Genomic DNA, 72,089 nt, shown 5'->3' on the forward strand with positions numbered 1-72,089 from the left:
TAATAAGAAAAGACAAGTCATGAGTTTCAATATTGGTGATTATGTATGGTTACGCATTGAAAAGAGAATATTGCAAAGTGTTGAGAAACACACTGTTGTTAAATTAGCACCTAGGTTTTATGGACCCTTCAAAATAATTCACAAGATCAATGACAATGCATTTAAATTAGAACTGCCCAAACATCGGAAGATCCATAATACTTTTCATATCAGTTTGTTACGACCTTTTAGAGGCCAATTACCTGTCCACCCTGTCTATGAAAACCCTCCTTTGTTAGAAGAAAAAACTGAAATTCTTGAGCCTAAAACTATTCTAGACAATGACTTTATGACCACTAGAACTGGCCGTAGATATTTTAGATATTTGGTTAAGTTTAAAAATCATCCTCTTGAAGAGGCCCAATGGATGCACACGTGTGACCTAAGTGCTTATCTCTCACTGCTCACTCCACATTGAGCTAAAAGAAATTGAAAAAATTTGATATCCCACTCTAGGAGTATGATACTAGGAGGCATATTCCACAGTGGATTCTGTGATTATATTTGTTTTTCGGGCTTGTACACAAGGTGGATTCCTTATGCAAAAAGTTGACAGAGACGCCTGTCATTTTCACGCGTCAGATTAATTGAATGTGCATGTGGGTGATTCCATAGCGGGTGATTCCATAAAATACATATTAAATTAATAGACGTTTACCAATTTAGAGTGTGCACTCGAATTAAATTAAGGTTAGGACAGAGTTTCAACCTATTTAATTATTTTGTAGCTGAAAACTGCTAGGTATTCACTTTTATTAGGTTTTATTTTATTATTTTTTAACAATTGTGAATGCTTCAATTGATATGTAGAGCAGGTGGCAGTGGTGTTGGGTAGCACCAAGCGCGATGACGTGAATCCAAATGCTTAGAAGAATTACTATTTTTTATGGTCGTGCGCCTTATCACTAAAGGCGTAGTGCCAATATTTATTTAGGCACGCTTGTTTATTAAAGCGCTTAACAAAACATTTATTATCTTGTATACACATAGACACTCAGTTAAATATTTTATTATTTGATATTTGTATTTGGGCACATCCCGACTTTGGACGTCCAAACACCTTACTCTATAATTGGGCAAAAGCTAAAGCATGATATTTGTAAAGTGGGCTATTTTTTAGCTTAAAGATAAATAAATCTATAAATACATGCCTTGTGAAGCACTCACACAAGGCATGGGGGGAGATTGCACCCAATTTATCCTTTTGTCTCATAGCATGCAAATTCTCTCTTACTTTTATGAAGGTTTTGTAGAGTTCTTTGTTCTTGGGGACCTTCTAGCATTCACTACGCACACATATAGCATTTGATCTGCACACCAATCTCACATTTTAGAACTTTTGGATGTGAATGTTATGCACATGTTCCAAATGATAAGAGAAACAAGTTAAATCAAAAAAGCATAAAATGTATATCCTTGGGTTATAGTGATGAGCAAACGACTTACAAATTGTATAACTATTGACAAAGAAGATCATAGTGAGCCATGCTATGGTGTTCAAGGAGTAGCCACATACACTAAAGGAGGAGACTATAAGTTCTTCTACTTTATCATCCAACAAAACATAAATAGGAGGAGAATGGGGGGTTTGAGCCCCCCCATTCTAAGAACAAAGTTTGTAACTAAAAAGGGCATTGTATGGTCTGAAACAAGCCCTTAGAGCATGGTACCAATGGATAGATAAATTATTTCTAAGCTTGAATTTCAAAAGATGTACCTCACATATGCTAACTTGTATGTTTATAGGGATGTTGAAAAGTTTGTAGTGATTGTCCTATATGTGTATGACCTTCTTATTACAAGTGACTATGAAGATATGATCCATCAGACTCAAAAGGCTTTGAGCCTTGATTTTGAAATAACAGACTTGGGCTTGTTGCACTATTATTTGGGGATTGAAGTTTGGCCAAGAGCATGGCAAAATCTTCATCTCTCAAAAGAAGTATGCATGGGAGATCTTAAAAGCATTTGGCATGATCAAGTGTAAGGAGATAGCTACACCTATGGAGGTCAATGTGAAGTTATCCAGTGAGGATACATAATCACTGGCAAACATTGAGAGGTATAGGAGATTTAGTTGGCAGCCTCATCTACTTGTGTAACACCAAGCCTAATATCAATTTTTCTATTGGTTTTTTGAGCAGGTTCTCAAACAAACCACAACAAAGTCATTGGAAAGTTGGGATGCAGGTGTTCAGATACTTGAAGGGAACTCTAGACTATGATATCAAATATTGATCTAGAAAAGCTCTTATGGGGAATGATGGCTCAGATTGGTTGGGTGACAGTGATTTCACAAAATCAATTGGTGGATATTATTTCTCTTTAGGTTTAGGAATCTCTTCCTAGATTAGTAACGAAGCAACCAACTGTGGCATTATCTTCTACCGAAGCAAAGTACAAGGCAACTTGTTTTGCTACATGTGAAGCAATGTGGTTAAAAAGGATCCTATGGCATATGGGAATACGAGATGAAGACCTAACAGTACTAAGATGTGACAGTCAAAGTTGCATTGCCATTCCAAAAATCCAATTTTTCATGCACGCACCAATCACATTGAGCTCTAGCATCATTATGTGCATGCTTGATTGAGGATGGGATAATAGAGCTAGTCTACTCTCCAATGGAGGAGAATGGAGTAGATATCTTCACCAAAGCTCTTATGAAGGATTTGCTTCAAGTTCATCTTTAGAGACTCAACATTGGGCCGAGGATGTAGTTCACACCTACGAGTGGACATTGAGGGAGGTGCTAGATATGCTCAATGCCCAACCCTCGTAAGGTGTGACCGATAGTCCATGGTGCTCTAAGTTGTAAGGTCCCCATTATAAGGAGAAGCCACAGGTGAGAACGGACGGGTCTTAACTTATATGTCAAATGAGGTCTATGTGACTAGATGAAAAAGGGTGCCCTTTGTGGATCTAGCCTTTGGGATAGATAGAGTAATTATGCTAGTAGCAACTCGAGGCACAACCTAATGGTAAAGGGAGTATACCTTATAATATTCAATGGTCGACTAGGGAAGGTTCATAATATGGTTGGACATGCCAACTAGACTACCTTCTCAGGCTATAAAAGGAATGTCAAGATTGTGGGAGAGAAGGAAGGAGTCTCACTTGTAGCTTTCTTGCTTGCACAATGGGGGAATACACACAAGGGTGGAGGCTAAAAAGAGTTTTCCTCTTCTTAGTTGTGTAAGCCAAAAGAACTCTCTTACAAAGAAATAGAAGAACCCTATATATGGGTCTCAAACCAAACTCAACTAACTAAGGTGGCAGACTAACTGAGCCACAAACTAGAGTAGATAAGGATAGCTATCATGTAGCTATTATTCATGGGCGGTGTACCAACTGCGTCTGCAACTAACAAGTCGATGATATAAATACACAACGGTCACCCTGGCGTATCACGAGTGGAGCTCGATATCTCAACACTCCCCCTCGAGCTCAATCCCAATTCCTGCATACCAAGCAGGTCTCTGAACTTGCGCAGCTTCTCTGCGTCCAATGCCTTCGTGAATATGTCAGCTACCTGATCCTCTGTGCTGACATAAACTAGATCAATAAGACCTAGTAAAACCCTCTCTCGCACATAGTGATAATGCACCTCAATGTGCTTTATTCTAGCATGATAGACTGGGTTATTTGCCAAGTATATACTACTCATGTTGTCACAATAAATGACAACTGGCCCATCTGTAGACTGATGCATATCATAAAGTAGCTTATGCAACCAAGCTACCTCACATGCAGCCATTGCTGCACCCCTGTACTCAGCCTCTGTGCTCGACAAGGCAACTGTAGGCTGTTTCTTGCTACTCCAAGTGACTGCAGCACTCCCAAAAGAGAACACATATCCACTGGTAGATCATCTATCAGAAATACTACCAGCCCAATCAGCATCAGTGTATCCATGCAACTGTATCTGAACCCCAGTCTCATAAAATAGTCCATACTGCAATGTGGACTTCACATACCTGAGTATGCGTCTAGCCGCATCCAAATGTGGTTTCCTTGGAGCTTGCATAAACTGACTTACCAATCCAACAGCATAGCTCAAATCTGGCCTGGTAATGCTCATATAAATCAAACTTCCTACTATGCGTCTGTACATAGTAGGGTCTTCTAGAAGCCCACCTGCATCTGTGCTCAGCTTCACATTCTGCTCCAAAGGAACTGAAATAGGCTTACAGCCTGTCATCCCATATTTGGACAGCATGTCCAATCCATACTGCCTCTGCAAGAGCTGTATCCACTTGGTGATTTAATCACCTCAATGCCCAAGAAATAACGCAGCTCTCCCAAATCCTTCATCTCAAACTTCTGCTTCAATAGCATTTTCACATGAAGGATATCTTCATCACTGTCACCTGTCATAATCAAATCATCAACATAAATGACAAGTAGCATAATACCTTTCTCTGTTTTTCTCACATAAAGTGAGAAATCTGCCTTGGAAATCTGAAAGCTAATAGTGACAAGATATTGTCCTATCTTGTCACACCATGCTCTAGGTGCTTGCTTCAAGCCATACAAGGCTTTCTTCAACCTGCAAACGAACTCAGGATGAACAGCATGCACATAACCTGGTGGCTGCTCCATATAGACCTCTTCTTGCAAATCACCATGCAAGAAGGCATTCTTTACATCCATCTGATGTAAAGACCATCTCTTTGATGCAGCCATAGCAATGACTGCTCTTACGGTTGCCATCCTTGCAACCGGACTGAATGTTTCTTCATAGTCAATGCCATATGTTTGTGCATACCCCTTGACTACTAATCTTGCCTTGTATCTCTTCACAGAACCATCTGCATTGTGCTTCACCTTATAAACCCACTTACAGCCAATTGCATTTTTACCTTTAAGCAAAGGTACCAATCCCCATGTAGCATTTGCTTCCAAGGCATCCATTTCTTCATCCATGGCTTTCTCCCATTTTTCTTTTCCCATGGCTTTCTCAAAAGAAGTGGGTTCTGGTTCCTGTATCACTTTGACCATATATGCATAGTGAATGGCTGTAAATCCATCATATTTCAACCTATCCACAGGATACCTAGCTCTCGTAGACCTGCGCAAAGTAGGTTTACTCCCAGGTGCTCTCAAAACATCCCTGGTCTTCCTTACTCCAGGTGTAACAATAGAAGGAATACCCAACTCATCATCAATGCTCCGTTCTGAGCCACTGGATTCACCATCCACATAAGAGTGACCTGCATTCACATCAAACATGGGCTGATCAACCTTCTCTTTTCCTTTTCGTGATACCTGCATACCACTATCTGCATTGCTTTGAGAAGATTCTCCTGATCTCAATCTGCTTGTCCATGGCGAAGAATGTGAATCACTGCTAGAGGACGCTCCAGGTCCACTAATATTTTGTGACTGCTCCTGTGAATTCTGTGCAACATTACCATTTTGTGCATCTACATCATCAATCACATTTACTGGTTTATACCAGCTACTCATCTCATCAAAAACAACATCTCTGCTCACTGTAAACTTACGAGTAGAAGGCTTATAGCATATATACCCTTTTTGCTGCAGAGAGTAACCAATAAAGATGCACTTCTCAGCTTTTGGATCCAACTTGGATCTCAACTCATCTGGCATATGTACATAGGCAATGCAACCAAAAATTTTCAAATGAGAAATATCTGGTTTCCTACCAGTATACCTCTCCTCTAGAGTCATTCCATGTATTGCTACAGTGGGAGTCCTGTTCATTATGTAGACTGCTGTAGCAACTGCTTCAGTCCAATAAAAATCTGGCAAGTCTTTTTCATTGAGCATGGCACGAGATACCTCTCCAATATGCCTATTTTTCCTTTCTGCAATTCCATTTTGTTGTGGGGTATAACTGCATGAATATTGCTGCTTTATGTCATTCTCCTGCAGGAACCTTGCAAACTCATTTGAGATGTACTCTCCCCCTCCATCTGACCTTAGCCATTTTATCTGCATGCCTGTTTCTTTTTCAACCATAGCTTTAAGAGTTTTGAAGTGCCCAAAAACTTTACTTTTCTTTTTCATAAAATACACCCAAAATTTTCTGTTATAGTCATCAATAAAAGTGACAAAATAATGACAGCCTCCAAGAGATGCAGCTTTAGTAGTCCATACATCAGAGTGGATTAATTCCAATGGTTTCTCACTCTCTTGAACATGTCTAGGAAATGGTTTCCTTGCCTGTTTTCCAAACTGACAGGCTTCACATACCTTATGCATTTCTGCAACCTTGAATTTGGGCAATCCTGCAACAATATTTTGGGCCTGCATTGATTTAAGTCGCTGTACATTAACATGACCAATGCGTTTATGCCAGATATCAATATCTGCAACTACACCGGTCCCATGTGCAAACATTGCTGCACTCAATTCAGGCATGTCTGCATCCAACGTAAACATTATGCCCTTCTTCTTTCCTTTTGCTATCAAGCGACCTTTATTTTTCATATCCTCAACAAAGCATCCATGAGGATTAAATCTGACCTGCAAGCCCTGCTCAACCATTTGACCAACAGAAACCAGATTCTTGGTGATATTCGGGACATGAAATACATCGGACAGGTATTTCTTTTTCCCATCCTGCATAGACAAATGAATTTTTTCAATCTGCACAATAGGATGTGCAGTATCATCACCAGTCTCCACAAATCCTGGTTTTTCCATTTTCCTTGCATCCTCCATCCATTCTGCATGACCTATCATGTGGTTTGATGCACCTGAGTCAACATATCATACATCATTGCTTTCTTCTGCACTTGTCACAGAATTGTTCATGTGTTGCACCATAAACAAATGCTCATTTCTGTCATCACCCTGTCTACTAGAAGATGCATAATTCCCTTGTTGCAGTTTTCCATTCATAATGTCATTCTGCTTTTTATAGCTGTCTTTAGCCCTATTACCCATTTTACCACAGTAGTAGCATTTAACATTACTGTTTGCATTTTGGCCTCTTTGCCATCCACCACGACCTCTTTGGCTCCCCCTGCCTCTAGAGTTACCACGTCCTCCTCCATAAGACTGGTTTTCTTGAGTTTGCTGCATATTCTGATTTCTACCACGGCCTCCATATCGGACTCCTCTACCTCTGCCTCTACCTCTTCCAACATTTGAGTAGAAGACAGCTTCTTTTGAAGTTCCTCCTGAAGAAGATGCACCACCATTTCTCTGCTCCTCAGAAATTAGAAGAGCAATCAACTCCTCAAAATCAGGAAATCTTTCACGGACGGAAATGGACGTTCGGAACTGTGCATAGTCCTTTCCTAGACCATTCAAGGTCACTGAGACTAAATCATCATCTTCCACTGGCGACCCAATGGAAGCAAGTGCATCTACAATCTTCTTCACCTTCATGTGGTAGTCATTGATGCTCATACTTTCTCTTTGCACATTGTGCAACTCTTGCTTAAGCTGCATTTTCCTGGCTTGCGTATTTGTGCTATACATTTTTGACAAAGTATCCCATGCCTCCTTTGGCGTACTTGCTCTTGAATATGCACAATCATAGAGTCTGAAATGCTGATAGACAGCCAGTACATAACTTTCCTGGCTCTCTCATGTCATGCTTTAAATGCCTGCATTTGCTGTTGATTGGGAACATCAGGAAGAACTAGTTCTTCTTCATTTCCTGCAACAAATTTCCAATATCCTTTTCCCATAAGGAAATTCGTCATTCTAAACTTCCATGCTTGGAAGTTGTTCTTGTCAAGCTTTTCAGTGACAATCTGTGAGAGAGAATCAGACGCCATTACAGAACACTGTAAAAAATTCTGTCACTGCAAAGAGCACAGCTTCAGCCTCACAAAGGCAAATCTGCAAAACTGACGAGAGTGGTATTTGACCACACAGTCACTAGTGACGATTTTGCATCAACAGGCAACAGGGATGATTCTGTAACTCCCAATGTCTCTGCGCACAAGCATACGATGCAATTTCTACAGTAAATTTTCACCGACCTGTAGAACAGTGGCTGCACAACATAAAACTGGGCCTTTTCCTGAGTGCGGAGTAGAAAACTTCCGCCTCCAAAACAGGCCCTGAAATGGCCTCAAATCAAAAAAACAAGGTCGCCAAGGGCTAAACCCCTCTCCCGTAGCATATACTACCCTCTTGCTTCACCGTGAAGGGCGTCTCAACCTGAGACAATGCACTCCTGCACTTTCCGGCTGTGCTACCTGCAGAGATCTGCTCCCAAAATAGAAAATGAAAGCAACACTGCTCCTCTTACCAGAACACCGTGAGCTTGGCTTGCTTTCTTGAGCTCCTTACCACGAACAAGGCTCTGATACCATGTCAAGATTGTGGGAGAGAAGGAAGGAGTCTCACTTGTAGCTTTCTTGCTTGCACAATGGGGGAATACACACAAGGGTGGAGGCTGAAAATGGTTTTCCTCTTCTTAGTTGTGTAAGCCAAAAGAACTCTCTTACAAAGAAATAGAAGAACCCTATATATGGGTCTCAAACCAAACTCAACTAACTAAGGTGGCATACTAACTGAGCCACAAACTAGAGTAGATAAGGATAGTATCATGTAGCTATTATTCATGGGCGGTGTACCAACCGCGTCTGCAACTGACAAGTCGGTGACATAAATACACAACGGTCACCCTGGCGTATCACGAGTGGAACTCGATATCTCAACAAGGAAGACCCCTCCAAAGCCATCATCAATTTATCTCTTTCACCCAGTGAGAGTTCTTCCAACTGCCCTTAAGCTCTTCACCTATCATATGTCTAGATCACCATCCAAGCTTCACAATGGAAGTGCATGGGTGGACAAATCCATCTTTGTATCAATTCATTTGAGATTAAAGAAGTTTTTGTTCTTCTCATATTTGTTGTGTGTTCTATACTCCTTGCTCAAATTTTGTCCACTGTGCCATGTAATTTCTACAGTTGGAAGCAACTCAAGATCTGTCCATTCAGGCCACAATAGAATATCATAGCATTTTGAAACACAAAGTAGAAAAACTACTAGAATTTCTCATGGAAGAATGGGATAGAGCAATCAAATTGCATGAATGTGTCCAGGAAACCAAACAATTACAAGAAAAAACTACTATTAGCTTTCAAAGAACTTCAACATTCTATGAATGATTTACTAAGTGTGGCATTGATGCATGAATAGGTGGATCAATTACAATGGTTAAAACATCAATACTTAGCTCACTACAAACGTGAGGCTTTTAATGGAAGAAAGGAACTTGTTGAAGGAATAGGAGGTGTTAGGAAATCTCATGGTTATCCAATAGCAAACGTTTCTCGATGGACTACCATAGACCATGGGAGGAGGATATGAGAGCCTAAAGACCCAACTAGAGACCACACAAGCCATTCTCCACCACAAATTTGGAATTGTGCTCCTCAAGACTAACTATTAACATGCAAAAGAAGAGTTTGTACGATACAACCACTGGGAAATTGGAGAGAAGGAATTATTTTTTTTAGTTCCACCTTTGAAGTACCTAGAGTTCTCTTCTAAAACACCAAGGGTACCCTCACCACCATCTATCTTTAATGATCCTTGGGATATTGAAACGCCCATAACCAAAACTATTGTAGCCCTAAGTTACTAAGTACCCAAAAGAGCCTATTGGAGATGAAGCATGATCATTATGAGTGCTATCCTCTATGTAGGTCAATCGCCCAAGATGCCATGGATATCCCACTTTAACTCTTCAAACCCATAGAAGATCTAGAGTCTTAGGTAGAAGACTTCACAAATTCACAAGTCAAGCTTGATATCCAAAACATACACATATTATTTTATCTATCCACATCTCAAAAGAGCTGTTCCTCTTCCAATTTTTAAGTATGTGATTCAATTGGGTACCCTCATAGTAGCAAGGAAGTGGTTACAACAAATGAGGAATATTTTCACCCAACGTTGTAGAAATACCAAAGCTCAAAGAACTAAGTTTGCCTTGAGGCCAAAGGACTCCTATGAATGAAATGTGTGTGATAGAGCAACATCTTTTCCATATACAACGTTGCCAAATGAATGAAATGAAAAGAAAGACATGCAATGGAAAGAAAGGACATGGATTAGCAAGGAAGTATGAAAATTTCATGAAGACCCCTAGTTATTTTTTGTGCACTAATGGCCACATAATGGCCTCCAATCATTTGCATATGTAAACTACATGCATAACTAAGAAGTATAACAATTCATGAACCCATTACTTAAGACTATTAAGACAAAAGACAAGGCAAGCATTGCAAACAAAAGTACTTGAATAGGGAACAGGTGGATTGGCTATGATTACCTAGAACCTTACACTATTAAAGCATCTTAATCATTTTAATCATTTGTGAATGAAAAGCTTACTTGCTCCTATCTTCTTATGCAAGGTGTGGAGTATGATTGAGTGAGGGAGTGTGTGTGTGTGGAGGAGATGGTGTCAAGAAGGTGAAAGTAGTGGGTGATTATGACAAAAGAAAAGAGGGAGAGAGCCAAAAAGTGAAACTATAAAATGTATTTTCAATCCATGGTTTTAAAGCTTAGTTAAGTCTTTTGAAAGTCAAGGTTGTCCACTAGGTCATGGTCCCTAGGTTCTTTTGCTCCTCCCTACTTTTTCGAAGTTTTCAAAATCAATGTTGATCAAGTTTTGAAGGTTCCTTGTCTTGGTATGTGACTTTTCTTTAAAATTTGTATCTATGCACAAGCATGATCAAATAGCATTAGTAAAAAATCACGATTATAGTATAGTTATATAAGAATGTTAAAATTACATAGTAAATTGAAGTATATGAGGATGCACTTTATGATCAATGTTTCATGAGATAGGCCATGCCTTAGCTACATTTATCAAACTTCCCATTGCTATACATATTGTTTAGCTCATATGACATAGCTAGCACATCATGCAACTCATCTAGCTCTTTCAACTATGCAACAAAGGTTAGTCCATTCTCCTCAGCAAGGTCATCAGAAAATTGAACCATTGAATGTTTATTATAACGATGTTAGGAGGCTCATCATTAGAGAAGCATACCTTGATTATCTATCATTCATCCTTGGTATCCTTGGGCTTCTTGGAATGCACCCCTCTTGGTTTTGTATAATCCTTGGAAACTAAGATCTTTGTTGCTTGAAAGTCCATTCAGATTGGGAATTTTGTCACTTTCTTGGTTGTTGTTGTTGTTACATGTGTCACTTGAGGATCTCGCACAATGTGATCAACTTCTATGGTAATCATTTTCCTTCTACAAAAGTGTTGGCCTTTTGCACTTGAGTTCTTAAGGTGGGGGTTGGTCGAGTATTATTTAGGTTTCACTTGAGGTAGTAATTCTCAGCCTTAGGTTTCATGGTTGGTGCTATTAAAGTAGCACTCCTTGCTCAAATGGGGCTATTGCTTGAGGATTTTGTTGTACCATTCTAAATAGCTCGAGGTTGTAGATACCCTCAAAGTAGCCTTGTGCACATGACAACTTGGATAGCCACCTTTTTTTGGTGTGTTGCTTCTTATTGTATTCTTTTTGTCTAATCTACCCTCTCTGTGGTCATTTTATTATCCTTTGTACCTATTAGTTGAGGTTGTGAGGTCTCATGGTGTCAATATTCTCAACTTCCTTCCCTTTCCTTAGAATTTCTTCACATTCTTTGTAAGGGAGAGTTGTCTTATATGTATCTCATTCTTCTACATAAACTCGTTTAATGTTGTAATCAAGTCCTTACCCCCCCTTGTTAGCCAAAACATTAGGTAAGGAGCGTGAGGAATGTTCTCAATTTTCAATCGCTATGATTTGGCCATGATTTCCTTGGTTGAAGGCTACAATAATATTAGCTTCTGATAAGTTCAAGTGAAACCTTTTTGCCACATAATCCACATTGCAACTTGTTACAGTTAATCTTATCAGTTGTGAGCACAAGTTTTGGTTGTCCTACTTTAGTCCAAGAATCATATGTTTGTGAGTTAGGTGGTCAACTTCTTCATTATTGAGGGCATCCAATGGGAGCTCTCTCTCTCTCTCTCTCTCTCTCTCTCTCTCTCTCTCTCTCTCTCTCTCTCTCTCTCTCTCTCTCTCTCTCTCCATATATATATATATATATATATATATATATATATATATATATATATGACTATCTAAGCCATAAGATACATGCTACAATTAGTTCATCTGCAAGTTCAAGCTCATTCAACTGGACTACTCTTATTCTTATCTCCTCATATTTTGTGGCCATTAGAGGATTGTGTTGTGAGTTTCCTAAAATTTGATGCATCTTCATTTTGTTCTCATCCTAATGTTTAATTCCTTTCTCCCTTAGGGTTTCTAGTTCAACATTCCCTATTCGCTGATGGAGCACATCTTGAAAGGTCCTGACACAATGTTATCTTCTAGTTGAACATTCCCTATTCAATGATGAAGCATACCTTGAAAGGTCCTAACACATAATGTTATCTTCTACTTGTGGCCATTCACTAAGTACAAAAGGATTAGGTCACCCTTGTCAAAGTCCTTCTATCACATGTGCTCATTGTACCACTTCTTCCTTCATGCTTTAGCTACAATTATGGCATGTATTGCTAATAACCAAGTTTCTATAAGTATTTCTAGTTCAGTGAGTCACACTCTGTACAAGCATTATTATCCCATCTTGTTTACATTGCTATTCTTAGACTTAGACAAAAAACTCTACATGCATATGATGGTGTTGATCCCATAGGTCATTAAGAATGGTGTCCAACTTGTAGCAACTTTGGAGATGTTTATAAGCCCATAATGTTGCCATAAGCTTATGGTCCATTCTTCCTAGGTAATAGATATTGTCTTTGTCAATACAATGATAAGAGTCTTGTTCATAGAATTCTACCTAGCCACTAGCTTGAAGATAATGACCTTGGAAATGACCAAGAAAATTGGAAGTGTTTGATCACATCTTTTAAGATGTGTTCTCCTAGATCGCTTAATAATCCAATATGGTAACTAAATCATGTGATTAGCTACTCCTATAGGAACTTGGCCATGGTTCCAACATCATTCTTTCATGTACCTATAGCCTTGGCCTATTTTGTAAGACAATCCATTACAAGGAAGTTGTATCATAGTTGTGATTTGGGCGACTAGGCTAATTGGTCCTCCAAAGTCAATGTCCCACTTCTTGAATGGCTTGTAAGCTATCATAGACTTTAATTATGTTCCATTCTTTCTATCGGTATATTATTCCTTTAATACTAGTTGTAATGCTTGAAGAGTCTTGCCGCATCCTTGAACAAGGCCAATCACCATAGTTGAGATTGTAACATCTTTCTAGCTCTAGCAGTATTTTGAACATTGAAGTGAACTCTAGTCATCCTCTACATGGTTCTAAAAAAACACCTTTGATCTCATGTTGCAATGATTCTCTCATCCACAGTGATGACAGCCTACCTAAACACCTCTAAATTATAGAGTTTAGATCTTTCTTCTAGAAAGTGGAGTTATTGAGCTTGTGCTACCTACTTGCTCTAGATTGTCTATGGTCATTTCTCACACACTACAAAAACTTGCATGCTCCCCTCCCCACAAAAAATAGAGTCGCCTCTTTATTTGTCCAAACGAAACTCTGATTTTTCACACCCACAATGACAAGCTAATAAATTGCTTAAAAATATTTACCATAGTAGCCAAGTTATTATACCGATCAAGTCAAGTGGAAACAAATGACAGAATAGATGGAACTCTAAGAACTCAAGGCAATTACCATAATCTTAAAGTTGCCTCCACATGAAAGTGGGTAGGTAACGATTTAGAGGCTTCATATTTAAGTAATCCCCACTCCTAAAAGAAGGTACAACCTATACAATACCATTTGGTATGGTTTTGTTCAAGATCTATGCATTCAACTCGTGGACACCTTTCATTCAAGCTTCATCCTACTCTCTCTCTCTCTCTCTCTCTCTCTCTCTCTCTCTCTCTCATCCACCTTCCATTCAAGCTTCATCTGCATTTTAGCTCAAGCTTCATCACCTTCCATTCAAACTTCATCTACACTTTAACCTCCTCAGATCCCTTTCCCTCTTCCTCTCCCACTTCAACCTACTCTCCCTCTCTCTCTTTCCCATGTTCATCCACACCTTCCTCTCCTTTCCCCCTATCCCTCTCCCTCTCCCTCTCCCACGTATTTGTTCTTTCATGTTTTACGTATAAGCTGATTTTATATACAACTTTATATGTATTTATAACGAACATAGGAAAAACTATAATATTTCATTCTCAAAAAATTTGTGTACATTCCACACTGTATATATTCGCGTACTATACGTATCGTGCGAGACCATCCTGCTCACCACCACCTTCTGTTTCACGATTTTTGGGAACTGGTACATTGATCAAGGTAAAACTCTATCAGGCTTGCATAGCCTATGAGACTTGTAGACTTGTAGCCCTGATGGCTGACACCATCATGTTTACCCTGACATCTTGGTAAGCTATTGAGCTTTCCGCATCATTGGAGTACAATTTTTTAAACCATCGTAGATTGCTCGGAACTGGTACATTTACTGAGGTAAGCTTCTATCAAGCTTGCTTTACCACCGCAATTCTACATTTGGTACATCAAAGCTTAATTGGATGTAGACTCGCAAATGTAATCAAATTATGGACAGATGATCTTCCATCTTTACTTGTATTTTCAAGGAGACATATGAGGTGGTTCATGAATTCCACTGCAGCAAAGAGTCTTTGGAAAATCCATAAACTCAATTATTCCAAGTATAATCATAAATGGACATTTTCGTGCTGCTCTCATTGAAGAAATCAGTCATACATACGCTGGATCAAGGAAGGATCTAGCATCCCAGCACCTTGCATCTAAGTCATTTTAGAGAGAGGAACATATGATTACAGTAACATTGGATATTCTTGTTTCTGACCAACCTGTCAGAGAAATGTAGTTTAAAGCTATATCAAGCTTATGTACCCAACACATTTGCACTCCCTCCTCAATTCCTCCTCCCTCTTTTCTTTGTTTCTTTTCTGTAAAAAGGAATACAGATGGTATCCATGTCAAGAAAGGATATCCTGCTTAGCTTATCTGTAGAGCTTGGTTAGGTCTCCATCTGCATAGCATTCAAATCACCCCTTCCTTGACATGTAGGGCATTTTCGAGTACCTGAACAATTTAAACAGTAGTTCCACTTCTTCGCAAGCCTGTTGTGGCCAACAATGTCAATTGAGCTATACAAAGAAATAGTTTCTAAGACCATAATCAAGGACCTTTAAACTGTCATTAAGGTAACAGAGTTTTGGAGCATATTGATGTGATTCAAAGAAAGAGTTTCTAAGACCATAATCAAAAACACATGACTTATGATTAAGTCCACAAAATTTTGGAGCCAAAGCATATTGAGCTACACTAAGATTGGATGCAAGAGTGTCAAGAGCATAAATCAAAAGCACATATACTGAGTGTCTAGAACATAATCAAAGTCTTACCCAGCTGTATTTCGTGTGGCAGCCGTCGTTGCAGTGGCTCGTGCTTTTGCTGCCTGTTCTGCTGAAAGATTCTTCAACACGAAACCTTCACCATTGCACATGCAGCATAAACCTGAGCCATTACATGCTTCACATTTGGTCTGCATAATCCAAAAGTAACAGTGTATGTCCTTAAACATATAAGCAAAATAAATTAATGCCACAGAATCAAGAATGTCCTGACGAGGCACACCTTGAAAGTTGAAGGAACACATTAGTTACAAATGTGTCTGGGTCTTCTGAATACATACCTTCTCCCTTTCTGGATTGGACGTTGGAGAATTCAATCGGATAAGAGCAGCCACTGAAGCACCAACAACCAACACTGTAGCTGCTGCACTGATTGCTTCTGGTGGGAGAGCGTTCACAACATGTAATTGCAGCTTGCGATCCTTATATTTAGAAGATCTAAATGAATTCACATCATGACAGCTGATTCTATTCAGTGTGCCATTGTGCAGAACACTGACAAGGGTTTTTGAAACGCATCTGCTGAGATGAAATGATTCAATTCATGTCCTCTCTGCTGCTGCCTCCCTCCCTCCCTCCCTCCTCTCTCTGTCACACTCCCTTCTCCCCTCCCTTCACCTTGCCTCGCTCCCCCTTTTCTCTCCCACCTGATCCATAGCAGAGTTTGGCATGACCTTTTCTTGTCATGTAGGCACAATTTCAGACCATGGGGTATCTAGATTGATTTTTCTCATCAGATAAGCATCACCTTCCTAGGTTGGCCTTGGAAATCTCTCTCAATCAACTTCTGCAAATGAGCCTTGGCCACTAGAATTGGCCACAAGTTCGAAAGTGTTTGTGGAATAGTGAAGATAAACATAGGAGCAACTCTACCTAGATCTACACAACCAATCTCATACGAGTGAAATGCAAAAGCCCTGCAATGCCTAGACAACATCTCCTCAAAACATCACTTCCCTACATGCAAACAAAACTCATCACATCCAATTTTTAGCTCTTTGAGAGAATCTATAGTAAACCTATGACCAATCTTCTTTGGATCTCTCAAATTTGACTGACAAGAAGCCAACTCAATCATGTCCTCACTGTCTGGAGACAATGGCACTAGCTGGTTTCACTTTCTTATCCAAGGTCTTATACTTCGTATTGGCCTTAGCTTCAACCTTGTCATCTAAGCATAGACCTTCCTACATCACAAAATCAACCATCACCTCGTACATGTACAAAGCATACACCTATATCATACCATTTATCGAATTTTGCTCAAATTTCAGCATAGCTAACAGCCAATGTATCCATATAAGACAATCCTAGCTTTCTGAATTCTTTTACATTCAGTGGCAAACAATGGATAATCTCGCAGAGTATCTCGATTCTTGGCATGATTAACAAACAATCAAAAACTGAACAACCCTCTTACCATCTCAACTCATGATCCAAGAATAGGGTAATAAGACTTTCATCTCCATACATACAACAGGGATGTACAGCTGTCCAAGGATAATGGCATAGGAAGAGGAATCCTACACGAAACAATGCTGCTCATCCTAGACATCACCAGTAGTAATCTTAACATTTAGGCAAGCCACATACAAATCCCCTCGAGAATTGTTAGCTGCTCTCATCCTCCATCCATGGTCTACATCAACCGGCCATCTATCATCCTCATACAAGCTCCGAACCATAACATTGATCTCCAAGCCACAATCAATAAGTGCATAAGGAGTCTCAAGATCCCCAACCTTGACAATCATCTCTATAGTCACACGAGCCCAATGATTGCATGTATAATGATTCCTAGGTATCATACTGGAGTCTTCTCATCATTGTAGTGTATCTGTTGCACTCCACTTTGTGTATTGCTGTAAATTACTACTTCTTCGGCCATAACAACTAGTCTTCCATCATCAACATTGACATTTTCAACATCAGCAATTTCTATTACAGCACATGCATCATCATCAAGAACTGCCTAAATACCTTGTAGGCTATAATCCAGGCTCCTTTACCCTACATCATAGCATGCGTCGGCTCTCTAATGAATTGCCTCTTTCTCTTGATAATATCAATGATTTCCTCATAAACACCCTCTTAGTAATGCCAAGAGTAACTCTCAAAGTGAATTCTACTCTACTATTCAAGATGCGCTCCTCAGGTACATTTTTCATATCAGTTACAGTTTCAACGTCTGACAGCAATTTGTATCCCGGTGGTCTTCCCTTTGGCTTTAGATGCTCCTGCTTTTTCTCTTTTACAACATCCTCCATGGTATGCTCACATGTAAGCCTAGCACGAGGTACAAAAGATGGCCGATCTAAAATAGATCTACTACTCACTCTAGTGACCCTCTTAGACATCTCAAGATTTCCTTCATTTTTCCCTCCACCATAATGTTTGTATTCTGCAACCTAGCAAGATACGCATAGACAAAAAAAGAGTCTATTGGAGCATCCCAACCTGTCATCTCTCAATTTCAATTCAGCCCTAGGGATCTTTCCCTTCTCTGCCATATACATAGCATGAGACCAAATTTCAGCTTTTCTTGCTAGACATAGCAACACAACCAAGATCATTTTCAATTTATAAACTAAAAGTAGTAGCTTCCACTATAGTATGAGGATTCTGTACAGCCATGTCATCAACCAACTTTTGCATTCTACCCTTTCCAAAATTTGGAGTGAGTAATAGACCTGTTTCGCATAGGTGGAACTTGCCATCTTTAAAGAAAATCAATTTATTTTCTAATGCATCCCTGTATGTCTCACAATCCCTGCACTCATGTTCAGTTCTATCACACCAAATGTATCATCGTACAAAGCCTTTCCGAATTGGTGCTCTTGATGCAACATGCCAATCCTTTTCTTCCATCCTTGGAGACTTCAACTGCATGTCGTGAATGCCCTTAACCAGCTCATCCATTATATTCTCTTTTACTGAGCAGCTGTAGAAACATGCTACTTTCCTACATACATTGTGACCTTGCTAGTGACTGAAGGCATGTGGCATGTTGGAACCATCTCCATTGTCTCTTAACAAGCATAGAGAAAAAATCCTTAACATCCTGCCACTCTGTTTTTAAACCCTACTTAGTAGTTTCATCTTCAAGAAGCTCTTCCAAGCTCAACTGCAAAGTAGGATCTGCAGCCTATAGAAATAATTCTATCTTCTCAAATTCAAGAGCCTACAGCTCTACAATATCCAACTAGCCAAATCTTCACTGAAACTCGCACAAAAGCTCAATAGTAGCAAGACTTTTTTTGGGCTTTGTAACCCACTCCACGAAAGTCTTGCAAGTAATCAATCCTACATCTTCTATGAAATACTCTTCATTCAGAGCTTTTTCTTGAATTCATCCCATCCTACATCTTTCACATACATTTCATTTATGGCATATGTGCAGCTTCAGCTCATGCACTGCTAGCCATACAAAATACTGACTCATCTTATATGAAGGTATCCCATAGAAATCCATCTTCTTAGCATAAATCTTCAAGTAGTTGGAAATATTCCAACCATCATTGCAATGCTTCGGTTACAACAGATTCATGCTTTGCAACAAAGTCCAACTGTTGGTATTGTTGTGCGACTGCAAATACACCGTAAAAGTCTGTAACAACTGCCTTACATCATCCAAATGACCTGTAGTATCTTACATCCAAAAAAAATCTTCTATAGACCCTTCACATCAGGTTCATGAAAGATGTCAAGAGATTTGATGTGTCTGGCCTAAAACCACCCTGGTTTTGGTGAAGAGATTACAAAAGAAAGACAATAAATTCTGCAAAAGATTAAGTCAAGAAGCAACAAGAACATGAGAAATTTTAAAAACCCGATTGTAGATTGTATTTATCATCATGATAGAGCTTTGGAAGCTCAAATTCAGTACAACATATACATCCACTTGAAGACAATAATTCTCACAGTATAGCTCAGAGAAATCCCAATTTAGTTCAGCCCAAAGGATTAAGTGATTGCTATACTAAAATCAAAGCATAAAACAATGTATCTTTTACCCAAAATCATGCCCCGAGCATGCATAGAACAGTTTGGATCCAAAACAACAAGCATACATCCAAATATTGTGTCCTGATGCTTCAAAAAGACACATTTTACAGCCCAAAATCTCTGTTTTGATTCAGGTACCACAGAGCATTAGGCAAATCTCAAATCTGCCCACAATATGCCTCTACTTAGGACAACCAATAGCAATGCATTGCACTCGAATGAAGGTAGAACTCCCTGAGCAAGCAATGAACAACCTGTAATCTCCGCCCAAATCAGTCTACAGCAGTCCGAAGATACCTAGAACAGTCCCTCCTCATGCATTAATAAAAATCAATAAGTCTTCACCCTGTTATCTCCAGTTATACCCTAGCTTTGTGAGAGAGCGCAATGGAAGAAGGAACACAAACACAAAGAGAAGAAGACAGCAAGAAGATGAGGGAAGAAAGAATCTAGACTAACTGAAATAAATGCTGAATACAAACAGGACTGATCAGTCCCTACACACAGCCGGAGGCATCAATGAGGCCACAAGATCTGGCTGGAAATGATGACAACAGCAGCAGCATCAGAGTTGGAGGAGCAGACTGCAGAAGAAGATTATCTGCCCCAGCCAGCCTGCCTGCTATATATAGCAAGAAATGGGCCAAACTGGTGGACCTGATGCTGGCTGACCAGCTGCCAGCTGGCCGACTGCATTTAATGCAATCCGCAGCACATAAAGTGCTGGGAAAAATCAGCTGATGGGGCAATAAAATCAGAGGGTACAGGCCAATGTCCGATAGGGTGGCATGGGCTGGGAAATGCAGAAAATGCTCACGAAACTCAAGAAATGCACACTAAAATGCTAGAGCTCATGTCTCTGTCAAACTCTGATAGGAGCTCACAACTAGGAGATGACAAACTGGCAACACTAAAAGTGATAGGCTAACACCCCCTCTCAAATCCTAGGAGTGTCTAAAGGCCCAACGATCTCATGCGATGAAGCACAGAAGCCTTGGGCAAAGGCTTTGTGAAGAGATATGTTGCTCTCAAACATTCAAGTGAGGATCAGCCAAATCAACAAGCCAACAAGGCACCTATAGCGGGTGGCATCACTAAGGGGATCTCCTTCAGTCAAAAGCTTAGACTTTGGGTCCATGGGCAACACTCAGCCATACCAAACTCCAAAAGAAGCTCAGAGATGTTGCTGGGAAGTACAAATGTCTTGTACCATCTAATAGATCTCCAAATCAAGGAAGAAGAAAAGTCAGTGTGACAAGGCCATCATCCAAGACCTGTCGAATGAAATGGTACCAAACATCTATGTGTTTGGTATGGGCATGAAATATGGCATTTTTAGCTAGACATACTACACTCTGGCTATCACAACCAAGCACTAGAGTATGGAAAGAAAGACCAAAATCCTTGACCAAACAGCCAAGCCAAATAGAATCCTTAGACTGTGGCTGAAATATATTCAGTCTCTGTAGTACTCAATGCTACAATTTTCTGCAACCTTGAACACCAAGAAATGGTTCTACCAGCCAAAGTAAAGACATACCCACTAGTAGACTTTCTAGTGTCAAGATCTCTTGCCATGTCCGAATCACAAAACCTACAGTTCTAGTGTACCCTTTCCATAGCATATACATTTGTCTTGTGTACCTTTTAAGTATCTAAAGATACATTTCACTGCTTCCCAGTGTGGTTTGCTAGCGTTGGACATGAATCTACTAACAACTCCCATTGCATGGGCAATGTCTGGACAAGTTGCAACCATGGCATACATCAAAGAACCACAATATAAGCAGTGATCTGCATGACTGCGTTTGAATTCATGGCTAAGCATAAAGGTATCAAATTTCTTATACCACTGTCTAGGGGCCTAGCCCATATAAGCTACGTTTCAGCTTACAAACTAAATGCTCTTTCCCTGGAATAGCAAAACCTTCAGGCTATTTCATGTACAACTCTTCATCCAGGTCACCATGAAGAAAAGCAATCTTCACATCCATTTGATCCAACTCTAAATCCAGGATATAGTGAGAGCAAACAAAACACGGAGCGTAGGCATCTTTACCACCGGTGGAAAAACCTCTTGAAAGTCTATACCTTCCTTCTATGTATAGCCCTTAGCAACCAAACATGCCTTGTATTTGGGCTTCCCATCAATACATTTCACCTTATAAACCCATTTGTTAGGAATAGCCTTCCTATCCTTGGGCAAAGGTACAAGCTCCCATGTGTTGTTCGCATATAGAGATTTCATCTCTTCCTGCAAAGCAAGCTCCCACTTTCTCTTGTTTTCACATGACTGTGCCTCTTTAAATATCAAAGGCTCACCTTCATTAGTAAATAAAATGCAATCCAAAGATGGTTGAAACCCCTGTGGCTACCTTTTGACCCGTGTAGACCTTCATACCCGATGATCTGTGTTGATGGGCAATGAGCCTACATCCTTAGGTATGTGCACACCATCAACTAGTGGCTAATTTTCAGCATTTTCTTGCTGCTATAACCTGTTTTCAGCATGTTCTTCTTGCTGTCCTATTTCATCATATGCATCAATTTGCTGTCCATTATCTTCAGGCTGTAGCACAATAGGTTGCTGCTCATTTTCTTTATCAAAAGGAATAGAATCTTTAGCTAATGGTTGCTGAATGGCTGGCAGTTCATGCTGAAACTTGACCTTCTTTCTATCAAGGTCACCATGTGTAGCATTTTTCAGCAACTTTACCTCATTAAATACGTCTTGGCTACATACTATCTTCCTACCTTGAGGAAGCCAAACTCTATATCCCATATCTCCCTCATCTCCATATCCCGTGAAGATGCCCTTGATGGATTTCATGTCTAGTTTAGTCCTCTGATTTACAAGAATATGCACAAAAGCATCACAACCAAAGATACGCAAATGGTCATATGAAGCAGGTTTGCCAGACCAAACCTCTTCAAGAAATGCCATTTTCCAATGCACGATTGGGAGAGCAATTGCACACATGAACTGCAGTTTTAAGAGCCTCTTCCCAAAACTATTATGGGAGATTAACTGTGGACAGCATGCATCTGACTCTCTCACAAAGTGTGCGATTATATCTTTCAGTCACACCATTTGATGTAGGGTTGTAAGGGGCTGTCAACTCCCTCTTAATGCCATGCATCTCACAAAATCTTTTGAACTCATTAGAGATATACTCACCCCCATTATCCATTTTTATAACTTTTAACTTAAGCCCTTTTTGTGTCATAACAAAGGCATGAAACCTTTTAAAGGCATCAAACACTTCCTTTTTGCTCTTTAATATATACACCCATGACTTTCTACTGAAATCATCAATAAAAGTAGCAAAGTACCGTGCACCCCCATGTGAATTAGCAGGCATAGTGCACATATCTGAATATACTAAATCAAGAGCATTGGACTTCTTAACAACACCAGAGTAACAAGGAGACTTCACATGTTTTCCACTTATGCAATCATTACAAAAGTCGAGACCAAAGCCTTTTACATCAAATCTCCCTCGAGGAGAGAACTTGCAAGCCTTTCTAACTCATATAACCAAGTCTTTTGTGCCAAAGTTCCATCTGTGAATGAACTTCAGTCATAGCCAAAAACTTGCCAGGTAATGCTTTACAATGCAGATAATACAAAGTCCCCTTTTTGTTACCTTTAACAATCAACATAGAGCCCTTGTGGACCTTCCAAGATCCACCACCAAAGATAGTAAAATACCCTCTTGTATCAAGCTGCCCAACTGATAGTAGACTTTTCTTTATGCCACATACATATTTGGCATCATGCAAAATCAGCTCTTGACCATTTTCAAAGGCCAAATGAATGGTATACCTACACCCTCTATTCACATGCATAATTGTTGCCCAAGTAAACCTTGCCTAGGCAACCTGAAGTGTATTCAGAAAATGACTCCAAAGAGGGAATGACATGAAAAGAGGCACCACTGTCCACTATCCATGATTGAGACAGCCCATCATGAGCTGAAAGTAAGGCATCAATCACCTCCTTTTTAGTGATGTGTATATCACTTGCCGATGCCATAATATTTGCATCATTACATGAGGCTACAACAAGTATCTCTCCAGTGTCAGAGAGTTCTTCAATAACCATACTAGATACAACATTTGCTTTTGCAACTTCTTTTGAGAAAGAGTTGTCATCATCTTTCTTATTATCCTTCCTTTTCTTTCCTTGTTGTTTCTTTCTTTCTTGCTCTTTCTTGTAGTAGCGACAATCGGGCTTTTTAAGCCCTTAACATCCACATTGATAGTAAGTAACATCCTGTTGTTTGTGACCTTGCTTTTACTCCTGCTTTTGCCTTTATTTCTTACATTACCCCTCTTTTCTAACCTGCCTCTAAGATGATAAGCTAAACCACTGCTTTCTCCACTGGACTTTCTTCTAATCTCCTCATTGAGAATAGAGACCCTAGCACCATCAAAGGTTCAAGCAGGATTATTGCTCAATGAAACAACCAAAGACTCCCAGCTATTAGGCAAAGTCATCAACAAGAAAATGGCCTTCAATTTATCATTAAAGGGCTACAAACCAAAGTCCTATAACTCGCTCAAAATCCCTGTGAAAGCACTCAAATGCTCCAATGTGAGCTTAGACTCATCCAACTCCATGTTTACAAACTTGTGCATAAGGTGAACTTTATTTACTAGAGTTGTATTTTCATAAGTGTCCATCAACTTTTTCCATATGGCATAAGTTGTTTCAAGACGCTTAATGTCCATAAGTACATCATCAAATACGGCCATTTTAATGTATGCAATGGCCTTCTTGTTGAGTCTAGCCCAATCCTCATCTGTCATAGCTACATGCTTGACTTCCAAAAGAGCATCATCACAATCCTTGAAAAACAAAATGCCTTGCATCCTGTCCTTCCACAAGTCAAAACCAGTGCCATCAAATCTCTTGATTTCAAGAAGAGATTTAGTGTCACTGCTGCTTGAAGCATTTGCAGCCATTGTTTAGCAATGTACCCAAAAAGAATACTGCAATTTATAACAACAAACAATGAGTTGAATGTTCAATTAATATCAGCCCAAATTTTCAGGCAATGAGAGCAAGGTTTAGTCCAAGTACATGTACAACAGTAGAACTGATGGCTTTCAGCAGTATAACTAAATTTTCACCATATACTCAAAGCATACATCACTACCAGGTGACTCCCACTTCAGCAGTATCACCAAAAGTACATTTGCAATAATCCCAAATCTGCAAATGATCACTAAGACTGCTGCAAAATGACTGTTCAGCAATACATCAACCCAACGGAAGCTGCCCAACCTATATACACAAAAGAAACCAAGATTCTCTGCAATTTCTTCAATATTTCACAAGTGGGAATGAATCTCATTGCTAGCACCAAGATTGTATCAACAATGTTTCCAATGTACATTTCAGGCATCATTTTTGCCAAAATTCTCAAATTTCAGCAAAACCCCAAAATTTTACTAACAATCTGAACCGATTGCATCAGTATGTCTTCCCAAGCATCAAGTGCAAACAAATGTTGCAGAAATTTCACGAATTCTACAAAAGCCCCAAATTTCGAGGTCCAGGAGTGCACAAATTTCCAAGAAATTGGCTCAATCAAGCAAAAATTTCACTTGCATTTGAAAATCCCAAAATCTCCGAGACTCGTGCACTCAATGTCTGCAATTTATGGATCAGGAATCACTGAAACATGTGTCCGGCACCAAATCTGGGAAAAGCTTGTGCTTGCTTGTGCGAACACCCAGAAGAAAAGGAATAAAACAAATTGAACATCTCTGATTTTTTTAAAAAATGGGGCCGTTGACCTCCCGTCTAACAAAGCTCAGCGCCTGTCACCCGTCATGCACAACCTCCATCTCCTGTTGCCCGCACGCTGGTCGTGTGTTGGCCAGCCCGTTGACTGGGACTAGTCAAGTTCCCACCCGCCCAACCCCACGTGCCAACCTGTTGACTGTCACGCTCCTGTCTTCTCAACAGCGAGCTATAGCGGATAGAACTCCATGGAGAAAGAAGAAAGATAGACTAACCCGAGGCTATGCAGCCCTCGGGTCAATGGAGAACCAATGTGCCCGCATACAGTTCCAGGAACCCCGGACAAAACTCTGGCTTTTTGACACCTTGGTCACACCAACCCTCCTGTACGCAGGAGGAGGCCACCTATGAGGGATGGGACCAGATGGAGAGACCCCTAGTACTTATGATCTCACGGATGATCTGAAGCAAGCCCTCCGTACCACACGAGATCATCTGCGCAGAGCTGGGGGCACCGCCCCTTGTGGCTAAGGCCCTCTTCCAGACCGTGACCTTCTTGCGTCGAATATGGGACCTGCCCCGGCACCGGTACCCCAGACTCACCCTGAAGTCATCCAAACAGCTAGCAACACAAGGGGACACTGAGTGCTGGTATGCCCGAACAAAGACCTGGCTTTTTGACACCTTGGTCACACCAACCCTCCTGTACGGGGCTCCCATATGGGGGTCCAATCTCTACCACACGCGGAGGGCCCCACAGGATCAGCCACTGCCTGAGGAGGAGGCCACCTATGAGGGATGGGACCAGATGGAGAGACCCCTAGTACTTATGATCTCACGGATGATCCGAAGCAAGCCCTCCGTACCACACGAGATCATCCGCACAGAGCTGGGGGCACCGCCCCTCATGGCTGAGACCCTCTTTCAAACCGTGACCTTGCGCCGAATATGGGACCTGCCCCGGCACCAGTACCCCAAACTCGCCCTGAAGTCATCCAAACAGCTAGCAACACAAGGGGACACTGAGTGCTGGTATGCCCGAACACAGACCTGGCTACGGCTCCATGGCCTGCACATGGACCATCTCCCCCCACTACAATACAGCCTAGACTGCCCACACCTATCTTTGGACCACGTCCACGGTTTCTCCACCGTATGTGAAGGGGGGTACCGACCGACGGAGCCATTGGGTTGACGTGTTGAACACCATGACCTTGATTTTCCCCAGGTTCACAGTTAGGTCTTTGTCTTAGCAAAAGGCCTATAGTGCGTCTAGTTGGCGCTGCAGCCCTTCGGATGTGCTAGAGATGAGGACTATGTCGTCCGCATATAGTAAAATAGGTATCAGTGTCCCTCCCAGGCTTGATCCCACCTCGCCCAATCTATCTATGTACTCTGAGATCTCATCAATGTAGAGGCCAAATAGGGTGGGCGAGAGTGGGCATCCTTGCTTGACTCCGATGGTGCTGGTGATCTCCTTTGACAGCCCTCCCGGTGCCCGAACTCGGCCCGTTACCGATTCGTATAGTGCCAGTATCCCCCATCATATTTCGGTTGGTACCTCCAATTCCTATAGTCTCTGCGTGAGCCTCACTCGTGGGACTGTGTCAAAGGTCTTGCAGAAGTCCACAAAGCAGCAATACACCCGTCTTCCATGTGCTCTGCCCTCCTCTATGATGGCTCTCAGTATGAGGATATGGTCAAGGGTGCAGAACCCCCTCCTAAACCCTGCTTTTCCTGCTGCTCGGTGTTGGTGTTGCTCTGCCCACTTGCACAGCTCATGGTCCAGTATGGATCCATAGAGCTTGGCTAGTACATGGCCAACCATGACTGTTCGGTTGTTCGTGGGAACCATGGGGTCTCCGGCCTTCAGGATAGGTATTATGGTGTTGGCTGACCAACTGGTTGGGAAGCCTTCGCATAGGGCTTTGTTGAACATGTGTGCTAGGAGAGGTGCCAGTATGTCTCTAGCATGGGTCAAATGCTCTGCTACCAAGCCTTCGCGGTCTTGGGCACGACCATTTTGGAGTCTATCAATGGCGTCCCAAACCCGCCCCGTGCTGAAGAATGTGGATGATCCGGGTCTACTCCCTGGGGGCCGGGTTAGCTGGGGTTGCTTGGGTACTTGGTATACTTTGTCATCAAATACCTCGAAGTCCGCGTTCCATGAGTTGGGGTCCCTATCTCTCTCAAACGGGGCTCGAGAAGGGGATCTTTTTCCTTTGCCCTCAAAGGGGGCATCTCCTTTTTCTTCAACTTCAAAAGGGGCTCCTACTCCTCCACTTTCAAAGGGAAACTTACTACTCTCAAAGTTCCTAGCCCACCATCATTTACCTTCGAGGAGTGCCTTTATTTCGAGCAGTCTTTTCCTCTCCTTCTACCCAATCTCTAAAGGATCTATCTTTGATTGTAATTCTTGGATTTTCAGCCATGACTTTGTGACTAGGCCTTCTTATTCCTTCCAGCATGGTGTAACGAAGCTAGTGGCTTCTCACCCGAGGCTGTATTTCAAGTTCTACTGCTCATCTGGTCTCCTAACTATCTTCACAGATCTCCTTTCAAGTGGCATTCTCAGATTACAAGATGGATCTTCTTCTTCTCTTCCCCTCACTCCTCTTTTGTGTTCCTTATTGGGCCTAAGAGGGGTGTTGAGAAACCACATCATTCTGTATAATTTCCCTTCTTCATTCCCATTTTTGGTTTCAGTTTCCACCCCCAAAAAGGTTTTCTAGGATCTTTTGAGAGTGTTGGAGCACCATACGAGAGACTTCAATGGGTAAGACTCCAAACTATTTGTGCCTATATATACCACACCTCCCATTCATTCTTCACCTGTACTCAACACACACACTTCTTCCCAGACTTTCGTCTCTCCTCTCTTCTTCCATCATCTTCTTCAAGCATCCTATCACCTTCAACATCAAGTTCCCTATCACCTTCAACATCAGGTTTGCGTTTGGAGCCCATCCTACTGGCACCAGCTTCTCCACCCGAGCAACAGCTCATCTCTGCCTGGAGTCAGCATCCCCAACTTAATGACAACTTCTTTCACCTATGGACACTTCTCCTTCACCTAGCGTCTACATCATTAGCCTGGCATCAACTTTCCAAACTCTGTACATTTGCATTTTGGTTCCTGGCCACTCTCCAATCATCAAGTGTCACTCTTCTAGCTAGTACTTCCATCTCTAGAAACTGCCTACATTAGCGTTTTCAGTTTCTGGCTCTTCTGTCTTCTCTGGCATCACTCCCCAACAATTGGCGTCACTCTTCACGCCTGCATTTGCAAACTTTGACACTCCTCATCCTCCAACAACAATCTCCTTGCTCCATGCATCACCAATCATCATCCCTACATTGTGGATTCAGAGGCTCCTCTTCTACAACAATCTCCTTGCTGCACGTGACACCTCATCATCCCTACATTTATAGACTCAAAGACTTCTTCAACAGTCTTCCTACTCCATGGCATCCTTCGTACTATAGCACCCTTATATCAAATTCACTTCATTATTTCATTTCATTCATCCGAGTTTCACTTCTCTTCTCTTCTCAATGTTTGCCGCACACACTCTATGTTCCTCCCTACAAACCCTACTATCTCTCTAGTTACTCAGTCATTTCTTGACAGCAGCTGCAATGGCGATGTGACTGGACAGGCGACTCGATAGCTGACAAATGTTGTGGAGAAGGCCGATAGGCAGGAAACGTGATGAATTGGACAATTTGACAAGCTTCACACTTTCATAGGTTGATATCAAGTGCATATTTAGTGACAAGTCAACTGGCATTGAGAGGTGGTAGCAACTACTACTACTTCTTCTGCATTAATGTGCAACAATCCTAGACTTGCTATGCAAGATGTCAAGTCTTAGACAACAACCAATGAGTACCACAGAGCTAAGCTACTAGGGTAGCATAGGTGACATGGTTGGTAGCACATCTGAACACGCCAGCATTGAAGAATGCTCTAATACCACTGTTGCATATGGAGCTCGCATGTGACCAGCAAGCTATGGCGGATCAAACTCCATAAAGAGAGAGAGAACTCTTGTAAGTACACAAACTAAAAGATAGATTGATAGTGAGATATGTGAAATGCAAGTATAGGCGATAGGACCTGAATATATAGGCTAACATGTATAACTAAACCTTTGACCCTTATTGAATGCTAAGTGGTGTAACAGGTGTTTACACCTAAACACACACTTTTACACACAATAATGTTTGTTCACACACGAGGATAAATAGATCTACCAATAGTAGACTCATGGTCCTGAAGAATCTAACATAAGGGCATAGTTTATACAACGTGAGCTATCATGCCAAGCCTATAACCAAGCTAGCTTGCATGGGCCAAGAGGTGTCTAAGGGAACTGAGTGATCCCTAAATCCTACATGTGTCTTTGTTACCACAAAGGAATAGTGATATGCTCATCTTACTACAAAGGAGACCAAGAAGCCTCCAATACCTATAAAGCACCTATTTGTGAAAGGGATTTCCCCTTACTAAGAAAAGGTGGATCCTCCTCACCTAACAAAGAGAACTCCCCCTCTAATGGCTCAAACCCCCAAAGGAAACCTAAGGAGACCAAGAAGGGAAAGGAATACAGGATGACAAAGTAGTAGATAAAGGAGCCATCAAGGGGGAACGGGAAGAAGGGAAGGGTGCAGAGGAGGGAGAGGGAGAAATCGCATGTGAAGGAGTGCCAAGGGGTAACCTAGAAGAAAGGGACGGGGTTGATTTTGGGTGGGGGGGTTTTTGTGTTTTGTCAGTCAAAGACAAAGACCCACCTATAACAAAAGAACCATCAATCGGATCTTTGAAGGTCATAGCCTCATCGAAGATCACATCCTTGCTCACCTTGATCTTTCAAGTCATGGAGTCATAGAGTCAATAGCCCTTCATGGTCATACTATAACCAACGAAGATAAGCTTCTTCGACTTGGAATCAAGTTTGCTCCGCCTTTTCTTCTTGTCCAACTGGACATATGCCTCACATCCAAAGATTCGAAAGTGGGAAACTAAAGGCTCCTTCCCGAAGATAGCCTGGTAGGGAGTCATATCCAATGATGCCAAAGTAGGTGACCTATTGTGGATAAGGACCACAATAGCTGGCCTCACCCCATAAGGAATGGGGAAGACCCCTAAGCTCCAATATTGATCACGCCATCTCAAGCATGGTCTGATTGATACACCCCACCACACCATTTTCAAACAATGTGCTCGGATGGGAATATTCCACCCAAATCCCCTAATCCCTGCAAAACTAAAAAAATAGGTTAGAACAAAACTCACCACCATGATTAGCTTGAACACCGCAAACTTTAAAGAAGATTTGCTTCTTTGCAAAAACCTTCCACTCGCAAAAATGAGAGTACACCTCGCTCTTATACTCCAAGAAATAGGGCCACACGCAACGACTAAAGTCATCAATAATAAGCATAAGGTACTTGGTCTTCCCAAGGGGGTCCATGCCCATAGGTCCACAGAGGCTGGTGTGAACCAACTCAAGCAGAGTACATGCCCTCTAAGTAACAACCTATGGATGAGGCTGCCTGTATTGGTTGCCTCTTAAGCAACTAGCGCATAGTGTATGAACGGGAGGAAAATCTAGAAGTCCCTCAACAATCTCCCTCCTCGGAGATCGCTGAATAGCACCAAGATTCAAATGCCCATAATGAGCATGCCAAAGCAGTCCAAGCTTGTGTGAAGGTTGCGCAACAAGGGCTATGAGTATATAGAGTCCACCCTCCTGTGTACCTATCCAAAGAGCAGCTCTTGAAGATGCATTCTCCACCGTAACTACATCCTAAGTAAACATGACTCCGGCACCTAGCTGTGTAAGACAGGAAACATACAGAAGATTAAAGCCCAATTTTGGTACTACATAGAGGACTTTGACCGAAGAAGAATGCCAATTGGGCAACAAGGGAATGGTCCCTACTCGACACATAGAGACTAAAGAGTTGTCACCAATGGTGCCAAATCCCCCCCTTTGGATCACATATCCTGAAGCCAATCCTGGCAGTAAGTAAGTCATGTGGGAAGAGGCCCCGCTATCCACGAGCCAAGGCTTCTCCTCAGAAGGAGAAGCAAGAGCCATATCCTCCACCTCAAACAAGTGTACGAAGACAAATTGAGTGGTATCGAGTGCAGCTTTCAAATCCTTGGACCTCTGCTTAGGCTTCAAATGGGGGTACTTCTGCTAGCACTTTACCTCAAGATGAGTGTTGTTCCCATAGTATGGGCACTTGGGCTTCTTCTTCTTCCCATCCTCGGAATCATCCTTCTTGTTCTCCTATTTCTTAGCCTATGGCTTTCCCTTCTTCTTCCTACCCCCAAAATAATAAAAACCTTCGTGGAGCCAAATCCACTAGTCCCCACCCCTCCAAGAGGCTCATCACGCTCCAAGGCAAGTGGTAAAAGCTCCTTTCAAAGAAGCATATATCGGGTCCTTGAAGTCAAAAAGCTAGTATAGAAGACATCATACTTAGGAGATGGTAGCTAAGTCAATAGAATCATATTCATGGCCATATTCTTCGAAGATATCATCCTCCCGAGGGATGCTAACTCATCCTGCATATCCTCTAGTTTGTTGATGTGGTCCTTCATAGAAGGAGAGTCATCAATACTGAGCATCCGAAGCTTCTTCTCCAAGGAGATCCTATGGACAAACATCTTATGATGGTAAAGAGACGCATGCTCCTTCCACATCTCCGCCACAATCTTCCATTTGTAAACATGGACCAAGACAAAATCTTGTAAACTCATAAAGAGAAAGGATCACGCTTGAGAGTTGAGCCGATCCCAAAGGCTTGCACAATCCATCGATGATCCATGCGCAAGGTCTTCCACATGCTCAGAAATAGGGAGGGAAATAAACTCCCAAAGGTCGAAGGTGTCAAGAATGCACTCCACCTTACACGACCATAGAGAATAGTTGGAACCATCCAACTTGTCTTCTTTGGGCAAAGAAGGAAGAGCACATGCACCTATACAGCAGGTGCCATGTAAGACATCTTTAGGCCGGTAGACTAAACCTTATGAGAAACATGAATGGAGGGAGGAGGAGAGGGCTACTCCGAACGAGGAGTCCAAACAGGAAACTTTGATCTCCGATAATCTCACCGTCTCTCAAAGGAATGATGAGAGCCTCATTCTCTGAGTCAATAAAGTCGAAAAGCTGGTGTTGAGACATCTTCTAAACCTGCAACCACCTAAAAAAGCTACATTTAGCAATCAACACCACCAAAATAGGAGGAAGTCAGCCACAACCCGGATGTAGATGTCTCGCCTGCACCTAGATGCTCTTGCCTACAGGCAGGGACTGTCGCCAAGCAGAAATTGTCGCCGGAAAGCAGAAAAAACAGCATTTGGGCAGCTAGATGATGTCACCTAGTCTTGTCGCCTGGGCTGCAGAGGATGTCAAATGCAGCCAAACATTGTTACTTGGTCCCAAGAAAGCTGTGTTTGCAGCAAACACAGAACTAGAGGGGGCCGCCTGGCAGTCTCCGGGGGTCTCTATGATGAAAATCATCTCTATCATTTTTTGTTAAGCAATGATACCATGTGAGAGTGCGCAATAGGAGAAGGAACATGAATACAAAGAGAAGAAGACAGCAAGAAGATGAAGGAACAAATCAATCTGCACTGACTCAAATAAATACTAAATACAAACAGGACTGATCAGTCCCTGAATGCAGCCCAAGGTGTCAATGAGGCCACCAGATCTGGTTGGAAATGAGGACAGCAACAGCAGCACCACAGGTGGAGGAGTGTGCTTGGAGTTGGAGGAGCAGCCTGCACAAGAAGATGATCTGCCCCAACCAGCCTGCCTGCTATGTATAGCAGGAAATGGGCCAAACTGGCCAGCTGGTTGGAAATGATGACAGCGACAGCAGCACCACAGGTGGAGGAGTGTGCCTGGAGTCAGAGGAGCAACCTGCACAAGAAGATGATCTGCCCCAGCCAGCCTGCCTGCTATGTATAGCAGGAAATGGGCCAAACTGGCCAGCCTGATGCTGAACAACCAGCTGCCAGCTGGCTGACTGCATTTAACAGAGTCGGCGGTATATAAAATGCTGGGAAAAATCAGCTGATGTGGCAATAAAATTAGGGGGGACATAACAATGTCCAACAAGGTGGCACAGGCTGGGAAATGCAGAAAATGCTCACACAACTCAAGAAATGCACTGCAATCAACACCACCGAAACAGGAGGAAGTCAGCCACAACCCGGACATAGATGTCTCGCCTGCACAAAAACGGTTATCGCCTGCACCTAGATGCTCTTGCCTACAGGCACGGACTGTCGCCAAGCAGAAAAAACTGTCACCGGAAAGCAGAAAAAACTGAGTTTGGGCAGCTAGATGTTGTCACCTGGTCTTGTTGCCTGGGCTGCAGTGGGTGTCAGATGCAGCCAAACGTTGTTACCTGGTCCCAAGAAGGCTGTGTTTGCAGCAAACGCAGAACTAGTGGGGGCCGCCTGGCAGTCTGGGGTGGTCTCTGTGATGAAAATCGTCTCTGTGATCTTTTGTTAAGCGATGATACCATGTGAGAGTGCACAACAGGAGAAGGAACATGAACACAAAGAGAAGTAGACAGCAAGAAGATGAAGGAACAAATCAATCTGCACTGACTCAAATAAATACTAAATACAAACAGGACTGATCAGTCCCTGCACGCAGCCCAAGGAGTCAATGAGGCCACCAGATCTGGTTGGAAATGATGACAGCAACAGCAGCACCACAGGTGGAGGAGTGTGCCTGGAGTCAGAGGAGCAGCCTGCACAAGAAGATGATCTGCCCCAGCCAGCCTTGCCTGCTATGTATAGCGGGAAATGGGCCAAACTGGCCAGCTGGTTGGAAATGATGACAGCAACAGCAGCACCACAAGTGGAGTGTGCCTGGAGTTGGAGGAGCAGCCTGCACAAGAAGATGATCTGCCCCAGCCAGCCTGCCTGCTATGTATAGCAGGAAATGGGCCAAACTGGCCAGCCTGATGCTGAGCGACCAGCTGCCAGCTGCCTGACTGCATTTAATGGAGTCAGCGGCATATAAAATGCTGGGAAAAATCAGCTGATGTGGCAATAAAATTAGGGGGGGACATAACAATGTCCAACAAGGTGGCACAGGCTGGGAAATGCAGAAAATGCTCACAAAACTCAAAAAATGCACACTAAAATGCCCAAGTGCCTATGTTTCCATTAGACTGTGACAAGAGCTCACAACCAAGAGATGACGGACTGACAACACTAAAAGTGACATGATAATAGCTTTACCTGGACCCCAAGAGCATGCACTTTGTTGATGATTTCTCCTAGGCTAAAGAAGCCCTATTCACAAGCTGAAAATCACACCATAAATTGAGGGGCTGCCTTTGGGCTGTTCACACTACTCCAAACTCCACTGCCACTCATGCAAGGTCACTAATTAACCACTTACTCATTCAAAAACAAGTCTAGCCACTTTGCATTCACACTAGGCATAAAATCCACTTCCAACTTCATGACAGATATTGATAGGTAATATGAATTCAAAATAAATAATGACAAACATATCCTGTAGGCACATAGATTAAATCTTGACACTATCAAAGATCCCATAAGTTTTCAACCTGTAAAGTTTCATATCAAAGGATAACAAAAGTCATTGTTAAAAATACTGTATAAGAATACCACTAGCAATAGCACCAACCTATCTAATGGCCAAACATATGCGATATCCTGTGATCATGCCAAAGATGCTCTAGGCAACTGGTGACCACCAAGCTGTAGTGCAAAACTAGGACAGCAGTGTTTCACCACAAATCCATCTTGATTATGCATCCCCAAAAAAAGGTATAACTTGAATGCACCCCATAAGTGTAAGGATGTAGAACACAAGCATCCAGAGTCCAAAATGCAGTTATTATGGGAAGCAATACCATATAAGATGAGAATGTATTCGTTTACAAACTACAGTATACTGATGAAGCAGCCATTTAGCTCTTCACACCAATCTTGCCCACAAGGATCTACAACCAGTGTTTTGATACCAAAATGGAAGTGTGGGGGGAGGGGGGGGGAGGACACAGAGAGAGAGAGAGAGAGAGAGAGAGAGAGAGAGAGAGAGACAGCTAGCTCTCAACAACATCACGAGCATATAAATAGTTAGTATAAAAGACAATGTAAAGAGAAATGAGGTGCAAGATGATGGAGATATTCACATCTTATTGTGCAACTTGGACTGGCACGATGCGTTCTCACATCCAAGCTGCCTGCCCACACAGAAGAGAGGGTTTTCGCCTATGATCCCCAGACTTGAGTTGTTTAGTATTGGGCATTTGAAAATTTTTGAGTGTCCTTCCCTAGAGAACCGTTCTCTTCAAGCATCACTTGGCAACGCCACTTACAAGTGGAGAAGATGGGTGTCATGATGTGAGAGATAAAAAGTCATCTAGACGTATGAGTTGAGGCCCGAGGGGGTAGGTTCAATGAGCATTGAGTCTGCTTGAAGAGGATTTAAGAGATACGGAGATGTGTTTAGGGGGTCTTCGCACATGACTATGGTCTCTGCCATAATTGTTGCTAGTTATCTGCAGTCACATAATGGAGGGAAGCCTCTGTATGTGACCCTGTGCTCTTTAACGTCTTATTTGAGGTTGGATTGCTAGTGAACAGGAATGGAGGTAAACAGGAAATGTTTTCTATGAACGCCTCTCTAAATCTTCATCGGGGACCTTTGCATGGGACTAAGTTTCCTGACATATAACACAGCCTTTAGTGCCTTACTGGAGGTAGAACTGCTAATGTACAGGAATGGAGGTAAACAGGGCATGTCGTCTATGATGCCTCTCTAACTGTTCATCGGGGAGCTTTTCATGGGACTAAGTTTCCCGACACCCTGCTGCGAGAAATGTCCGAACCGCCAATGGAGCACGAGCAGGACAAAACATCCTAATTAAGCTGTGTGGCAACATACAAATGCCTAGCCTACACGCGCGCGCGCGCGCGAGAGAGAGAGAGAGAGAGAGAGAGAGAGAGAGAGAGAGACCTGGCATCGAGGCCGGAATGCAACGACGCAAACTCTGGGAATTGGGCTGCGACCATGTTAACAACGCAGAATGATCCCATCCGCCAGAAAATACCACTCCAAGCTGATAAAACGTGTCATATGCAAAACTATAATTTAGAACCGTTGCCCTGCTATTTGGTGAATCTTCATTGAATGAACAATACTCTAGTTCCCTTCACTCCTCTAGTTCCCTTGAGTTAACCCGTTGATTTTAGAAGTCTATTTATCTTGAATTCTTCTTGAGAATACTTAGCTAGGAATAGGAATTCTTGACAGAGGTTAAGTGCCTTAATTGGCGGCGGCTGGTGGGTGTCATCTCATGGCTACCACCTTCCTCCTAGTTGTACACTAACTCCTCGTGCTTCGAAATGTATGAGACAATGCTACCTTGTTTGCAAAGTAATAGAGAAATCGTTGGGGGATGACAGGAATGCTCAAAGGGGTGCATGAGATGGGATGGAGGTTGACTATGCAATTGTTGGTCGAGGCATGAACAAGGACATGGAGGCGCTTGAGAAGGAAGTGCGCTAGAATCTATGTATTCATAACGACAGGAAGCAGCTAGGGTCGTATTTATTGAAGGATTCTTCATGCTCATGTTGCCTTTTCTCTTTCCAACCTCAAAAACAGATACATCCTCTATTCTATGGTCAAAATCTACCTTTGCTTTGTGGGCTGTATCCTAACCAAAAGCCAAGTTTAAGTGTTGGTTCACACACACATGCCAAGGGAAGGCTTATCTGCACCCATATAGATTCGGCAACAAAGCTTTCTTGTGTACTATGTACCTTGGTTTACAAACTTTTAACCATAAGAAGATTGTTGGAGATCAATGCTCCACCCTCACTATGTAGGTAATTGTTGACTCTATCTTTGTGAGCCCCCCATTTGAGGAGAAGGCATTTATGAGTAGCACATTCACCTACTAGATCTTGATTTCAATGTCAAATGGTGGCTAAGTGTGACTAGATAGCTAGAGACAAACGAGTGTGGTTGCTAGCTTGGCTACATACATGTGTAGAGCCAATACTACATGAGGTCCTTTGTGTGGAGGCCCTATTGCGGTGTGGCTTTCCCACTAGCTTTCTTGGGAGAGGTGTAGAGGGGGGGTGCCACTCTTTGCTAGGGGCTCATAGGGCTATTATGCTAAATGCAATGAGTAATTTATGGACCCACCAGAATATACATTCAGTGATCAATTTTGGTCACATGCATGAAAATCCATGCATACAACACTCTATTTACCATACCATTTTGTGGCTTGTTTTTGTTGCTATATAGCCACATTTTTTATACACACAATCTTTTCTCTTATATGTTTCATTTGTAGTATTGAAGCTTCCTAACATAAGCACACAAAGGAATCGTCAGATATCTATTTTACTCAACTATAATAATCAAAGTTTCTTATTCTCTATCTATATTCTCAGTTCATCACTTACTTGCAATTTTCATGTATTGTGTTGCGTCTTATTTTCTTACAAAGTTCTTCTCTATAATGCCCTATTTGGGTGCACTTGCATCCTATGGGGGGATAGACATAGAGAATCCTTGAGGTTTAGGAATTGTTTTAGGAATAGTTCAATGCAATCAACCTCTCACTCAAGTAGTTGGCAAGGAAGATATTGTTGGAAAAGAAACATTTATGTATATTTGGATGGGGATCGAGATGATGATCTTGAGCTCAATGGTTAATAGACTCACTAGGAAGATGAATATTTTTTCATGGAAGGTCCCAAGCTTTGTAGAAAAATGCAAAATGCACTCTATTTTGGGTTGGTGAAGAGGCACAAACCGAATGTCATCACCTTATAAGAAGTTAAAACTAGGCCTAGCTATAAAGAGCATGTTGCACTAAAGAGTTACGATTGCTTGTTGGAAGCTAGAGTTTTAGGGAAAGGAGCCACCATTATTTTCACTAGAGTGGTTTTTAAAGCCCATGTCTTGCAAATCGATGGTAGAGGATTAATCACTACTATCAAGCTTACTTTGGATAGAGTGGTGTTTAAAGCCCATGTCTTGCAGGTCGATGGTAGAGGATTAATCACTACTATTAGGCTTACTTTGGATAAAGAGAGGGTGATAGCATTTTTCGTGTACGGATTTCTCAAGTGAAAGGGCGAAGATGTGGGAATTAGTGAAACAAAATGTGGGATTGGGCTCCACATAATTGATCAAAAATTGAGATGTGATTGATCAATAGATCACATGGATGTGATTGCATGATAGAGGGGGAAAGGAGATAGTGGGATTTTTTTAATCCTAAGACATCAACTCACGGATGTAGCCTTAATAAGTGATAATGAACACCCATTCTTTACATTGTACAATCGCCTTAATAAGTGATAATGAGAACCCATTCTTTACATAGTACAATAGGCATAATGGGTCTACCTAGAGAGCAACTAGGTTGTAAAAAATGTAGCTGGATAGAGGTGGTTGCAGGCTTGGACCCAAGAAGCTCTTAAGGCATTGATTGATCTACTAGTGTTAGTTTGATTCTAATTTGTCACAATCTCATCCATGCTACATCAAATATGGAGCCCTCACCCTTCAAATTGAGCATGCCATTTCTGTAGGCCACTAAAATGTTGTAAGAAGGATTTGGGTGGAAACCTCATCTTAGTCACTTAGATCATATCTTAATTGACAAGCAGGCGCGTTGATGCTATAACAACCTTCTCTAAGGGGTATGGGAGAAATAAGTCTAAGAGGAAGAGAATGGATTAAAGGCTCAAGGTAGTGTGCTTGATACTTGTTATTAATGCTAACAATTAGGTTTTGCTTCAAGATCTTCAAGATATCTTACACACTCAAGAACAAATCAAGGTTGATGTTGCTAAGGTGCAACCAAGTACAAAAGGCACATTAAGGGTGATGCATTGAAATCTAAACATAAGAAAGAAAGCATCACTTGCACTTGTACCAGTAGAAAATGAGCATTTGGACTCCAAAGCTAATGGTCTTGTTGCATACATCTCTACATAGGTGCCACTAGAAAATAGACTAATGCTAGATATGCCATTTTCCAAAGATAAGTTGGAGTATATAGTTAACAAAATGAAGAGAAATAAAGCTCGCAGCTTGACAAGCTTCATATGAAGTTCTTCCAAATATTTTTAAATGTGCTAGCTAAGTATTTATGTGAACTTCTGATTTGGTTTAGGGTGTCTAGTGCAAGGTGTAAAGTCTAAATGAACATAGGTGAAGGGATAAGGCAACTAGAAGGGAATAGGGAAAGAGGACCTTGGCAAGTTGCCTGGTCATGTAAAAAAGGAGATAGGTGCCCAAGGGATTTAGGGCTTGTATATAAACCTAAAAAGTGAATGACGAGCTCGTTTTTTTGTGTGTGGCAAAAGTGGTCTCTTCTTTTTCTATTCTTCTCTTCTTCTTGCTTGCTTGTGTGTGCTTGAGAGAGGGAGTGTGAGGGAATGAGTGTGTGAGGGTGAGGGATCTTGGAGAAGAAGCTCTTCATCATCTCCTCTCTTATTCTTCTTCTTCTTCTTCTTCTTCTTCTTCTTCTTCTTCTTCTTCTTCTCTTGCACGTGGCTATGAAGGATGGAGCTTGAAGGAGGAGGCTTGAGGTTGCTTGAGCTTGCATATTGAATCGTGGAGCTATCGGCTTGCTTGAGGGAGGAGGCTACTCATTCAGGCATCAAGATAAGCTCACTACACCCCCGTAGGATCAAAGGTACATCAGCTAGGTGAGAGATAGCCATTTGTGCTCACTTGAAATGCTTGAAGCAATAAGCAGTCCGTGGGTCTTGGTGGTTGAGCGTGAGCTCCCACTACATTTTGGTTCCATTGTTGGGACCAATGGATTCAAGTTTGAGCACTTGCACGCCTCAAATCAAGTGTCAAAGTAGGGTTACATCTCCGAACCGGTGCTTGGTATAGGTAGGAGATTTGGGGTTTTAATCTTCAAAACAAGTAAAATTTTTGAGTTTTTCATGAGTAGACAAGTAGGATAAATCATTTCAGTATTTGGGTTTTGATTTTTGTTGCATTTAGAGTAGGATAGAATCAAGAAATTAAAGTGAATCATTTTAGGATTTCTCCTGTAAATAGGTCCAAAATAGGGCAAAAAATAGGGGGGAAATGGGCTTGCGATCCATTGACAAGGCATGTGAAGGCTCATTTTTAGCTTTTGTAGTAGAGAGAGAGAGAGAGAGGTTGTGAGAGAAGAGAGAGTCCATGGCTAAACAATTGGATCAATCGACTTGCACTGGAGTTTTTTGGCCATCCCATGTATATGCAAACCTTGCCTCTTGTCTATTCTTGCATTCTGGAAGGTTGTGTGGTATGGCATGTCCAAAATTGTTGCCTATCGACTTGATTTTAGTCTCGATTAGAAACACGGCCTAGAAACACGGCCGCCGAAATCAGACACGACTAACAAAGTCCGATTCCTAGAAAATTAGACTTAGACTGTCCGATTCCGGATAATCAGACGGTTCGATTTTGGAAATCGAATCACTCATATGATGGGACCTGAAATGGGCCGGCACTGGCTATGGCACTAGCCGGACCTCATGCTCATGACAGTCAAACACACCCTCACGGCCTCGCGGACCAGGAGCGTGTATCTACTGCTAAAGGATAAACTGCCCTAAAGCCTAATCTATGCGTTTATAGTTTTACAGTTTTGTAGTCCAACATTTTCCTTTCTATAAACTCCTTAGAGGGAGAACTCTTACACATTGGCAATAAATACCACGATATCACATACATAGGAGGTAACCTCTCGGTAGAAACACCGCGGCCCCACTGCAGCTCTCCTACATTGCAGGGATTAGCCCCTTGATGCACTGCTCAACATATAGAATGAACGAACGAACTCCACTCTTCATTTCAAATCCAAGAGATATACCATGTTTCCTTACCAAATAATCCCACAAGAACCAATGTCTATCCTACGGCTTAGGATGCCTTTCCACACTCAACGTGGATCATTGTCATTGAAAGTAGGTGCTATGCATCCAGGATTTATATTCTAATACCATGATCATCATGAACATGCAAAGTGAATGATTCTAAGGTGCTCAAACATCATTTTCAAATCAGCAACGTGCTTAGTCCACAACCAGGCTTTTAATATGCTTATTCACTAACCCGTTGGGGCGATGAAAGGATAGCACCGAGATGACACTCGTGCTACTATCCTCTTAACCAAAATGACACGAATTCTATGACATGAAATGCATTAGAAAATCAACAACAATCAGCACACAAATCACACCATCCAAACCTCCCAACCCCCTATGTTTAGGTTTTGCTTTCATTGCATAAGTGTAGAGGTTCATTTTATGATTTTTTGATGTATAGAAAGCGATAAATCACCAACTTCAAAAAAGAGATAGGGCAAACTAAGGCCAAACCTCATGCTTTGCCACTACCATACATCCACAAACAATTATTATATTTTTCCTTATTTTTCCAAGTCGTATCTCTATTTTTTCACTCATTTTTTTCATTTTTCCTATTTTTTAATTAATAAAATAGTCCATTTTTTGGTTTTTCTTATCCCACTCACTTCAACATACTCTTATTCAATTTATGTATCATATTCCCCCCATGGGAACACTTTTTCCCCACCCGAAACGGAAAAACTAGCATTTTACCACTTAAAACCCGCTTTTCGGGCTTACGGGAATTAAATACAGCATGTAAATCATTGCAAACTCAGAGTTTTTTGATATAAAGCAATTATTCATAATGCAAACAACACTCACACAAATTTTCATCCAATAAGAACATAATTATCATCATAAACTATAAAAAATCCTTCATTTTCTTCATAAAAATACTCATACCGTGTTTTTACGTAACCCGAGACGCCTTGAATGCATGCATAACTAGCAAACGGAGCCTCCATTGTTCTCAATCCAATGTTGCACTTCATTTTTCAGCATCTTTATCAATCTTCATCATCACTTTCTTCATTCTTCCACCCGGATTCCTTCTTCAAGATGCCACACATGAACAGCCCATAGAGAAGAGAGAGAGGGAGGAGAGAGAAAGACTAGATTTGGTTTTTCTCATTCAGTCCATCATTCCACGAGCGCAGGGCGGCGATAAGACGAGCCAAGAGAGGGAAGATCAGCCCCATTGTCGATTGTATGGGGTTGCATTCAGCCTGGAGATTGATGATCATCATGATGAGGCGCATTTTTCGGGCACAGTTTCTTCACGCTATGCATCCATCTCTCTCCACTTTTTTGCTTCATTGTTGGTTAAAATTTTTAGGAGGGGGTCCAAGCCTCCAAAGGGCACCACCCCTTTTGGTCACAAACTTGTCCACCTCTTCGAATCTTGACCAATTCTTGGACATTTCCCCGTCTTAGCTCCGATTCGAGCCCTGAAAAATCCTGGGCGTCCGGCTTGACATTCCACACTAATTGGCAACTCCTAACAACCCGCACGGTAGTATGAAAAATTATAAAAAATCTACAAGTGTCGCTCGGGTGCCTTTTAAAAGCCGTATTTCACTTGGTGCTTAAAATCGTCCTAGCTGGAGCCGTCGCTTTCGATGTCGAATATTTTTCCCTAAATTCTGGATTTTTTGGCAAATTTTAGGCACATCTCGGGCTCAAAACTCCGCTTTTTGGCAAATTTTAGGCACATCCCGGGCTCAAAACTCCGCTCTCATTGGCGACCACGGGATAGGACGACTCAGCCCGTTGAATCCCACAACAAATCTACACAAAACAACCAAAGGAAGCATCAAGCTGATACAAAATAAATACATATTAAAACACAGCACAATGCTCACCCTACCCCCTGACAAAACCAAGGCATGAAATCCACAAGGAGTAGGCCTAGCATAATCTGATAGAAGGGCCGAAGCTAGTCACTAACCAACTCCTCCAACATGGCCAAACTAAAAAGAACTATCAAAGAGGTCGCCCTAAGTGGCGGTTTGAACTACCTACCTAACTAAGGACAACACATCCAGGAGCTCCTACGAAGCGAGGATTCCTACAGCCTTATCAAGAAGTATTGTCTTTTAGCACATTTTTTCTTTGAGGTTTTTATTCTTCCATACTCGGGCATGTAAAAAGGAGGGAGCTGAGCGTAGTGACCCAAGGAGAACAGGGCATTGGCCTCAGGTCCTGTCTTGGTACCCAAGAACCTACCAAGCCCTCGCAAGGTGACACATAATCCTTTTCTAACGCTCACTTTTATTTTTGCTCCAACCTTCCTTACTTTCTTCTTTTCCAGCGAGACGCTACCCCTAGGAAGACAAGGCATCGGCCTCGGGTCTGACGCGCCCCCAGGAACCTACCAGGCCTTCGTAAGGCGATGAGCAACCGCTTATAAAATTTCATTTCTTTTCTTTTCTATTTTTATTTTTATAGGGGTTAGAACCCCTTTTTACACACCTTTGTATCTATTTATTTTCTTTAAGATATTCAGGGTTTTTCTGTCATTATCATTTTCCATTGGCAGGCTTCTATAACTGCCTCACAACTAACAAGAACTCCTAGAACGACTGCCTAGCAGGCTAGCAGAATAGGGTCACTAGAACTACTTTCTAAAACAGGTCTTTTGATGCTTGGCAATGTCTTTACAGGAGGCAACGACCACTCAGACCTCCCTCAGACATACCTAACCTAAACCTGGGACTTCATGCCTTGGACGCCGGTCCCCAACAAGAAAAGAAAATCCCCTACAAGTACACAAACACATATAGCATAAAGCACAGTACTCATAAAGGAGAGATATCACTTGGATAGGGCCACGAGAAGCTCCCGCACAACAAAAGGCTCCTTCCAAGCTCTTCTTTGAACCTGTCTAGCACAAAACTAAAACAAGAAACCATTAACCGCACCTGTACTAAACAGACAACTGGCCCTCTTGGCCTAACGAAATAAATCACTTCACTACAAAAATGGATCGGCCCTCTTGGCCTAACGAAAGAAAACATTAAAACCTCGCAAAACTGGCCCTCTTGGCCTAACAAAATCAAACAAAATAGCACCTACACATTCCTCCCGAAATAGTACAGATATACAATAATATGCTCCTTTCCAAGGAGGAAAAATAGGGCTCACAGCCATAAACTAAGTGCATAAGGTTATGACCCATCCCTTCTGCATATATAGCAAGAGGTGTACGCATAACATGTTGTCTAATCAACCTATGGGCCCAGGATAACAACAGTAGATTGGTCTCGGCTACTCTTTACATTACCCATATCAACCATCGCCTGTCATATATTGCATGCTCTGATAACATTCCCCACAAGCGACAGGGTCCTGTCTCATTATTGATAGCAATATCCAAACTAGGACCACAATTGAAAAAAATGTCTTCTTTATAAGCAAGATTTGCCAGTGAATCCGCAAACTAATTCAAGTATCGTGGAATCAGCTAAAAAGACACTCTCTCAAACTCCTCAAGTAGGGTCATGGCCGTTCGATGATACATACAAACGATGGGATTCCGCATTGTGTATGTCCCATCTAGCTGATTCAGAATCAACTGGGAATCCCCTTTTACTAACAACCGCCGAATACCACCTTGTTTGGCAATATGTAGTCCCATAATCAAGGCTTTATACTCCGCCATATTGTTAGTGAATCCTACCCCGAGATAAGCAGCTAACTTCATCGTAACTCTATATCGGGAATCTCGAATTACTACTCCAACACTCCCTTTTTTATTAGGGCCCCTGGACGCTCCATCAAAATATAATGTGTATGTCCACAATGGGTTTACACAGCTTGCCATCACGAACTCCTCTATTCGTAAATATGATAGTCAAAATTTAACATGTTGAGAGGATGAACTGACAGCTCCATCTCACCTTCTTCATTAAATTCAACATGAATACTTGTCAACATTTGTAAGTAGTGATGGCAAAAGACTTTGATCTCCCACACAAAGGTTCCGTCTTCTTGCTCAATCACTTTGTATCCTTTGCTCCACCAGATGAGTTTCCCCTGATGGTATCTCTGCTCCAAATATGGATGCTCCAAATAAGGAATTAACCGCCCCATCAACTAGCTTTAAGCTCTTTTGTAGATCTCAAATTAGCCCCATCATGGACCTGCAATGCATTTTCTCCGTGTTAGCATACTCAGAAATAATAAGGTTTAATCTTATTAAGATTAATCTTATTTTTAAATTCTACTCCCTGCAGATCAACTAGTAGAGCCGTAGACCTATTTTTCCCCATCCTGACAATCTTGTAGGGCCCATCCCATCTAGGTTCCAGCTTCCCTGGAAACAGCTCCCTACGCGCATCATAGTACAGAACTAATTGCCCTTTTTTGAAGGTATACTTCTTTGCTCTAAGGTCATGCAACCGCTTCATCCGACGTTTAGCTACCTCCTGGTGTAATAAGCTCTGCAATTTCAGTTCATCCAGGTGGGCTATGGTCGTGAAACGTTCAAAGAGTGAGTCCTCGTCTCCCAAAGAGTGGTTAATTGCAAACCGTATGGTTGGCAACTCAATCTCCATAGGTAACACACACTCTTCCCCATAAACTAATTTAAATGGAGTATGGCCGATAGCTCACTTAAACGTGGTATTGTATGCCCATACTGCCACATACAACTTCCTGTCCCAGTCTCGTTTCTTCTCAGAGACTATTTTAGACAAGATACCCACAAGCTGCTTATTAGTGCTTTCGACTTGCCCATTTGCTTGCGGATTATAAGGGGTCGTTTTATTATGCTTGATTTGCCAAGCTTCAGTTAGGCTTTTGATCACTTTATTCAAAAAGTGGGTTCGACGGTTCGACACTAATTCCTTCGGTGGACCGAAACGGCAGATAATCTGCTCTAAAAGAAAACTTGCAGTCTCTTTTGCATTGTCCTGCCTCGTCGCCCGTGCTTCTGACTATTTTGTAAAATAATCAGTTGCTACTATAATGTACCTCTTCTGGGTAGTAGACGACTAGGTGATAGGACCCACAAAATCAATGCCCCATTTCTCAAATGGAAGGATAGCCATGATAGGCGTAAGTGGGCGTTTCCTATTCTCTCTGCTATCATGTCTTTGACAGGTATCACATCTATTAACATACTCAAAGGAATCTTGAAAAATGGACGCCCACCAATATCCAGCTCTTAAAGCTTTTTGCGCCGTCAACTGTCCAGTGAAGTGCCCTCCACATGTAGAGTCATGGCACTCCTCAAAGATGAAAGGAACCTCGTCAGGCATCACACATCGGCGGTAGATATCATCAACACCCTGCCGATATAGTGTCCCTGCGATCAAGGAAAACTTCAAAACCTGTTGTCTGATTTTCCTCTTTTCTGACTTTGATAAACCAGCTCCAGTCTCTCCCATTGATAGATAGTGTGTGATAGCAGTATACCAAGATGGGATAGAGGCTGTATCAATTTTAAACATTTCTTCAATATCACTTCCTTAAGCCAAAGTCTCTTTCGGCTCCCCGAAATCCACAAGGCATTCCACAATACCCTGCAACCTCGGTGGCTTACTCTTACTCTCATAATCGAACTCCTGCAAAGTGATTAGCTACATTACCAGACGATCAGGCGGTTGTAGCTTGTTCATAAGCAATCTAAGCCCTTCCGCCTTCGTATAGAACACTACCTTCTCATAGAGAATGTAGTGCCTGAATTTTTTAGTCGCAAAGATCATCGCAAGACACAACTTCTCTATGTAGGTGTAGTTAATTTCTGAAATGCCTAATTTCTGACTAGCAAAAGCTATCAGATGATACCACTTTTCCTCCCAGATTTGGGCTAAACAACAGCTGATATTATGCATGGTGGCTGCTGAAAATACGTAAAATACCTCGCGTCTTTTAGGTGCTTTTAAAACTGGTGCTTTTACTAGCTCCTCTTTCACATCCTCGAAAGCTATCTTACAAGGGTCGCTCCATATAAATAGACAGCGAAAGGATAAATAGTTCGTTAATGGCAAGGTCCTTTCTACCAAGGCATTTATGAACCTGCGATAGTACCCTATCGATGACAGAAAGCTATGTACCTCTTTCGGAGTGCGTGGTGGACTCATAGCAACTATGACTTGATCTTTTCAAGGTTAGTTGCGATTCCTACTGAACTGACCACATGGCCTAGCAATAGCCCATAAGGCACTCCAAAGACACACTTCCGTGGATTAAGAGCGATACAAAATTGTCTACAGCGCTCAAAGCACTTTCTTAAGATAATCAACATCATTTCCCTTGCAGTGGCTGCCCCCAGGTCATAGATAAATACTTTCAACTTGTTTGGGGAGATGTCACCAAAGGTCTTGTCTGTTGTTCGTTGCCATGATCTAGATGCATTGCACAAACCAAAGGCTATCACATGGTACGCATGTTACCATGTTTCCGTAGCACAAAGGAGCGGAAAATGGAAAAAAGGGAAATAGCAAAAACGGCATAGGATAAAAGCAGAAAAAGGCTCCTTGACCGGCAACCAATCCCTGGAAAATTTAAATGTTCGGGCACGACCCTCAAAAAGCTTCGGTGTCGGGCCAAGGCAGCGAAAGAGAAAAAAGGCGTACCATTAAAATGCAGAAGCGCCCACGAATCTGTGTAAAAGAGTACCAGGCTTGCTTCTGTGCAATGTGTATGCATTAGTTGGGAATAGGATAAATTAGAATGGTGGGAAATGGGAAAAAGGGCCTAGGCTACAGCCGGCCATGTAAAAGAGGGAAAAGGGGATGACCGCCCAAAAGGGATTTAGGGTTTTGTATGAATGAGAAGCTCATTCTTTGGTGTGTGGCAAAAAGAGTATTCTTCTTCCTCTCTTCTTCTCTCCTTCTTGCTTGTGTGTGCTCTTGAGAGAGGGAGTGTGAGAGTGTGAGGGAGTGCGTGTGTGTGAGAGTGAGGGATCGAGAGGGTGAAGCTCTTCACCATCTCCTATACTCTTCTTCTCTTCTCTTCTATTCTCTTCTCTTGCGTGCACGGCTATGGAGGATGGAGCTTGGAGATGGAGCAGGCTTGAGGATGCTTGAGCTAGCATCAAGAATCGTGGAGCTACCGGAGTGCAAGAGAGAGGAGGGTACTCGATCGAGCATCAAGGTAAGCTCACTACACTCGTAGGATCGACGGCGCATCGGCTAGGTGAGAGATAGCCATTAGAGCTCGCTTGAAACGCTTGAAACGCTTGAAACAATAAGTGGTCCATGGGACTTGGCGGTTGAGCGAAAGCTCCCACATTTTGGTTCCATTGTCGGGACCAACAGATTCAAGCTTGAGCACTTGCGCGCCTCATATCGAGCATCGAAGTAGGGTATTCATCCCCGAAACGGAGCTTGAGATAGGTAGGAAGTTGGGTGCTTTTAATCTTCAAAACAAGTAAGTATTTTGGGATATTTTGGTTGTTTGATGATTGGAAAGCATGGAGGATCTATTTCAGTTTTTTGCCTTCGATTTTTGTTGCATTTAGCGTAGGTTAGAGTTAGGAAATCGAACCAGAAAAGGGTAAGGTTTATTGTTTCAAAACATGGCAAAACAGGGAAAAAATCGTGCAAAATGCGCAAAATGCTCGCTAATGAAGCCTAAGATCGACAAGAGAGTGATTGGGGGCGTCAACGCCACATTTAGGAAGGCATATAAGAGCCAGGAGGCCAAAAGAGAGCTCATTTGTGCCATTTCAGTGAGAGAGAGAGAGAGAGAGAGAGAGAGAGAGAGAGAGAGAGAGAGAGAGAGAGAGAGAGAGAGAGAGAGAGAGAGAGAGAGAGAGCCCCAGCCCGTGTGATTCAATCGCATCACCGACGCACTCGCCGACTCGTTCAGCTATATGAATCCCTTCCTCTATCCCCCTAGATAGGATTTGGAGGGTTGTGCTTGGTATGATTGTGTAAATCCCAAGAATCGATCGAAATCAATATCACGCTGTTTTTGTTGTGCCGCATTTGGCCCATCCAAGCGGTCGCTTCTGGGCCGAGTCCCAGAATCAGCCCTCGGCCCCTTACCATTTGGCCACTCGGCTCGAAATCCTAGTTGGCCCTCGGCCCTCGGACCCCGTCCAAGGCAATGGTCCGAGTCAACCCACTCGGCCGTCCGAGTCAAGGTTTTTTTGCCACGTGGCACATCTGCCATTCGGCCCGTTCGAGCGACCCATCCGAGTCCCAAATTCGGAACTCGGCCACACCTGGGATTCGGCCCTCGGCCAAGCGCCGTTTGGCCCATCTAAATTATCCTCTCCAAACATGCCATTCGGCCCGTCCGAATAAAAATTGTCCGAGTCAAATCTAGAGATTCGGCCCTTGAACCTATGCCATTCGGCCCATCCGAGTGACCCACTCAGACCCTGCAATTCGGAGCACTTGGTTCGAGTGCAACTCTTTGTCAAATCTGTCAGAAATTTGACCCGACCCGGCAAATACGCATTAGCGTAACTTGTCAAAACCCCTCGGGCACGCAGATCTTGATTCTGGCACACGTGATAAGAGAAATTGTAGTACACGACCGCTTAGCAGTTAGCAGTAGGCAGTTGAGGGACCCAAGGACTCGAATGCGAGCCGTTGAACCGTAAAACCTGATCGATTGAAAGCAAATGAGGCAACGTACAAGGAAACCCTAAACCTTGACTAAACGGCCAAAAAATGGACCTACAAGCCTATCAGGCCCAAAATGAGCAAGAGTGAGTAAGACGCCGAGGAATTGCTTGTGGCACTCACATTGAATTTCCGCACTTGAAGTACACGTAAGAAAGCTGAAAGCCTGATTGGGCACAAGTGCACGAGAAACAACACAATCACCGAGTAACCATAAATTGAGGCTTGTGTTCAATAATCAAAGGAACTCACTCAGATAAATCGCTTAAGGAACCCACTAGTAGGAGAAAACCCCAAGATTTAGACAGGTGTCTGAGTGCCCTACTAGTAGGACCTAGAGAAGACACGAAGACACGGAAAGCAACAAGATAGAGGATTGGATGCTGCCAGGGAGCTGCTTGGATTTATCGACAACCTTGTGGAGCTGGAAGCAGAGACAATGGCAGAATCAAGAGGCGAATGAGGAGAGGACCAATTAGACTTAGGAGAATTCCCAACCTCAGTCCTGGAACCGGTCCACAACTACGATCTACTCACTAGGACTGTGATCCAGGGCAGACTCGTAGAGGAAGTGGTAGCTAACCTGGAAGAAGAGAGAAGAGCTATCAAGAGAGCACTGGAAGGCATAATTGCCTACAACCATGAGCAAAGGGCTAAAAGGTTGCAGCAAGACATAGATATGTATGAGGCTAGATGAGTGCTAGACCTAGCTAGAACGGCCAAATCCGAACCAAACGTAGAGAGGGAACGAGCAACAGAGGCTGACATGACATTGAGTGAGCTGGTAGCAAAGCGACTCATGGACAATACGTCCATGGAACAGAGAGCTATTGCCCTAGCCACCGCGCTACTATGGGGATTGGGAGTCACACAAGGGGCTAAGGGGCAGGCTAGAATCCCCATAGTAGCAAAACAACTAGCTAGATACGAACCTAGTAGTGATTCGTACAGCTTCATGGAGCAGTTCAAGCAAGTATGTGAGGCAAATGGTCTTACCGACCCTGCACAGCGAGCTCAAGCTTTCGGTCTGTGCTTAGGCGATAAGGGGAGGACCTGGTATTCTAGTCTAGATGACACAAAACGTACAAATTTTGCTCGTCTTAAGGGCCTACTCATCAAGAGGTTTTCGGAGGTTGGGTATTCAGATAACCTCATCGTTAGGTTGATGAACATCAGTCAAAGGGAGAAGGAGGACGTTAGGGATTACGTCACTCAGGTGCGTAGCCTCTACAAGAGAATCCCTGCCAATGATGAGCGACCTACCGAGAGGGCAGTGTCTACAGTGTTCATGAATGGGATTCGGAGTGAGGAGCTCTACAAGGCTTTGGTCAGTAACTCCACCTTGCAACGAGACGTGCTAGCCAGAGTTTTCGAGGAGGCAATATGCGTAGATGATCAACTCAGGGAACGCAGCATGAGGACTATCAATTGAGAAAGTGCAAGCCAGAGGGACCTTGAGAGATCAACCACTTCGGGGGAAAAAGCAACTGCTAGTGTGCAGGATAAGGGAAAGAGCGTAGACCACGACCAAGGGATGGCGGAGATGAGAATGGAGATTGCACGGTTGCAAGAGCTCGTGAGAAAGCTTGTGAGATCGCATGTACAATGTATATACTGCGGCGGCAATCACCTTCTAGTCGAGTGCCAAGATCCTAGATCTCGGCCGTGCTCAAATTGCGGTAGATTCGGGCATGATGTAGTGCATTGCAGAATGCCGAGGAGATTCCCATATGTACAACAGTACAACCCTCCATACTTAGGTAATAGGCCACCCAATTTCTTTGGGAGGGGAGCCCAGTTAGCTCTTCCAGTACCGACTGACTCAAGACTTGCTGTGCCTAGGCTGGAGATGAACCCAATTGGTACACCCGGGCCACCAGGGCCTTTTGTAACCCACCCATCTAGCGATGCTCCTGTTCACTTTGTGGAAGAGCCTAATGAGGAAGAGACATATGTCAACCCGTACATATCCTATGACAAGGAGGGCAACCCAGTCCTGATGGACTATCGGCCAGTGCCGGTGATGGCGTTAGGAAGAGGAAGAGGCAGAGGCTTTGGAGGGCCTAGCCAGGACCCAGTCAGACTTGTGGCCACCCAGGCCACATTTCATCTCGCTGCCCAGAAGGAGAACAAGCTAACAAGGACAAAGCGGATCTTCGATGCACAGAGTGTGGAATCACACATCTGTTTCCTGACTGTCCTAGGCGGAAGCCATCAACCAACTCTGCCAACATGCCATCGGTGCCTTTGGGGCTCTTTGGAGTGGAAACCTTTGGTAGTGAGGATACGCCCATCCCGCTACATGCCATGATGCGAGCTCAAACAAAACAGGTGGGCATCTCCTTGCCAGGACCAAGTAACCTTAACGCAACCTCAATAGGGAAGAAAAGCCAAAGGAGACGGAAAAAGAGAGCCGATGCAAAGATAACTCTTAAAACCGAGGAAGTGACTACGTTAGTAATGGGAAATAAGGTCATAGATGCAGAGGCAGAGACCTCAGCTCCTAAGACAGCTGAGCTAGGGAGTGCCAAGGTAGGGGAATATCCCCACCCCAAACGGCAACTCGAGGCTATAGCCAAGGTCAAGGAGTGGGTCAAGGACGCCCAAAAGCAACTCGAGGATGCTGAACCCATATTAGAAGATCCTATGGACGACTTCTCTAGTGTGAGCACACCAGTCTCACCTTCAAAACCACAAGCTGCGAGCATACCTGCACCACTGGGAGCGACTCAATAGCAAGGCCAGGGGGAAAATTGCCAGGGGAGATAGAATGCATGGCCTAGAAATGCTAGCCTCAGGGGAAGACAAGAGCCCAGTAACCTCCTCACAACCTTGTTGTCTACTCCAGTAACTCTAAGCTTGGAAGATCTGCTTAGGCAAAATCATTCCTTGTGGCAGGAGTTAAAAGACTTGATCGAGGGACACACAGGACTTACGGGTGTTGATCCGCAAGATCATGATGCAGTTACACAAATCCCAAGTCTAACTCTACACTCAAATCTTAAGTCTTTGCACATCAATGCTTTTTGGGAAGGCACTGAAATGCACGCAATTTTGCGTGTCCTAGCCTTAGGAGATATGATGCAAAAAGGAATTGTAGACACAGGAGTAGGGGTTAGCGTACTAAACCATGCAGTCTTAGAGGCATGGGGAAACCCTCATGTAGAGACTGCCAGGTTTAACGTCACGTTAGCAAATGGAATGAAGGTAAGACCATTCGGGGTCTTAAAGAATTGGCCAGTAAAGATTGCCGGTGTGCAATTTTCGGTAAATTTCATTGTCATGAAGGGAGTGGATAACGGCATACAATTAGGCTGACCTTGGATGAGGAATGCGCATGTCATAGAGGACTGGGGCAATGGGTTGATTTTCCTAGGGAACAGAACTAGTGCAGTAAGGGTAGAGATGGACACTTGGAAGACGACCCCTATTGATATAGCTGCCATCTCGGCTATGCTGAAAGGCGATACTCAAACGACCAAACCCTATGGATCACTCGCTAAATATATGTAATGAAAGCAATCAACCATGGAATGAAATCTAACTGAAATTGAAAATTAACTAAGCTACAACAAAGAATTAACAAATCTATTGCACCAGGACATCCTCATCATGTATTAATGGTTGGGGTTTCAAGAATACATGACGGCCATGGTTGAGTGCTTCAAAGCTAAGAAGAAGCTTACTCCAAGAATATGGTAAAGCCAAGATTATTGAATGATCAAAAGATGTCTTGCCTTTGGCCACTAGTCCCTTTTATTTTAACCCTATTCCAAACTTAAGGGTTGTTCACACATGTACACATAGGCTAAAGCTAAATTTACAAAGGCTGGAATTAATCCAAGGTGCAAATATTAATGTTGTATTTTTCCTTCATGACAAACCATCCCTTCCTGAAGATGGTTTTGTCCTCAAAACCAAGAAGTAATGGCCTAAATCCAAGTCAAGAATGATAGTAATCATGCCCATTCATCTTCCAAATGATAGGAAAGCACTGTCCATGAAAAGAAGACCTTTTGCATGCCAAACTGTGAGAAAACTGGCTGCTGTCCAAACAGGGCTGATTCACTAAAACTGCCATAACTTTTGATATATTGGTCCAAATAAGGCGTATGAGGTGTGGAAACGAAGTATACACTCCCAAGCATCACCCCATAACATCAGAATCAAATTTTGATGAAGTCAGGACAGTTTTATTGTCTGCAAAAATTTCATACAACAAGCTGTCTCTGCACAGTCACTGCATACTGCATCATATATCATCCTGTAATAACCAAGGAAAGTTACTGACATAAGTGGATGGTTGCCAAGAAGACTCTTCAATGGGCAAATTCTTCCACTTAATGAGATACTCAATGAGAGTACGATTTCTGAGAACTTTCTCTCTCTTTCCAATAGTGCTTTCAGGTTCATATATGATCAGTCCTGCCTCATCCAATGGTGGTAACTCTTCCAATACTTGTACATCAGGCCCAACATACTTCTTCAGCTGTGAAATATGGAATACATCATGTATTCTAGTGGAGGATGGTAGCTGAAGTTTATAAGAAAGCTCTCCAATTTTGTCCAAAATCAAATATGGCCCATAAAACCTATGAGCAAGCTTGTTATTCCCACCCTTTAATGAAGCATAATGCGTCTTGGGCACTTTAAGAAATACCCAATCTCCAACCTTGAAGTCTAAATGTCTTCTTTTCTCATCAGCATAGACCTTCATTACGTCTTGTGCTTTCCTTATGCTGTCCTTGCATTGCCTCATGAGCAACTCCATTCTTTCCAACTCTTCCTTTGCTTGTGGGTTGATGTCTTCATGGAATAAAACTGATGGAAGTTGGACTTTATACCCATAAAGAGCTTCAAACGGAGACATCCCAATGCTCATGTGATGCGTGTTATTATAGCAAAATTCAACAAGGTGTTCCAACGTTCCCATGAAGCTTGTGTGTCATGACAATAATGCCTAAGGTACACTTCCACCCAATGATTGACTCTCTCCGTTTGCCCATCAGTCTGAGGGTGATAGGCCGTGCTAGGAGTGAGGAAAGTACCCATAGAGGAGAATAGACTTTTCCAGAAGTTGCCCATAAACTTCGAATCACGGTCTGATACTATTCTCATAGGCATACCATGTAGTTTGAACACACCTTCCATAAATTGCTCGGCTACTTGCCTTGCTGAATATTGGACTTTAGTTGGGATAAAGTGGGCTGATTTGGTCAATCTATCAACTACCACATAGATACTGTTCCATTCATGACTGGTAGTAGGCAATCCCATTATGAAATCCATGGAAATATCTGTCCATTTGCCCGTAGGTATGGGTAAAGGCTGAAGTAAGCCGGCTGGTAATAGAGTGGAATCCTTATTTTGCTGACACTCCAAGCACTGAGATACATACTCTTTAACATCTTTCCATAGACCTTTCCAATAAAAGCTTTGATGAACTCTATCAACGTCTTGAAAAGGCCCAAGTGACCAGCCATTGGCGATGAATGCATCTCTTGAAGCACCTTCAGCTTGAATTTACTGCTGGGAATCAAGTACACTTTACCCTTAAACCATAAGAGGCCATTATGCACTTTAAAATTAGGAAATTCAGCATCACACCCTTGCTGTAATTTCTGTAAAACATGGGCAGCATGCTCATCAAGCACATATTCCTCTTGAATGTCTTCAATCCAATCCTTATAGATGGTAGACACAGTAGATAGACTGCATGCCCACATTCTTGATAACGCATCAGCCACCACATTATCCTTGCCAGCCATGTATGATATTTCAAAATCATATGATTGCAAAGTGGCCAACCATCTCTTTTGCTTGGGAGAAAGATTGGGCTGCGAGAGAAAATATCTCAAGACCCTATGATCGCTTTTGACTTTGAAGTGTGTCCCATAGAGGTAGTGGTGCCATTTCTTGATTGCATGTAAAATAGCAAGCATCTCCTGCTCATAAACATGCATCTGTCTCTCTTTGTCATCAAATTTTCTGCTCTCAAATGCAATGACACCATGCTCCTGTACCAAAACTGCTCCCAAACCTCTACCACTGGCATCTGCATAAATGGTAAAAGTCTTGGAGAAGTCAGGGCAAACTAGTATGGGTGCTGAAACAAGCAATTGCTTCAGCTCATTAAAGCTCTTGTCAGCGATCTCATCCCAAAAGAAGGCTTCTTTTTTCAGCCGATCGGTAAGAGGAGCTGCAACATGAGCATAGTTCTTCATAAACCGTTGGTAAAAAGATGACAAACCAAGGAAACCTCTTAATGAAGTGGCATTGGTTGGTGTAGGCCATTCTTTAACGCACTGAACCTTCTTAAGATCCACTTTGATTCCATCTTCTCCCACTATATGACCCAAGTATTCAACTTCTTTTGTCATAAAAGAGCATTTAGTGGCCTTGGCAAACAATTTGTGTATCCTCAATATGTCAAAGACCTCTTTTACATGCTGCAAATGGTCTTCTTTATTCTTGCTATAGATTAAAATGTCATCAAAGAATACCAAAACTGTTTTAAAGAGCAATGGCTGAAGTATCTTATTCATGAGAGACTGGAATGTGGCTGGAGCATTTGATAACCCAAAAGGCATAACCATAAACTGATAAAGACCCCTCTCCGTCCTGAAGGCTGTTTTGAATTCATCCCCTTCCTTCATGCGTATTTGATGATATCCTGATCTCAAGTCAATTTTGGAGAACACCTTGGCATCCTTCAATTCATCTAAGAGATCATCTATTCTAGGTATTGGATACCTATTCTTGATAGTGACCTTGTTGAGATCGCGGTAATCAATGCACATTCGAAAGGAGCCATCTTTCTTCTTCACAAGAAGGACTGGAGAAGCAAAAGGTGATTGGCTTGCCTTAATGAGACCCATTTCCAAAAGTTCTTTGACTTGGCGTTCTACCTCTTCTCTTTCCACTTTGGAGAGGCGATATGGTGGTTTGTTGATGGGCTTTGTATTGGGCAGCAAGTCAATGGGATGATCCACTTCTCTTTTGGGAGGAAGAGAGGTAGGTAGCTGAAAAATATCATCATATTCTTTCAGCAATTTACAAAGACATGGGTCCATATTGTTGGTAGGAGAAGAGGGTTGATCCTCCTCAAACTTGGAAAGAAGAATAGTGAACACACATGCCTTTGCATTTATCTCTTTCTTAACCTTCTTGGGGCTGATCATCTCCATTCTTTTCTTTTCAGCTCCATGTAGTGTTACTTGTTGACCACTCCATTTAAACTCCATTTCCATGTTGTTGAGATCCATGGTAAATCTGCCCAAAGATTTCAGCCAGTTGCAGCCAAGTATTATATCAATGGGACCCATTTCTAATGCAATTAGGCTCACTGATGTAGTGCACAATGGGGAAAGGGTGATAGGTACATTTGGACAGCATTGATTGCTCTTCTCAAAATTTCCATTTGCCACTTGGATTTTGAGTGATGTAGGCATTTCATGCGTATTCAATTTCAGTCCATTGAGTGACTTAGCATTAATGAAGCTATGTGTACTTCCCGTATCTATGAGTATATGAGCGATCCTTCCCTTGATTTGACCTTTAAGGCGTAGGGTATTATCCCCTCTTGAACCACTCCTTGCATCACTTGATATGGCACATAGCGATGGATGTAAATCAGTCCATGAATCATCCAAATAATAACCACCCGGGTCGAAAGGAAACCCATCCATCGGATCATAGAACTCATCATGGCCATTCTCTTCATTTTCATGCGCCTCTTCTTGAGTTGTTGTGACATCAAGCTGAGCCAAGCTTCCTTCAATAGATTCAACATCAGAATCATCCTCGATGATCATGCTAATCTTCATATTTTTGGCCTTGCATTTGGACTTATGATCGGGTGACCATTTCTCTCCACATTTGTAACATAGACCTTTAGCATACATATCTTTGAGCTTGTCATTCAATACATGTTTGCCTTGAGTAGGGGCTGAGGTTTTGGCATTTATATCAGTCCTCTTTCCATCAAATCTATTTTCAGCATTAGGTCTGAAATTACTGCTTTGTTTTGACCCAAAAACAGTAGGAAAAGTGGGTATCTTGCTGTAGGTATTGCTGAAAGTATTTGGTGGCTTCCCAATATGCTGAAAATCAGTTTTAGTATGCCCATAATGGCCTGATGTCCTTGGGAACTGCGTAGGCTGAAAAGAATGCCCTGTTTTTGGCTGAAAACCCTTGTATTTCTGCCCATAACGTTCAGCCAATTGAATGGCAGCTTGTAGGGATGTAGGATTCATGGCTCCAACTTCAGAAGAAAGAATAGGTTCCAAACCAAATATGTATTTATTCAACTTGGCACTATCGGAGACCCCATGAACATACATCGAGAGGTTCAAAAACTGATTTGAGTACTCTCTAACCGAGAGACCACGTTGCTCAATTGCATACCACTTTTTCTCTAACCGCTCTTTTTCAATAGGGGAAACAAAGAATTCAATCATAGCATTTTTCAATGCATCCCAAGACAAGAAGTCATGTCCCATCCTCGCCATATATCTCCACCAAGTGTGAGCATAGCCTTCTAGATGAAGGGCTGCAAATTTTACTTTGGCATTCTCGGGCCTTGGGTAAAGGGAAAAATACATCTCTAACTTGTCGAACCACTCCTCCAACTCCGTGGGTGAAGGGTTCTCTCCCTTGAAGTTTGAGATAATTATTTTCTCCTTGTACTCTCTCTCGTATTGAGGAGGTTGTCCATTAGGGTGCTGCTGCCCACTATGGTGTTGTGGCCCAAAAGAATTGCCAAAAGGTCCTTGCCTAGGATATTCATTATTTCCATGCCCTTGCGCATAAGGAGTTTGCTGTCCATAATGCATACCATGATTTTGTGGCTGGAAACAATGTCCTTGAGGCTGAAAGTATGTGTTGCTCACATTGGGAGGTTGTCCATGCATAGGTGAGTTGAAAGGTGGTTGCTGCCCATTATTTTGCTGATTCCAACCATGATTTAACATGGGACTTGGCCTATTGGGCTGCACTTGAGTAGAGAAATTATGTTGTGGCTGCCCAAAAGCATTTGGGGCTGAATTCACATGTCCATGTGGCTGCCCATAAGAGTTTGGGGCTGAATTAACATGCCCTTGCTCATAGCCACCAACATTTGCTTGAGGGTAAAATTGCTTGTAGAATGAGTTGCACCCATGGATGTCTTCATCATGCTTTGAGTTTGTTTGCACTCTTTCTTGAAGATCCTGCCCATGTGGCTGAAAGTGACCCTTTTGTTGATGGAATTGTGGCTGAAGTGAAGTAGGTTGAACAAAATCCTTAGCTTTAGATGACTCTCCAACTTCAAAATGACCTACCACCTTAGGAGTAAGTGGTTTAGGTGGTTCTTCAGCCCTATGAGGATGTGGGATATTAAGACCAGCTGTAGGCAACATTTTCTCACCAAGAAGTGCTACAAGCTTGTAAATACCCAACCTCATACCCTCGAAACCTGATTTCATATCCTTTATGTCATTTGACAATTGTTGAAAACTGTTTGAATTCATTGAGATATGAGACGTCTCTATGGGTTGATTGGTAGGGGAGTGGGTGGAACTTGCCTCGACCTCATCGTTCTCATAATGCATTCGGTAAATGGCATCTTGAGAAGTGTCATGTTCACCCCTTTCCTGTTGATGTTCATCCCTTTCCTGTTGATATTCCTTCAATTCTTCATTGATAGTATCCAAAACAGGGTCTCTCTTCTTATTCCTAGCCATGGGTTGATTTCTGTCCTGAATTTCCTGCAGTAGAAAAACTTGATTATCTTTACTTCTAGAGCTCCAAATTACGAGGTCTCTGGCTCTGTTCAAAGCTTGAAGAGCCCTCTATCCAACGATCTATCAAGTGCAGAAAATGGATGAGTACAAAAATTTCTGTAAGGGATTTTCTGTTGCTGTCTGAAAATTCCTGCAGGCAGTGAATACCCTGTTCTAATCAATTAATGGCTTGTACCTTCAATACCAAGCATGTACCAACTTCATAACCCTGTAGGAGAGTCTCATACGTCTGCCCATACTGAAAATGACCTCTGTAACCAGTAAAATGGCTGTCTAACTCAATGTAGACTGCAATCTTTAATGAGGGTATGTATAATACTCTGTTCCAAACTTTAATGCTGAACCATAGTGTCTTTACCATAGGATGCATACATTTTACTGTAGCCATATGTCTTCATACATTTGCCATACCATACATTTGCCAATATCTCAAGAACTCACTGTCCATAACTCATGCTATAGGTTGATTTCAAGTGCCTTTGAGATTTGTACTTGCACCTAAACTTGAAAATACGTGGGATCCGAGACCCGAGGGGTTTGCAAAGTTCCCTCTCGGGCCGGGTTGCGCTCCCCTTCAAGGTCCTCGTCGGTAGGGGAGGGTCACCTCTCTTTTGTCCTACCGACTCGCCCGGCATCCACTTTTCCTCGTGGGCAAGTACATGGCAAGTGAATTCTAGCTCTAAAAATCAGTATGATATGCATGGAATAGGAAGGAAATACAATTGCCTTTCATTTGCCCTTTTCATGATATGCAAGATTGGAATTGAAAAGGCTGAAATGTAAATGAGAAATGGAGAGGTATTTACCTCAGCAGTGACTCACTGCTTACAAAGCTTTTCTCACTTACCAATTGGGTAATGATTTTCTTATGATCAAGAGGCAAAATAGGCAACCAATTTCATGTCAGGGTTAGGCAATAAAGATTGAGTAATGAAGCTCAAGAAATTACTGATTTCAGTGAATGAAAGTAGATGAGTAATGCTCATTCATTATGGAAGAGTTTGAGACATTTAGAGATGGCCATTTCAGTAAATTGAAGAGGTTTAGTAAAGACAATGAGTGACATAACCTATAGGCTTCATGTAATGCATTAGGCTATGAATGAAAGCTTCATTATAATCCTCTGATTTCTCTTCAGCAATTGGAAATGAGATCAGCAATTGGATGTAAAGAGAAATTAAGAGTGATTAGAGTACCTCATTTAATTGATTGGAGAAGAGCATTGTTGATGGAATGACCTTCAATCCATAATGCTTGACATAGGTGAGTTGAGCTTGATAATCCTTCTAAAATCAGTCCAAGAGATCTTCAATATTCAAGAATAATCCCTTCCTTGATAAGCTTCAGCTTCATTAATTCCATGAAAGCTCCATGACTCCATGAATGCTCCAAATGAGGGTTGATGAAGACCGATTACCTTCTCTACTTGAAGTAGGTTGCAATAGGTAATAGAGAGGGCTTCAATGTGTCCAAGAGATCCCGAAATTTGAGAGGGAATGCCAAAATTTAATGGCATAAAAGCTTCATGCTGTCCATTGAACACCTAGACCTCCATTGGCTTCAATCTCTTCAATATCGGTCCAATGTTGATGGATTCTTGAGGGGAAATGGTCGAGGGAGCTTCAGAGATGCTTTGCCCACAAAAGCCCCATGAATTGCTAAAAAAATTTCAGGAATCTTTAATGCTGTCCCAAACTGTTATACATAGAGTTTGCAATCTCCATATCCAAGCTCCATCAAAGCTTCAAGCTTCAAGATCAATCAATGTTGGTACTAGGATGTATGTAGAAGCCTCATGGAGTATAATAGAGCAAAAACCCTTTGATCTTGATGAAGAAATCTGAGAAATTTGAGTGCTGTCCAAAACTGTCATAAAACTCCATACCCAGGGTTTGAGAAAGCTCCCATCTTCCAAAAGGAGTGAAAGATCAAGTAGAAGATGATGTAGACTCATAGTTGCACTCCATTTGATCCTCTCATGAAGAGTACAAGCTCAGATTAGCTCACGTTTGCTGATCACGAAGGGGGGGGGGGGCTGTAAAAACAGCGCAAACTGCTGCTGTACATCCTCTTGCATCACATGATGAAAACGTGGTAGATATGAGGCATGTAGGTAATCCATAGGTAGCTTAAGACCCATACTACACTCTTGCATAAGCCATTTGAGGATTAGAGGTCATGGGAAGAAGATATGAGAAGAAATGTCCATGGCAGTTTGTATGCCAGCTTGAAGGAATGAGGAAAGGGAAGAAGAAACCCTTCCTTCTCAAAAGTAACCACAGTTAAAGTGTCCTGTAACCATTAGTTTGTACACTTACCCCAATTTTTGGCTCAAATCTTGATCACGTCCTGCTATTTTGGCTGGAGCCCTCCATTTCTTCCATTATTAATGCCAAGAATCACCATCTTCATCCCTGTTTGTAGCAGTCTTTCACATGTAACTCCGGTTTGAATCCTTCATGTCGTGTCAAGTCCTGTCACTCAAATTTCTAACAATGGTTTGCTCTCTCTAGCCTAGGAAACTGAATCTAGTACTTGAAAATGACTTCTGCAAGGATCTAAGCTATGGCTCTGATACCAATGTAATGAAAGCAATCAACCATGGAATGAAATCTAACTGAAATTGAAAATTAACTAAGCTACAACAAAGAATTAACAAATCTATTGCACCAAGACATCCTCATCATGTATTAATGATTGGGGTTTCAAGAATACATGACGGCCATGGCTGAGTGCTTCAAAGCTAAGAAGAAGCTTACTCCAAGAAAATGGTAAAGCCAAGATTATTGAATGATCAAAAGATGTCTTGCCTTTGGCCTCTAGTCCCTTTTATTTTAACCCTCTTCCAAACTTAAGGGCTGTTCACACATGTACACATAGGCTAAAGCTAAATTTACAAAGGCTGGAATTAATCCAAGGTGCAAATATTAATGTTGTATTTTTCCTTCATGACAATATATTCCTTGCCCTGAGGATGAGAGGGATTGGATGCACATTTTGGCAACCGTTGACCTATCATTCTCGGATGAGGAAGAACCATATTGGCAGGCTACTAAAGCCGCAACCATGCCAACTGAGGCGCCAGTTGTGCCACTTTGCATGATGGCAGGGAACTCACTCAACCTGGGCAAACCAGCCTCGTTCCACATCCCAAACAACAAACTAGAGCTTCAAGAAATCGTAGAGTATCTGACCAATAAATTGGAAGGCAATTTGGCTGCTAACTTAAAACCTCTACGTGATCTTTTAGCTAAGCCAGAATGGAAATGGACCAAGGTCCACGACCTGAATTTGTTATATAGCTGGGCTTTAGTTATTGATGACACGGAGACTGGAGAGGAAAGCTTGGGTGATGATGAGCAGTCAGAAGGACAGGACTCGGATGATGAGGAGTATGAGGACTGTTGCTCTATGGGAGAAGAGAGTAAAGAAGAGATAGATACAATAGAGTACGACACGGAAGGAAAAGCGATAGAACAAATCAGGGCAGACTCGAGGCCTAGGAAAGGAAGGACCAGTCAAAACAAAAAAGGAGTCATGAGGATGGAGTGTGACAGATCCTGGCTAGAACGCATAGGAGCCGTGGACTACAAGCAAGCCGGAGTGGCACGACCGTGGGTAATCCCAGTGCTCAAGACGGATGCACCTACTGAACTACGACCCCCTGGGGAAACAACTTCCTCAAGTGAGGGGTGTAAGTTTAACTCAGAGTCGGAAGTCAGCACTGAGAGTGATCCCTAGATACTGCAACCCTCTAAGGTCAAACGCACCAAGGGAGACTTGCCAGCCCACATGAGGTGCAGGAGGCTAAAAGAGGAGGCCAGAAAGCAAGCAAGGGACTCAGAAGCAGAAAGGCAAAAGAAACCACAGGATCTATCCAAACGGTTTACAAAATTTAAAAAGGGTGACAGAGTGGTGATTCTGCTGAGTGAGAAAAGACAAGGCCAAACTAGCGAATCGATCGAGGGACCCGCCAAAGTCAAGGAAGTTAACTTGGGTAGGGAAGGTGAAAAGCCAAAACCGGTGTTCATTGTAGATGGCTTGGCGGAGGATGAGGAGACCAAACTCGTTGCGCTCTTGCAAGAGTACATTGACGTATCAAACTTAAGGGAGTCGACCCTAGGGTCGTGACTCATAATATCCCAATGGTCCCTGATGCAGTGCCAACGAAACAACGACCTTACCCCATGAATCCCAAACACGCCCATGCAGTAAAAGAGGAGATTGATAAACTCATGAGGGCAAGATTCATATATGAGATCAAGCACACGGACTGGGTATCACCTATCGTGATTGTCATGAAGAAAAATGGAAAAATCCAAGTGTGCGTGAACTACAAGAAAGTGAATGCCACTATGAAGAGGGATAACTATCCTTTACCCTACACCGAGCACATGCTTGAGAGGGTAGCAGGTAAAGAAGCCTACAGTTTTCTGGATGGTTTCTCGGGCTATAATCAAGTGCAAGTGCACCCCGACAACAGGCACAAGACTGCCTTTGCCATGGAATGGGGTGTGTTTGCCTACATTGTCATGCCCTTTGGGCTAATGAACGCACCTGCAACTTTTCAATGCCTAATGTGCACTATTTTTAAGGACATGCTTAGGCGCGAACTGGAAGTGTTTGTAGACGACTTATGCTTACACTCTAGTTGGGCCGAACACTTAGAAAAATTGAGAGCTGTCTTTGAAAGGTGTAGGTTGTACCACCTCTCGTTGAACCCCTTAAAGTGCTAGTTCTGGGTGAAACACGGATGCATCTTAGGGCACGTAGTGTCAAGGAACGGCATTGCCACTGACTTTTCCAAAGCCAGAGTCATTGTTGACTTATCGCCGCTCGATAACTACAAGGGAGTTCAGTGCTTCTTAGGACACACTGGATATTATCGACGCTTTGTACTAAATTATGCACTAATTGCTAGACCATTGTACAAGCTGTTGATAGTGTTCGAGTGGACGGAGGAATGCCAACGCGCATATGAGGAGTTGAAAAAGGCTCTTACGACTGCACCAATCTTACGAGCCCCAGATTGGAACATAACGTTTCATGTACACATAGACGCCTCTAAGTTCGCTATTGGAGTCGTGCTATGCCAGCCTGGTGAACATAACTTAGACTACCCAGTGAGTTTTGCTAGCAGGCAGCTCACAGAGACCGAGATGAACTATTCCACGACAGAAAGGGAGGGGTTGGCCATGGTATTTGCGGTAAAGAAATATAGGCATTACCGGTTGGCCACTCCCTTTGTTTTCTTTGTTGATCATCAAGCCTTACTGTATCTTATGAACAAGCCTTACGCTACGGGACGCATAGCTAGATGGTTACTCCTCCTACTGGATTTTGACTTCTCGGTGGTTGTACGCAAAGGAAAGCAGCATTACATGGCGGACCACATGTCCCGCATACCCACAGGAGAAGCCGCTGGACAAGGCATACTTGACGATTTACCGGACACTCATCTCTGTAACCTGTCTAGCAAGAAAGAATTATTTAGAGCTGATCTGACGCCGTATTGGGCCGATGACATAGTGCAAGTGTTGGAAAATGGACTACGTGAGCGACCCATTGAGAAGGGCAGGTTGAGAAGGCTTATCCTCAAAATTCAACCATACCAACTGATAGCCGGCCAACTCCACAGGTTGGGACAAGACGGTTTATTGTGCAGATGCGTATGTGAGCACGAGATGCACGATGCATTGAATGAAGCACATGGCGGAATCGCTGGAGGACACTTTAGCGGGGACACAATAGCCTGAAAGGTGCTACAATCCCAACTATGGTGGCCCACCCTCTTCCGTGATGCAACTAAATTCATAAAGCACTGCGACGAGTGCCAAAGGACCAAAGTGCCTGTGTGGAAAGACAAGATGGAGTTGACCCCTGTCATAGCCCGACAACCTTTTGAAAAATGGGGCATCAATTTTATTGGACCGATCAATCCTGCGGCACAATATTCCCAAGCTCGCTACATCATAGTGGCAACCGACTATCTAATGAAGTGGGCAGAGGCACGAGCCACGAGGAAGAATGATGCTAGGACCACTGCAAAGTTCTTGTGGGAGCAGGTCATTTCACGGTTTGGCTGTCCAATCGAACTTGTAAGCAACCAAGGCACGCACTTCATTAATGAGGTGATTGCCCACCTTCTCTCTACCTTCCTAATAATTCATCGGAAGTCCTCTCCCTATTACCCTTAGGCTAATGGCCAAGCCAAATCCACAAATAAAATCTTAGTCAACGTGCTTACAAAGGTCGTGTCTACTTCAAGAAGTGACTGGGACAACAAGCTAATGGCGATCTTGTGGGCCTATCGCACAACTTATAAAACGGCTGTAGGACAAAATCCTTTTAGGCTGACGTACGGAATTGAAGCCATTTTTCCCTTAGAATTCTTCATCCCTAGCTTAAGGCTAGCAGTCCAAGAGCGTTGGGAGGGAAGAGAGGCTTAGACCAATCACTTAGTGGAGCTAGAGCGCCTAACGGAGACCCGACTCCTCGCCACTCACTCTCTGATTTGTGAGAAGGCTCGACAAAAGATGTGGTTTGACAAGCATGTCAAACAGCGAGACTTTGAACAAGGGGACCTTGTTTTTCTATACTCTGTAAAAGGACATAAACAAAAGATGAAGTTTTGGGGGCTAGGGCCTTTCAGAGTACGCATGATTGGTAGAACATGGAACGTTGAATTGGAGACACTTGAAGGTGAAGGAATAGGATTTTTTAACGACAGCCGCATAAAGAAGTACTATCCTCCTTCCCATCCATTACATGAGCCACCCATGCTAGAACCCCCCATGAACGTCTGCATGGCTACTATAACAGACCTTACAGATTAGGACGAAGAACCAGTGGCATCGGCGTATCTACGAATCACAGTCGCAGCAGGAGTGATGTATTCTTTTGATGCCTTGATTGATGAAGGGGCCGACTACAACATCTTGTTGCATGACCATTGGACACGCATTGGTCAACCGAAACTATAGCCAATTAATGCCAAATGCACCCCGTTTGGGGGTACTGCTTATTCACTCCTAGGGAAGTGCAAGGTAGTTGTTTCCATCGAGTCTGAAAGTTTACCAGCTTTCTTCCATGTGTTGCCTGACACTAAAGGAGCCGGTACTGTGTCACTATTGGGTCGCACTTTCAAGAAGCAAACGAACTGTAATGTGGATTACAACCTAAACCGCAATCATCTTGCTATTGTCAATGTGCATATAGTGACGACTTTCAGCAAGGGCTATCATGATTCCTCCACCATTACGAAGCCACTGGTAGAAATCCCTACGACCACGCTCCAGCCCAAGTCTCAATAGAAGAAAACTACGGCCTCGTGCCAGGCTCTCGACCCCAGGCCCAAACCCACCAAGAATGCTCACAAGGCCAAGGAGTCCAAGCTTATATGGGTGCCAAAACGGCAAAAACCACATTCGGGTAGACCACCCAAATGTGATCCTAAACGCCAAAATCATCAGCCGTCATGGCCTAAGAGGCAGTCTAGATGCTATCGAAGTAGACACACAACCACGCCGCGATGGATCCCCAAAGATCTCTTGTGAGCACAAGGATACTACGAGGGCAACCCCTGGATTTGGGTACCAAAAAATGGCCAGCTAAAAAGCTCATCCACAAGCAATCTCACCCCAGTCCGGGAGGCTTGCACCCGTGGTGCCCAGAACATAGTCAGCACACCATCACCAGCTGTGGCTAGTAAGCCCCATCTCATCTATCAACCAAAGCAAACACCACAAGTCTTACACTTACCCAATCCAGAGAACTTAAACACCCCTATGACTGCTCACTCAGAACCCAGCACAACTCCCATGCCCCCAGAGCTTCCTATAGCACCTTAAAGTGCTTCGGAGTGCAAAGCCCAACCGGTGACACCGATGATGGAGTCACCACTATCCAGCCCAGTTGCCCCATCCCCACCAGTAGGTCTTAAACCTTCATACGCGATACGACCTTTCCTCTCCTTGGCTAAGGACCTCACCGTGACTTCTGGGGATGACTTAATAACCTGCATCAAGATGTTGGACAAAACTTTCACTACATTCGCTAGAAGTTATGAGAGGCTAGACCTAGGCCTTCTTGACAAAACACTTGCTTCGGATGTTCGTGCATTACCATGCACTTGGGAAGAATATGAACTTACGACCACTAAATTCCCCAAAATTGCTACCGAACTGATAGCAAACGACGAAATCTCAAAGGAGCAAGCTGCCTTCAGAAGACTAATCACTTCATATCGTAAGCCTCCTCATTCTGTTCCTGAACACGAGTTGCAAGAGCTCACGCAGATGGCAAGCTCGCCTTCCACGTTCTTGCAGCAGTGGTTTGCTCTGAGAATCCAATGGGAGAAAAAAAGTTGCTGGATAATGACCAATGCTGAGCAATGTAGGGCAGTCAAAACCATCGAATATGACCCTACTTATGTGGCACCTATCTTGTTTAGGGTTTTGGCCATCACCCACAATCAGCATTTGGATGACCATGTGCTCGCTCACCCCCTACATTGACCAATTCCTCACGGAAGAGGAATTACATGTTGCCAGCCGCCTTAATACTGGAGATCTCTTTCACGATGTCTTGACCTACATCTCCCAAGTCTCCATCCAATCATCTGCTCTTGATTGTCATGCTCAACTGGAATACAATCCAAAATTCTACACGTGGCTTCTTCACAGGTAAACTCCTACCCCAACAGGCTCAAAGCCCTTCACCTTTTAACCCCCAATCCTAGGAAGGATTCTTTTCTAAGCCGGAAGAGGAGGGGGTATGTGGGTGTATGTGTATGTGGGTATGTGGTGAAGGTGAAAAGAATCAGATAGGAAATGAATAAAAAGCGGGTACAGCAAAGTAAAGGTAGTGAAAAGTATAAGCATATAATAGGAGAAAAATGGCTTCCTAAAAACTTCAGTCAAGAGTTTTATTTTCTCATAAGCAACAAAGTGCTATGTGGAAAATGCTAATGAAAGTTACGAATTATCGTAGGAGCAAAAAATGTCGCAGCAAGACCACGCCCATCGACTCCCATTCATAGACAAAGAAAGGAAGCAGTATCACATCCATTTAGAGAACTGCGCCTTTGGCTAGCTCAAGTTCCGAACCATCCACAAACATCGAAGTCATGGTGGCGAAGGAGGAGGCAACCAGGAGGGTAGTGGAACAGTGCAACCTTACAAAGTATATTGAAAAATTATCGCAGGAGCCGGATCACTTAAAATGTGTAGAATTCCTCAGAACATACAATCCGGACCAGGAAGGTGGCATTGTAACAGTGGGCCGAGGAGAGGGTGCAAAGCAGGTGCAAGTTCGGTTGGATCCAGCCTTGGTGGAAAGGGCTCTGGGATTGGTATCAAGGACAGAAAGGAGACAAAAAAGGGATGTTTATGCCTTGCTGAAAATGAAGAAGGAAGAGGTGCTAACGAGTGACGGCATAAGCATCCAGGACATCCTTGACACAGACGCCAGGTTGCAGGCCAAGTTGGTGCATGTGCTCTTCTCCAGCCAACGTTACAATTCCTTAATGCATCAAATTAGCATGCCAATGCTGGAGAATGTAGCAGCCCACACCCTAGATGAGGTGGATTGGAATGGCTATGTGCGAAAGACGATTGATCAAGCGGCCAAGGCGCTAGCCCTGGGAAGTGCACTAACAGGAGGAGAATCTCCGGGCTTCTAAGGTAGTGGAAAGGAAGAAAGCCTCCTCCAAGGCCTCTTTCATCGAATACGGAGGAGTCTTGACTGCACTCATTCAAGAGGCAGTAAAAGTAACACAGGAGCTGGAGGAGGGAGAAGGAGAAACGCCGAAGAGGTCGCCCCCTCGTCAGGACAAAGACAGGTCCACTGACAGAACGGAAACAGAAGAAGAAGGGGAGGGACAAACTAGTAAGAAGACAATCAGGACAACGAAGAAGAAGGCGGCACAGAGGAAGAAGAAGAATGATGAAGGCAGGAAGAAGGAAAGGGAAGACTTGGAAAGGGCGAAGAAGGAATCCCTGAAAGAAGCAAAGGAGAGAGAGAGAGAACAAAGAGACATGATGAAGAGAGGGAAAAAGAGGAGTTATAGAAAGCAAAGGAGGCATCAAAACAAGAAGCTGAAGAGGAGAAAAGGAGGGAAAGAGAACAGAAAGGGAAAAAGAAGGAGGAGCTACGAAGAAAGGAGGAAGAGGACCTGGCAGAGGCCACCCGCCGGTCCATCAAACAACAGTGCTGAGTAGACGAACTAAGGAACCTGAGCTCGTGCAGAGAAGAGGGGCCAAGGTCCAGCACACAGGTGCCAAAGTTCGTGCCACCTCCAGTTCCCGAAGGCAAAGGCAAGGCCCCACTCCACCCAATCCCTACCCTCCTGGTGCCTTCCGCGGAACTCAGCACCATTACCCCCAGCATCCACTAGCGCAGATGTGTCAAACTTCGTGGCGTGGATGCAGTATTTTATCAACAAGGAAATGGGCGAGGGGCAGAGCATGGAGACTACGGCCACAGGACAGAAGAGGCCAGCCATGGATGTAGAGTCCAGGCGAGAGCCCAAAAAGCAAAAAGTTGAAGCCTCAACCTCGCCCATTCACACAACGATGACGCCACCGGCTAATTACGACGAATACGTCGCCGAGCTGCTCTCCCAATTGGAGAGAGCGAAGGAGGAATGCAAGATAGCCGTGGCTGAGTTGGCAGCCGAGAAGGAAACCGTGGTCGCCTTCTAGCTGGACAAGACAAGAATGATAGCCTTGCAGCAGCGCGAGATTGCAGAACTGAAGCAAGAACTGAAGGCTAGGGATGAGAGGGAGGAACATTGGTGGCAGCTGCTCGAAAACGAGATTTAAGAATTAGTAAACATGCAAAGAGAGCACAAGCTCTTAGTAGTGCAGTACCAGGAGCTTGCTGCGCAATTTGCTCAGATTGAGGCACTCGTGACGGAGTTGAATGCCAGGGACGAAGAAAGAAAACAAGGCATGGAGGAGTAGCAGGAGGAACTTAAGCACCTAACAGATCAGCTGACCTCTGAAAGAGGAGAACAAGAGAGGCTAGTTAGGGAACTAGAGGATTATGAGCAAAAAATCATGATGCTGACCTTAAGACAAGGAGAGGGCTTGGAAGTAATGAATAAAAGGGCAGAGGAGTGGGCTATGCACAATGAGAAGAGGGTGAAGACATTGGTGCACCGCCTTGCTCTGATAGAAAAGGAAAAAATCATTGCGAAAAGCAATGCGGAGGCAGCCCAAGTGGCCTTTAGCACTCAACAGAAGGCCTTCTTTGACACTATCCTGGACGCCATGCACGCAGCGCAAGGAGAGCCACTGGAGGCAATGCAAAAAAAGCTCGGCATGGCAAGAAGAGCCCTACACATTGGACTATAGATGCCACCATTACCGGCGGAGGTTAGGTTGAGTTTGAAGGAACAACGAAAATACCTAATGCTGGCCGGCCTAACCCTCTAGGAGATAGATGCCCTCGGTTTTGAGGAAGAAATAGCACACGCAGAATGGTAGGTGGAAGAAGCAAAGATGGACATCGATGTGAATCGATTTAGGGAAGACATCATCCCACAACCCCCCTCGCCGCAAGCCCATGACCTGCCACAAGAAGACCCAGTTGTAGAAAGAAAAGCCATCTCTAAAGAAAGATGCAAAAAGCTAGTGGAGGAGGCCAGATAGAAACTGAGAGCCAAGCCAGCCGTACTACCGTCTGCGCCTCTCCCTTTGTGCCCAGATGATCTTCTCGTAGGATTCCACGCAGAACTGGTGGTGTGGGAGGTACAGGAACTAGGAAAGGATCCATTCTCCTTCAGTTTCCTCCTATCCAACAGTTTGCGGAGGGTCCTGCGAGAAAAGACCCCAACCTCTTGGGGCACCGAGGCGGCTGACTACTACTGGTAAGATAAAATTTTTGAAATCCCCCACACTGTACAAAACTACAAGAGCCAACCCCTGTGGAGGAGGCGAGTATGCAACATAAGCATGCTCGCCTGGATGGCTTTTTGTAATACCCTACCGTTCGAGCGGAACGACCCTACTTACATGGCGTACCCTCGAAGGGTAGGGGTAGATTTTGATGCCACCCTCCACAGGCGGTATGAATTTCCCGTTATTTATAACTCCACTGTAGCATCCTTTGAGAACGCGCTTCTTTTTACCGCAGAAAGCCTAGACGAGTCTATGATGCGCTTCCTTGTGGACTTTTCCTCATGTCCTGACCTCGCTTTTATAACCACTTGTAATTATCTTAGGTTACTTAGGCTACTTTTTAAGCAGGACTCGACGCCACAAGAGCGTGGCCTGCCTCCTCTATTCTTTGACCCTAAGCTATAGATAATTGCGCCATGGCTCGTCTCATGATGAGGGCTAGTCTCCTTCCATCTTTTTGCCTAGCCCTCCTAGAGGACATGAACGACAGCCAGTTCACTAGATGCAACCACCCCTTTCTCTCCACCACCTCCCTTCATGTCCGCATGAATTTAAAAGATTACATGCAAAGTCGCCAATTTTTGAGCAAGTCTCTCCGACCCCCTTCTCCTCCTCATTCTGACCA

At 43.0% G+C, this 72,089-nt stretch overlaps 1 protein-coding gene across 1 annotated transcript; it reads right to left on the bottom strand.

Annotated features, from left to right (window-relative positions):
* Positions 1-14,629: 14,629 nt before the first annotated feature.
* Positions 14,630-36,422, bottom strand: LOC148029952 (uncharacterized). Its single transcript, XM_087687158.1, has 4 exons — positions 36,267-36,422; positions 15,755-15,992; positions 15,465-15,604; positions 14,630-15,179 (listed from the first exon to the last, which is right to left on the bottom strand). Exons 1-4 carry the CDS (start codon positions 36,344-36,346, stop codon positions 15,077-15,079), a joined length of 561 nt encoding a protein of 186 aa, XP_087543284.1. The 5' UTR covers positions 36,347-36,422; the 3' UTR covers positions 14,630-15,076.
* Between the last annotated feature and the right edge of the window lie 35,667 nt (positions 36,423-72,089).

Source organism: Lygodium microphyllum, chromosome 10 (assembly GCF_053477565.2).
Source record: "Lygodium microphyllum isolate KBCC chromosome 10, Lygodium_microphyllum_v1.1.10, whole genome shotgun sequence".
Classification (NCBI taxonomy): domain Eukaryota; kingdom Viridiplantae; phylum Streptophyta; class Polypodiopsida; order Schizaeales; family Lygodiaceae; genus Lygodium; species Lygodium microphyllum.

What these genes read in the sequence shown, in the direction of transcription:
- LOC148029952 (XM_087687158.1), bottom strand. Translation starts at nt 36,346, where the DNA reads ATGGGATCATTCTGCGTTGTTAACATGGTCGCAGCCCAATTCCCAGAG. An exon ending in CATTCCGGCCTCGATGCCAG is followed by an intron (nt 15,993 to 36,266) that starts GTCTCTCTCTCT and finishes TCATCTCAGCAG; the next exon opens with ATGCGTTTCAAAAACCCTTG. An exon ending in GCCACACGAAATACAGCTGG is followed by an intron (nt 15,180 to 15,464) that starts GTAAGACTTTGA and finishes TGGCCACAACAG; the next exon opens with GCTTGCGAAGAAGTGGAACT.